Below are 66,533 nucleotides of genomic sequence, written 5' to 3' on the forward strand. Positions count from 1 at the left end.
AAAATCCAAAAATACCAAATTCTAGGTCTTCTACCAAAATCCCACAATTTATACTAATTTCCATGTTCCAACCCATGTATAATTCATGTATTTAACTCAAAATGGGAAGAAGCCACTTACCTAGAATTGCTTGATGAAAATCTCCCCTTGAAGCTCCCCAAAATCGTCCAAACCAAATGAAAATGGGAGAAAAATGGGCCAAGTCCCGATTATAAAACCCTTCTGCCCAGCGACATTTCCGCACATGCGCCTTTCCTTCCGTATCTGCGCCTTCGTAGGTGCGGACATACCCTCGCACATGCGCTCCCAGACCCTTCTCTCACTCTCGCACCTGCGACGCACCTCCGCATTTGCGACCTCGCCGGTGCGGACAACCTTTCGCACCTGCGATCATTTCCCAGCTTCACCCAAACCGCACCTGCAACCACTGGCTCGCATATGCAGCCCTTATTGCGCAGGTGCGATCACACCAGATATCAGCTGCCTCATCTTTTCTTTCAAGTACAAACTCGATCCGCTAACCATCCGGAATCCACCCGAGACCCTTGGGACCTTAACCAATTATACCAAAACATCACAAAACACATTACAAACCTAGCCGAGCCTTCAAATCACACCAAACAATATCGAATTCATGAAACTTTAACTTTTACAATCGATGCTGAAACCTATCAAATCACGTCTGTTTGACCTCAAATTCTACACACAAGTCACATTTGATATTACAGACCCACTCCAACTTTTGGAATTGGAATCCGACCCCGATATCAAAAAGTCCACTTCCGGTCAAACTTTTCAAAAATCTTCAAATTCCTAACTTTTGCCAAACGACTCCAAAATGACCTACGGACCTCCAAATCCACTTTTGGATGCGCTCCCAATACCGGAATCACCATACGGAGCTATTCTCAGACTCAGAATTCCAAACGGATATCGATAACATTGAAATGCACTTCAACCCAAATTTATGGAATTCTTCCAAAATGCTAACTTCCACAATAGGTGCCGAAACATTCCCGGGGCATCCAAATCCTGATACGAACATACGCCCAAGTCCGAAATCATCATACGAACTTGTTGGAACCTTCAAATCCTGATTCCGAGGCCGTTTACTCTAAAATCCAATCTTAGTCAATTCTTCCAACTTAAAGCTTTCGAAATGAGAATTTTCTTTCCAATTCAACTCCGAACTTCCCAAAATTCAATCCCGACCACATGTACAAGTCATAATACCTGAAGTAAAGCTATTCATGGCCTCAAAACGCCGAACGACGCGCTAGAGCCCAAAATGACTGGTCGGGTCATTATAGATGCAAAGGCTTTAAAATCTTTATATTTGAAATTTTGAATATTTCATTAAGAATTTAAGATAATAGAATACAATGAAGATGGAAAAAAATTACACTTATAATTTGCAAGTGCTTTTTTTATTTCAAACTTACAAATTGATGTTTACATTTAACAACAAGTAAATTAACGAAAAAAAAGTAAATTCAAAGGTTTTGCATTGCCTTGTGGAGTGTTAAAGGCTTTAAATTCTGGAGTGTTAAATTCAGATGGGTTACCATGTGTTAATATTCTCCAAGTTCCTCGTCTTCTGGTCTATCAACATCTTCACGCCCTTGATTTCTTCGTTTTGATCTAATCCAATCTCTGAAACATACTAAAACGTCCAAAGCATTGCTTCCCAATGAGTGACGGGTGTCTCCAAGTTGTTGTCTTGCTTGACTAAATGCACTCTCTGATGCAACAGTTGAAATTGGCACATTCAGCACGTCCCGAGCCATAGCGGAAAGAACAGAAAATTGCTTTTCATTCTCATGCCACCATCCCAACTGTGAAAATTCCTTTGTGCGAGGCTCTTTTTGCTTTTGCAAGTAGAATTGAAGTTCATCAATGTTCCTGCTACTGGTTTGAGTGGTAGGAAATGTAGACCAAATATTAAAACCATCAAGGTCTTCATCATCATCCATAGTAGTAGAAGTGGTACAATGCATAGTGGGATTAACATTGCCTACATTAAGAGCAGCATCATCAACTATATTTGCATAATAATTATATAATTGTTGTAAATAATCATTTAGCTTGTTCATACAACAATATATATTTGGGGTTTCAGTTGGTCCAATCTCCATATAAGTATATAAAGCATTAATTAATTGGTGACAATCAGACATCTTAATAGAAGGATTTAAAACAGCACCAATTAAGTAAATCGGAGGAATTGGAAAGAAATATTTTTTGAATTTTGCTTGCATTTTTTCAACAGCATCCTTATATTTTTCTTTCTTCTTAAATTCAGAGAGTAGAAAAGAAATTTCAGCTATATGTACTAAAGCCATAGTAACAGTAGGGTAATATGCTCCAGAAAACTCAACAGTAGTTGTATAAAATTTATGTAAAAATTTAACATCATTAATGGCTTCCCAAGTAGTAGTTGTTAACATACGGTTTGGATCAGTACAATGCGCATTAGCAACTTCAGTTATTGGCAATCTATATTTGTAGCAAAATTTTAAAAATAAGTATGTATAATTCCATCTAGTAACAATTTCGTCTGGCATGAATCTAGGGTTAAGGTTATGCTCAATACACTTATTCTTAAATTCTCTAATTCTAGATTGTCTATTATTTTCTTGAATAACACCAATTGCTCTTCTAACATGAGTAATCTCAGTTGAAAATAAATCAAGGCCACTTTTAACAATTAAATTATAAACATGGCATGCACACCTAACATGAAAATTTTCGTCAAGTGGTGGTTGCAAATGCAGTCTTAAGTGGTGTCTTTTTCTCTGATTAGTAGTCGAGGCCATATGTGGTCTACTACTAGCACCACGACCACCACCCATGCTACCAACTCCAACACTACTAGGTGTAAGTGGTGTCTCATCTTCAATTTCTAATTCATTATCTTCTATACCGAAATCTTTCTGTAATTGTTCATAATCTATATTATTATCAGATAATATTTCAGAAATATGTATAGAGTCATTTAAATTACTACCAGATGTTGAAGTAATACCTCTTTTTCTATTTCTCGATTACCCCGATTAGCAACCTTATTACAAACTCTTTTTGCAGCATTAAACATATTGTAAAAATTTAACTACTAGCAAAAATTAAATATGCAAATAAAATAGTAAATAAGAGAATGAGTTGGAGGGAGTGCATCGAATTCGGCAATAAATTGAACACTTGATGATTTTGCAACTCCAATATTACCATGAAGAAACGTCAATTGTTCAAAGTTTGAAGTTCAATTGTTCAAACTTCAAATAATAAATAATACGATAAATTAAATTTCAAAAAGAATGAGAGCCAAATAGTTGATTGCACTTTAGGTAAAGAATGAGAGAATGATAATTGAGAATATGAGTTTGAGAAATGAGAGATGAGTGAATAAATTAAGAAGACGGGGGTGTATTTATAATTTTTCTAAATACTAAATTAGTAATTACTAAAAGTGTTATTTTTAAAAAAATTGCCCAAAAAAGGGTTATTTTTGCAATCCACCCGTTGGGCAACGGCCAAATTGAAGCTGACCATTGCCAACGATCATTTCACTTTAAAAAATAGGATGAAAATAGGATGAAAAGCAAAAATCGGATCCGGTTAACCGGTTCAACAGTAATTTTTGTTGACCGGGTTTGACTGGTCCGGTTAGTCGGATTTTATTTTATAAACGGAGCAACTCCCCTAACCCATCCCACTCGGCCCCCTTACTACCAGTCCGAGCCGGTCCGGATTTCAACCGGTCAGGGCCGATCCGGAAACGGGTCAACCCGGCCCGTTTGACAGGCTTACTTAGAAGTACTTTTTAGAAACTCAGCCAAACACTAATTACTGCTTAGAAATACTTTTCAAATTAATTAGCCAAAACACAAATTGCTTTTCACCAAAAGTACTTTTGAAAAAAGTAATTTTGAAAAAAAAACACTTCTCAAAATAAACTGATTTTTCCAGTTTGACCAAACCTATTAAGCTCTTGGTAGTTTGATGTTTGCCCCTAGACAACTCTTAGGCTAATCTCCACGTTACCTTTTCTAATAATTGGTCTACAGTATTTTGTCTGAATGGTAAAGTTGAGCCATTCGATCCTTTTAATATTTCGTAACAAGGGCGGCTCTAGGGTAAGGCAAGTGAAGCCCTTGCCTTAGGCCCCCAAATATTTAGGGCGTCAAAGATAAGAAGCACTACTATATTATTATATAATATATACTCCATAATTTATATTTATATAATTATTAATAAAAGATTTCAAATTTTAATAATTTTTAACATTTGGTAAACGTAAGATTGAGTAAGTTAACTGGATAATTTTTTCTCACTAAATTAAATAATATATTTACCTTCTCATCAATTTTATTTTTCTTCCTTTACGTATAGTCTTTTTTCATGATTCTCACGATTTTACTTTCTAATTTGAACTCAAATTCTCTAAATTAACTATTCCTTTTTGTCACATTTGATTGATCCACACACCAGAAAGCAAGTTCTTTTGTGTCTCATTTTTTTTAAATAAAAAATCTCTGAGACAAATGTCGTAAGGTTCAAAACACGATGGATAATGAGCTCATCCTTTACCATTTTCACTTAAGGGAAAAATTCAATACCATATGACGTGCGCCTAACTCATATATCATGAGTTGCGCTCTCACCACTAGATCAAAGTCATGTATGTTTGTTTTATATCTCAATATTATATGGATTTTATAAAAAAGGTTTCAGGGTCTTTTTAATATATTTTGGTTTTAGGCCACCAATTCTGTTGAGCTGCCCCTCATTGACGATCAACAATTATATACAGACTACTGCCCCACCATGAACGTACTGTTTAGCCAAATTCATTCACATTTGGTAACTGAATGACACACTCACTACCATTAATGTTCTTGTCATTGTTGCCTTATCTTAAGTGAGACTCTATAAATTTGATTGAAAATGTCAGGGGAGGACAAGTGGCTCTAGTAGGTGTCACGACCCAAATTCTACCATGGGCCGTCATGGCGACCAACGTTACCACTAGGCAAGTCAACGATAAATTAAACCACGTTATTACTCTTTTAATAAGCTTTCAAGTAATTAAGTTCTATTTAATAGGAAATTAAAGAGTGAAAAATTCAATAAATGAAATGAAGACAACCGAGTGGCAACCATAGTAATATAAGTGCTCCAAAACCATAAAGTCTACTAGTGTGTGCCAAGACATGATGTCACAAGTGTATGAGCAACTAGTAGAATATACAAAACTCTAACTATTGTCTAAAATAAAGTAGACGTGATATAAATACAAAAGAGAGATTCTAGGGGCTGCAGAACGGCTCAGGAAGCAGCTCACCACTAGGCCTCGGGATATTTGGGATGTGCGCCGATAGGACCTCCAGATGTACCTGCCTCAGATCCTGCAAGGTTAGTGCAGAAGTGTAGCATGAGTACATAAACAACATGTACCTAGTAAGTATCAAGTCTAACCTCGAAGAAGTAGTGACGAGGGGTCGTCATCGATACTTACTATGGGCTAATAGTAAAGAAATACATAATTCTAAATGAGCATGGGTTATGTAAATAATAATAATAACTCTATAACAAGTAGAAAGTAAATAATCCTTTCACACGGTAAGTTCCAAATAAATTTCTATTGTATATAATTTTGCCTCTCGAGCCAAGGAAGGATATCAATTATATGATTACACTTCGAGTGTTATCACGCACGATTATGCCGAGGTCGTACGGCCCGATCCAGAATAATGTGTTCACTGCCGAGGGTCGAGCGGCACGAACCATAGATGCATCTATCTACTGCCGAGGCGTTCGGCCGCTCCACAAGAAGAGATGATACTTTTTAAACAACCGATTTAAGAGCTAATACAAGGCTAATGCACAATGAAATACAATTTTCACTAACGGTCAAGTAACCCGTCAAAACTCAAGTGAGTGAAATTTGATCTTTTACAATTCCTCTAACAAATTCTAATATAATTTAGGCACTATAATGAACAAGTATGGTGCAAACATTACAAATATTTCATGATTCGGGTCCTAAACTACTCGGACATAAGTATAATTAGTAGCTACGTACGGACTCTCGTCACCTCGTGCATACGTAGCCCCTATAATTAGAAGCAAATAGCAATTTAAAGCACCTATGGGGAAAATTTCCTCTTACAAGGTTAGGCAAGAGACTTACCTCGTCTCAAAGCTCACTTTCTGGCCTAAAATTTTGTTCTAAAGCCTCAACGATGTGCCGAAGAATCCAAAACTAATCAAATATTATATAATTTAATCAATACATGCTCAAAAGTTCATAATTTAACTATTAGAGTGATTACCCAACCCCAATTGAAGGATTCCTAAAATTCATCCCCGGGCCCACGTGCTCGGATTCCGGAAATATTTGAAGAAAGTTGTTACCCATAACCTCACAAACTCAAATATATAATTTTCACTCATTTCCGTAACCATTTTCGTAGTTAAATCTCATTTTTATCAAAACCTAGGTTTTTCATCTAAACCCATGATTTTCACAATGTTTACATGTTAAAATCTACCTATAATCTATGTATTTAACTCACATTATATAGAAATTACTTACCTCAAAGTGCTAGGTAAAAACCCCTCTCCAAGAGCTCCAAAATCACCCAAGAGATGAAAGAAAATGAGTCAAAATAGCCTAAGTCCCGCATTAAATAGACCATTCTGCCTCCAGGACTTTCGCATCTGCAGTCCCTGGGCCGCATCTGCGGAAGGTTCATTGCAGATGCGGTCCTCTCTTGTCTAGCCTAAGTCCACATTTTCAGGAATGAGGGCTCGCTTCTGCGATGCCGCTCCTGCGGCAGATGAGCCGCACCTGCGCAAGCCCCTGCTTCTGCGGTCCCTTGACCGCTTATGCGGTCGCGCATCTGCGGTCGCCTTGTCCGCATCTGCGGTTTCTAGGCTGCCCATGCTGGGCCACTTCTGCGGCTGCTAGCTCGCTTTTGCAAGCTCACACCTGTGGCTGGCCCTCCGCAGGTGCGATTGCACCAGAAGCTGGATGCTTCAGCTGATCACTCAAGGCCAAATGACTTCCGCGCATCGACTGAATGGCATCCGGGCCCTCGAGGCCCCGTCCGAACATACCAACAAGTTTGCAAACATAAAACGGACTCGCTCGCACCCTCAGAATGCGGAAAACAATATTAAAACTAAGAATCGCAACCCAAAACCAATAGAATCAACTTATGAATTTCAACTTCTTCCAACTTACTCCGAACGCGCCGAATCATACTTAAACTTCTCGGAATGGCACCAAATTTTGCGTGCAAGTCTTAAATCACCATACGGAACTGTTCTCAGGCTCGGAATCCCCATTGGGCCTTGATAACACCAAATTCTATTTCAAACCTAATTTAAAGAACTTTAAAACCTTCAATGTGCCAACTTCCAATATTAAGCGCCGAAATGCTCCCGGGTCATCCAAAACTCGATCCGAACATACGCCCAAGTTCAAAATCATCATACGAACCTATTGGAACTGTCAAATCTTGGTTCCGAGGTCGTTTACTCAAAACGTTGACTCAAGTCAAACTTAGCCTTTTTTAGCCATCCTTAAGGAACCAAGTGTTCCGATTTCAACTCGAACCCTTCCAAATCCCGAACTAACCATCCGTGCTAGTCATAAAACAGTAAAAGCATATACGGGGAGTCTTATTTAGGGGAACGGGGATCTAGAAAGCAAAACGATCGGTCGAGTCGTTACATTATCCACCTCTTAAACAAACGTTCGTCCTCGAATGGGTCAAGAATCATACCTGGAGTGCCGAATAAGTGTGGATATCTACTCCGCATGTCCTCCTCGGTCTCCCAAGTCACCTCCTAGACTGGTTGACCCCTCCACTGAACTTTTACTGCAAAAATATTCTTGGACCTCAACTGGAAAACCTACCTTTCAACAATGGCAACTGGCTCCTCCTCATAACCCAGACTCTTGTCTAACTGAACCATGTTATAGTCTAACACATGCGACATGTTGGCATGGTACCTCCGAAGCATAGACACGTGGAAAACTGGATGAACTCCAGATAGACTGGGAGGTAAAGCAAGCTCATAAGCAACCTCCCCAACTCATCTCAACACCTCAAATTGACCTATAAACCTTGGGCTCAACTTGCCCTTCTTTCCGAACTTCATGATCCCCTTTATCGGCGAGACTTTCAAGAGAACCTTCTCGCCACCATAAATGATAAATCACGCGCCTTCTGATCCACGTAAATATTTTGTCTGGACTGTGCTGTGAGAAGTCGCTCCTGAATCAACCTTACATTTTCCAAGGCATCCTTCACCAAATCAGTACCATATAACTTAGCCTCGCCGGGCTCAAACCATCTAATGGGAGGACGACATCGCCGACCATATAAAGACTCAAATGGAGCCATATCGATGTTGGACTGATAGCTGTTGTTGTAAGAAAATTCGGCCAAAGGCAAGAATCGATCCCACTGCCCTCCGAAGTCAATCACATATACTCTGAGAATATTCTCCAAAATCTAAATTGTCTGCTCCGGCTGCCCGTCGATCTGCGGATGAAAGGTTGTGCTGAGCTCTAACTGGGTCCCCAACTCACTCTCTACTGCTCTCCGAAAATGCGAAGTAAACTAAGGGCCTCTATCTGATATGATGGAAACAGGTACACCATGCAATCGAACAATCTCCTGAATAAAAATCTAGGCCAACCTCTCCGAAGAATACATGGTCACAATCGGAATAAAGTGTGCCGACTTGGTCAACCTGTCGACAATGACCCAAACGGCATAAAACTTTCGCAAGGTCCGCAACAACCCAACTACGAAGTCCATAGTAATGTGTTCCCATTTCTACTCGGGTATAGTCATCTACTGAAATAGACCACCTAGTCTCTGATGCTCATACTTAACTTGCTGGCAGTTAAGGCACCTTGCTAAATACTCGAATATGTCCTTCTTTATCCGTCGCCACTAATAATGCTGCCACAGGTCGCGATATATCTTTGTAGCACCTGGATGAATAGAATACCGAGAACTGTGTGCCTCCTCTTAGATCTTCTCCTTGAAGCCATCAACATTAGAACACATAGGCGACCCTAGAGTCACAGAACACCATCTTCACCGAGAGTAACCTCTTTGGCACCACCCTGTAGTATCATCTCTCTGAGAACCAACAAGTGCGGATCATCAAACTGGCGAGCCTTGATCTGCTCGAATAGTGAAGACTGAGCGACGACGCATGCAAGACCTCGGCTGGGCTATGAAATATCCAACCTCACAAGTCTATTAGCCAAGGGCTGAATGTCCAAAGCTAGTGGCCTCTCCTACGCTGAAATGAATGTCAAACTACCCATACTCTCCGCCTTTCTGCTCAAGGCATCTGCAACTACATTTACCTTTCCCGGATGATAAATGATGGTAATATCATAATCTTTTAGTAACTCGAGCCACCTGCGCTGCCTCAAATTAAGATCCCTCTACTTGAACAAATGCTGCAAGCTACGATGATCGGTGTAAACTTCACATGACAACCCATAAAGATAATGCCTCCAGATCTTAAGTGCATGAACAATCGCAGTCAACTCCAAATCGTGTATAGGGTAATTCTTCTCATGGGGCTTCAGCTGACGTGAAGCATATGCAATAACTCGCCCCTCCTGCATCAATACACAACCCAAACCAACGTGTGAAGCGTCTCAATACACTGTATACATCCCAGAACCGGAAGGCAACACTAACACCTAGTGCTGAAGTCAATACGGTCTTGAGCTTCTAAAAGCTCGCCTCGCAATCATCGGACCAATGGAGCGGAGCACCATTCTAGGTCAATCTAGTCAAAAGTGCTGCAATAGATAAAAAGCCCTTCACAAACTGATGGTAATAATCTGCTAACCCCAGGAAGCTCCTGATCTCAGTCGATGTGGTAGGACGAGGCCAACTCTGAACTGCCTCGATCTTCTTGGGGTCAACCTTAATACCCTCGCCTAATACAACATGCCCTAAGAATGCCATAGAATCCAACGAGAACTCACACTTGGAGAACTTAGCATATAGCTTCTGTTCTCACAAGGTCTGAAGAACCACTCTCAAATGATGTTCGTGCTCCTCCATGCTACGTGAGTAGATCAAAATGTCATCAATGAAGTCAATGACAAACGAATCAATATAAGGCCTGAACACTTGGTTCATCAAATCCATAAACGACGTTGGGGCATTAGTCAAGCCAAAGGACATCACTAGAAACTCATAATGTCCATATCGAGTCCGAAAAGCCGTCTTCGGAACATCGGAATCCCGAATCAACAGCTGATGGTACCCCGATCTCAAGTCGATCTTAGAAAACACCCTAGCACCCTACAACTGGTCAAACAAATCATCAATACGCAGCAACGGGTACTTGTTCTTAATGGTAACTTTGTTCAACTAGCAGTAATCAATGCATATCCGCATAGTGCCATATTTCTTCTTCACAAATAACACTGGTGCACCCCAAGGCAACACACTCAGTCTAACGAACCCCTTTGCCATCAACTCTTCAAGTTGTTCCTTCAACTCCTTCGGATCCATGCGGTACAGTGGAATAGATATAGGCTGGGTACCTGAGCCAAATCAATACGAAAATCAATATCACGATCTGATGTGCCTGGGAGATCGAAAGGGAACACATCGGAGAACTCCCTGACTATGGGCACTGAATCAATCGCTGGAGTCTCGGTAGTAGTATCCCGAATAGAATCTAGATAAGCCAAACAACCCTTCTCGACCATGTGTCAAGCCTTCAGAAAGGAAATAACCCGACTAGATGCACTGACAGATGAACCCCTCCACTCCAGTCTAGGTAACTCTGGCATCGCCAAGGTAACAGTTTTGGCATGGAAATCAAGGATGACATGATATGGAGAACACCAATCCATGCCCAGGATGACCTCAAAGTCGGTCATATCAAGCAACAGAAGATCCGTTCTAGTCTCATAACCATAGAATATAACAATGTAGGATCGATAGATTCGATCTACAATAACAGAATCGCCCACTAGTGTGAACACATAAACAAGAGTACCCAAGGACTCATGAGGAACACCCAAGTAATAAGCAAACAGAGATGAAACATATGAATATGTAGACCCTGGATCAAATAGTACCGAAGCATCCCTACCGCAGACAGAAATGGTACTTGTAATCACGGCATCTGAGGCCACTGTATCTGGTTTAGCTGCGAAGGCATAGAATCTGGCTAGAGAGCCTCCTAGATGGCCTCCACCTCTAGGACGGCCCCTACCCACCTGTCATCCGCCTCTGGGTTGTCAGACGGCTGGTAGGGCAAATGGTGCTGGAATCATAGGTTGTTGACCCTGTTGCACTGCCTGGCCCCGAAGCTTGGGGCAGAACCTCCGCACATGACTAAGGTCCCCGCACTCAAAACAACCTCTCGGTGCGGTGGACTGATGACCTGAAGTCTGACCCTGATGGCCTGAATACCTACTGGAGGATCCCTAAATAGCTGGAGGGCGGTAAGAACTCTCTGGCATAGCGCTGAAATAAGGTCGCACTGGAGCACCCCAAAGAGGGGGCGGTGCTTGATATGTGGGCCTGGTAAACTGACCCCTCATGAATTGACCCTTTCCCCCAGCCGGGGCACCACTGAACTCCCCAGAATATTGAAACCAGTTATCCCTCATTGCCTGCTCTCGGCTCCGCTGACGGACACCATCGATCCTCCGAGCTATCTCTACCACTAGCCCGTAAGAAGTCCCTATCTCCACCTCCCGAACCACATTGGCCTGGATACCAAAGTGCAACCCGGCAACACATATTTGTACTCACTCTGCATCGGTATGAAGTATCATAAGTGCATTGCGAGACAACTCAGAGATTCTCGCCTCATAGTCGATCACCAACATATGGCCCTACTGGAGCTGCTCGAATTGAAACTACAACTCTTCCCTCTGAGAGGGTGAAATATATCTGTCCAAGAAGGGCGTGTGAATTGATCCCAAGTCATGTGAGGAGAACTGGTTGGTTTTCCAAAAAGATAGGACTGCCACCATCTACGGGCCCTGCCCTCCAGCTGAAAGGTAGTAAAATCTATCCCATGGGACTCCAATATCCTCATGTTGTGCAGTCTGTCCCTGCACCGATCAATAAAGTCCTGGGCATCCTCATGCCACTCACCCCCAAAGACAGGAGGATGTAGCCCAGTCCATCTATCTAATAGCTTCTGCGGATCATCGGCCACAGCTGGTCTGGGCTCAGGTATAGCTGCTGCAACTGGCTGAGCTCCACCCATGGGTAGTGCGCCTGGGGTCTGATACACGACAGTTATATGCCTTGCAGCCTGAGCGGTAGGGGTCTGTGCCCCCCCTCCCGCCTGAGATGTGGCAGGGTCTGTTGGAAATAAACCAGCCTGAGTCATAGAGTCCATGAACCGTAGCATACGGCCCATGACCTCCTGGAATCCTGGTGCGGACATGAAATCCACTGGGGTTGGCTCTGCTGCAGGCACCTCGCCCTGCTCCTCAATAATAGGATCCTCTATTGGACCCACTGGTGGAATAACTGGAGCAACTCTAGGATGTCCTTGTCCTCTACCAGGGGTTGGAGCCCTCCCTCGGCCTCTACTTCGGCCTTTAGCAACAGGGGGAGCAGCTCCTCCATGGTCTGGAACATTCGTTGCGCGCGTCCTCACCATCTGTGAGAGAATAAGAGAAAGATACTTAGTACCACATCAATCGCACGATAGGAGATGAAAAAAGAGTAGCTTCCTAACACCTTATAACTTCTCGAAGATAAGTACGGGCGTCTACGTACCGATCCGCAAGACTCTATTAGGCCTGCTCATAACTTGTGAGACCTACGTGAATCTAGTGCTCTGATACCATGTTATCACGACCCAAATTCTACCATGGGTCGTGATGACGACCAATGTTACCGCTAGGTAAGCCAACGGTGAATTAAACCACGTTATTACTCTTTTAATAAGCTTTCAAGTAATTAAATTCTATTTAATAGGAAATTAAAGAGTGAAAAATTCAATAAATGAAACGAAGACAACCGAGTGACAACCATAGTAATATCAGTACTCCAAAACCATAAAGTCTACTAGTGTGTGCCAAGACATGATGTCACAAGTGTATGAGCAACTAGTAGAATATACAAAACTCTAACTATTGTCTAAAATAAAGTAGACGTGATATAAATACAAAAGAGAGAATCTAGGGGCTGCAGAACGGCTCAGGAAGCAGCTCACCACTAGGCCTCGGGATATCTGGGATGCGCGCCGATACGACCTCCAGATGCACCTGCCTCAGATCCTGCAAGGTTAGTGCAGAAGTGTAGCGTGAGTACATAAACAACATGTACCTAGTAAGTATCAAGTCTAACCTCGAAGAAGTAGTGACGAGGGGTCGTCATCGACACTTACTATGGGCTAATAGTAAAGAAATACATAATTCTAAATGAGCATGGGTTATGTAAATAATAATAATAACTCTATAACAAGTAGAAAGTAAATAATCCTTTCACACGGTAAGTTCCAAATAAATTTCTATTTTATATAATTTTGCCTCTCGAGCCAGGGAAGGATATCAATTATATGATTACACTTCGAGTGTTATCACGCACGATTATGCCGAGGTCGTACGGCCCAATCCAGAATAATGTGTACACTGCCGAGGGTCGAGCGGCACGAACCATAGATGCATCTATCTACTTCCAAGGCGTTCGGCCGCTCCACAAGAAGAGATGATACTTTTTAAACTACCGATTTAAGAGCTAATACAAGGCTAATGCACAATGAAATACAATTTTCACTAATGGTCAAGTAACCCGTCAAAACTCAAGTAAATGAAATTCGATCTTTTACAATTTATCTAACAAGTTCTAATATAATTTAGGCACTTTAATGAACAAGTAGGGTGCAAACATTATAAATATTTCATGATTCGGATCGTAAACTACTCGGACATAAGTATAATTAGTAGCTACGCACGGACTCTCGTCACCTCGTGCATACGTAGCCCCTATAATTAGAAGCAAATTGCAATTTAAAGCACCTATGGGGAAAATTTCCTCTTACAAGATTAGGCAAGAGACTTACCTCGTCTCAAAGCTCACTTTCCGGCCTAAAATTTTGTTCTAAAGCCTCAACGATGTGCCGAAGAATCCAAAACTAATCAAATGTTATATAATTTAATCAATATATGCTCAAAAGTTCATAATTTAACTATTAGAGTGATTACCCAACCCCAATTAAAGGATTCCTAAAATTCATCCTCGGGCCCACGTGCTCAGATTCCGGAAATATTTGAAGAAAGTTGTTACCCATACCCTCACAAACTCAAATATATAATTTTCACTCATTTCCGTAACCATTTTTGTGGTTAAATCTTATTTTTATCAAAACCTAGGTTTTTCATCTAAACCCATGATTTTCACAATATTTACATATTAAAATCTACCCATAATTTATGTATTTAACTCACATTATATAGAAATTACTTACCTCAAAGTGCTAGGTGAAAACCCCTCTCCAAGAGCTCCAAAATCACCCAAGAGATGAAAGAAAATGAGTCAAAATAGCCTAAGTCCCGCATTAAATGGACCATTCTGCCTCCAGGAATTTCGCATCTGCGGTCCCTGGTCCGCATCAGCGGAAGGTTCATCGCAAATACGATCCTCTCTTGGCTAGCCTAAGTCCACATTTTCGGGAATGAGGGCTCGCTTCTGCGATGCTGCTCCTGCAGCAGATGAGTCGCACCTGCGCAAGCCCCTGCTTCTATGGTCCCTTGACCGCTTATGCGGTCGCGCATCTGCGGTTGCCTTGTCTGCATCTGCGGTTTCTAGGCTGCCCATGCTGGGCCACTTCTGCGGCTGCTAGCTCGCCTTTGCGAGCTCACACCTGCGGCTGGCCTTCCGCATGTGCGATTGCACCAGAAGCTGGATGCCTCAGCTGATCACTCAAGGCCAAGCGACTTCCGTGCATCAACCGAACATACCAACAAGTTTGCAAACATAAAACGGACTCGCTCGTACCCTCGGAACGCGGAAAACAACATTAAAACTAAGAATCGCAACCCAAAACCAATAGAATCAACTTATGAACTTCAAGTTCTTCCAACTTACTCGAAACGCGCTGAATCATACTTAATGTCACGACCCAAAATCCACTAGTCGTGATGGCACCTAACCCAACCCGCTAGGTAAGCCAATTAACCTCTAACCAATTTCAATAACAATTAATAAAATGATTAAGTAAAGAAATATCCGAATCTTATACATTCCCCAAGAACTGGTAGTACAAATTATGAGTTTCTAAGAATAGAGTTTACAAAGCGGAAATGAAATAAATACATAGTCTGTTTGAAAAGTATATAAACAGAGTTTTATAGATCTAAGGCTACCACGAACAAGAGGCAGCTACAACCGAGACGCAAATACATCTTCAATCCAGCTCCCCATCGAACACAATAACATCAGCAACCAACATCTGTACGCAAGGTGCAGAAGTATAGTATGAGTACAACCGACCCCATGTATTCAATAAGTAACAATCCTAACCTTAGGTTGAAAGTAGTGACTAGCTAACATAAGGTCGGGTCCAATACCAATATCCCACAACAGTTCATAACAGCATAATACAAGTAATAAAAGATGTATCTAAGAAGTAAAATGCTCAGCTCGTCCCAGAAAATAGTCATGTTTTTCAAGTATCTTAGTGAAAACCCAATCTTTTATCGAAAATGCCAAAATACGAGTAAGTTTGAAAACTGTAATTTTTCCAAATATCCTTTGCACAATAAATAAGATGTTTCATTTTCTTTCCAGATAGCAAGTGTGAAATACCTCTCTATGCACATATATCAATGTGTGTAAAAAGTCATGAATGACTTGATACCGTACAGCATGAGGAAAAATGCATCTCTATGCATGTATGTCATGTGTGCATGCCAATGCCATGTATCTCAGAGATGAATCATGTACTCACTCTCTCAGAGTACTCAATCTCATTGTCTCACACTTTCCGCTCATCATGCTCAACCACTCGGTACTGTATATGGCCAATACGGCCCAGGAAGTATCCATCCCACAATATATACATCACTGACCATCAGTCACTCAGTACCGAGGAAGGCCAATCCGGCCCGTGGAGAAGATCCATCTCCGGGTATAAAATGCTTCGGACAAGATCCATGTCCAGGGAAGATCCATCCCTCAATAATATCAACTGCGCTCACTGGGGGTGTGCAGACTCCGGAGGGGCTCCTACAGCCCAAGATCTATCATAACCTAGATCCAGGCATAAATCAATATAGCATGTTGCGGCGTGCAGCCCGATCCCATAACTGTCACTCATAATCAGGCTCTCGGCCTCACTCAGTCATCAATCTCTCTAGTCTCAGTCACGGGATCACAATGTCATGAAACTAGCCTGACAACAATGATATGATGTATCAATAAATAAATAAATAAATAAATAAATAACAACTGAGACTGAGATATGATATGAATGCATGAATATGACTGAGTACAAAATATCAATGAAATCAGTGAGATGACAGCAAGAAACGACCACTATGGGTCCCAACAATATTGGCATAAAGCCTAAACATGATATCTAGCATGATTGACACCTCAATTACTTTATCACATGGTGAAAACATGGATATCAACAAAATAGGGCCACTATACAGTGCCATGGAAACAACGGAGTCACAATTCACAGGGTGCACGCCCACACGCCCGTTAATTAACATGTGCATCACCTCAATACCAATCACATAACACGTATTTCGAGGTTTTATACCCTCAACACTAAGATTAAAAGAGTTACTTACCTCGAACAAGCCAATACCAATGCCGAGCAAGCCAAACGATGCTCCAAAATGCCATCCCGCGCGTTCCGACCTCCGAACGGCTCGAAACTAACCAAAAACAAGTCAAATACATCAAACAATGCTAAAGGAACCAATACCGATCGAAAAAGATCAAATCTTGAATTAAAAGCCCAAAATCGGCCAAAAGCCAACCCAGGCCCACACCTCGGAACCCGACAAAATTTACAAAATCCAACAACCCATTCAATTATGAGTCCAACCATGCAAGTTTCACTCAAATCCGACCCCAATTCGATGTTCAAAACTCAAAAATTCATATTATGAAACTTTAGGCCAAAACCCCCCAATTTCCTCTTTAAAATTCATCAATCAAAAGCTAAAGTCGAAGATAGATTCATGGAATATAACCAAAACCGAGTAGAGAACACTTACCCCAATTCATATGGTAAAAATTGCTTCAAGAATCGCCTCAATCCGAGCTCCATACCTCCCAAAATATAAAAATGGCTGAAACCCTCGAAATAGAGCACTTTATAATAATTGAGCGAATCAATGCATCGCGATCGCGGAAATACCTTCGCGATCGCGAAGAAGAAAATGCACTGCCCCTAAAATTACACTACGCGATCGCGGAATAAGCTATGCGATCACGAAGCACAAATTGTTCAGTCTCGAAAAAAACCAACGCGAACGCGATGAAGAAGCCCTAAAGACCTGCCCAGCTCAGTTTTACAATGCGAACGCGTGCACACCTACGCGAACGCGAATAGTCTTCAACACAAATCTACGTGATCGCTTCTGGCCAATCGTGACCGCGAATAATAAACAGCCCAACTCCATTTTCCCTTTACGTGATCGTATCAACTGATCCGTGATCGCGAAGAACAATCCACGCACCAGAAAACCAGAACACACCAGCAAGGCCAAAATGGAGGAAAATAGTCTGAACACAATCCGAAACATGCCCGAGCCCCTCGGGACCCCATCCGAATATACCAACAAGTCCAACAACATAACACAGACGTACTCGAGGCCTCAAAACACCCAACATAACATTGGAATGATGAATCACACCTCAATTCGGATTCAATGAACTTTGAAACTTCAACTTCCACAACTGATGCTGAAACCTATCAAATCACGTCCGATTGACCTCAAATTTTGCACACAAGTCACATTCGACATTACGGACCTGCTCCAACTTTTGGAATCGGAATCCGACCCCGATATCAAAAAGTCCACTTCCGGTCAAACTTTTCAAATTTTCAACTTTCGCCATTTCGAGCCAAATTCAACCACGGACCTACAAATCACAATCCGAAAGCGCTCCTAAGTTCAAAATCACCCAACAGAGCTAACAGAACCATCAAAATTCCAATCTGAGGTCAAATTCTAAAAAGTCAAACTTCATCAACTCTCCCGATTTAAAGCTGCAACAATGAAATTCTTTCTTCCAATTCGATTCCGAATAACCTGAAAGTCAAAACCGATGATTCACACAAGTCAAAATACATCATACGGAGCTACTCATGAGCTCAAACAACCAAGTGAAGTGTAAATGCTCAAAACGACCGGTCGGGTCGTTACATCCTCCCCCACTTAAACATACGTTTGTCCTCAAACGTGCCAAGAGTTGTTCCAAAAGCCATCAAATCGCCGTGTAACCTTACCATGTACATACTCGGGGGTGATATCACGTCACCCTATCCCATATAGGCCCTACAACACAGCATAACCATAGTTTCTTAATTCAACCTAGCCCATAAACCTTAGAATCCAATTTCCAAAATTTTGGAATTTCTATAAGATCAGAATCTTGCCTCTGCACACTGTATAAGTCTGAACAAGCTGTAACAAGCCTTCACCATAACCCAAGATATAATCACATGATGTACCACATAACTCAAATACTCATAGCGATAATTTCAAATCACAGTAACTGCTCAAAATAACCCAACACCGGTAATAAACCTCATATCAAACAAAACCTCATTCTAAAACCTTCGTACACTGCCGATGATGAAAGAAACAAGCAGAACTCATAACCATTCATCAGATCAACCATACATGGAATTCCCTCTCATTCGACAAGAACTATAGCAAATTCTAAGTCAAATTTCGATATTATCCCTCCAAACATATTGTAATCAATTCCGATAGTATCCATTCTAGGTCCAATGATCTCATCTCATCCAACACGACCACTCTAGTGACATGCCACATCAATACAATCTGACGCCATAACCCGTGCAATCCGTGCACCAATAAGCAACCTTCCAAATATACTCAAATCATAGAAAACTGATTCAGACGGGAGAACTGTCCCGCAAGCTCAACAAGTACCACCACAATGCAATGATAAGAACCTATCACACACCGTAGAACCAAAACACACGAATCTAACACAAGGAATCATATCTCAACATAACTCCGCTACAATACGTGACCCCATCCAAACACTGGTCCATATGAAATACCTCAGCCACCATGCTCAAAATCAATAACCACGCGAAATTTGACATCAAGTACCCAAGGTGCATTACCGTAACCCCGGAGAGCAATTAGCACCATACCACAATCCGGAAAGAACATAGCCAACGCGCAAACAATCATGCAATACTCAAATACTCATCTCGCTTAAATTCCGCTATAAAGCCCAAATAGAATCACACCATGTGTGCATATAACCCACGGATCGCAACCCCTCGTAGCATAGAAGAGTAACTCACAGATCATTTCAGAACACGAATAAGCTCAACAACAACCGAATGGCATATCCCTCAATAATAGTAGTATGGAGCCAACCAATCCGACTCAGCGTATAATACCTATCCTAGTTGGGCCTACCAATGGGCCCCCAAATTAATTTTGGGCACCCACACATAGATAAATAACCCTCTGAAAGCCCACAATGGCTGAATCATAACACATACTATCATCTAGCTAGCTTCGGCCACGACTTCACAGTCCGTAACCATGAAACAATCTGTTCCTGAGAACTCCCAGTCTCGAAATCCATAAAACACACGAATTACCATGTCTGATCCTAACTCCACCGCCAGAATGTCTAAATCATCTCTCATACACGATCATCTCATGAGGAATACTTCTAAATTTCTTCCGTGCCATATAGCAAAATTTGAATATCAGTAGTCGATCAACCAAAAGAGTGCCGCAATACCAGTGAAGTATCCATGAATCAAAACATACTGCCCCTTCTGAAATGTATACTCTCATCAAGCCATGCCAAATAGTAATATCATTTACCTAGTCATCTAAAACCGTCCATGCTTCCCAACAGAATGGTGATCCCTCTCACATAAATCTTAATCTCACACAACACACCGCAAATACCATGCCATCATATGAAAAAATATGAGAACTTCATAGTCCGCTCCGAGTCACAAGAAACTACATACTCAATTAGCCAAGGACCTTCCATTTGATCTTATCCCTGAGAAAATCCTAATACGCAACATATTCCTCATGTCGGTAGGAAATATACTCCTCAAATCGTGGTAAAAACCATTGAGAACTCTTCAAAACCCATTTGCACACAACCAAGCTATCAGAATCGAATCTCTCTAACTCAACCCAGCCACGCAGGTCGCCAAAGAAACAAGAGCATTGCCACAAAACACCTGTAGAAACTCACTACATCATAAGAACCAAAAGAGCCAATCACATCCGTTACTGCGCTGGTCCAACCCGTTACCAAGCTGTCCTCATTCTCTGAGTTCCTTCCAAGTTGCCTTCGAATTGATACCTTTCCTTACTAGAACACTACTAACCTTGACCAAAACTTGCCCCACGAACTTTAGCATAGGATCACACCGCCCTAAGGCTTATAAGCCGCTGAATTCCCTCTTTATGTATCCCAGAAGTACCACAACCAAAATACTTACTCTGAAGATACTTCCTGCGAATCTAAAGACATTACCTTCACCTTTCTGATTCTGACATGTAGAGTCCATACTGATATAGAAATGCCACAAGTCTTGATACCCTCCCATATAAATCTCAGTTTCTAGCCAATTACACATCCTAAAGATTCCCAATTGTTACATATAAATCTTGAATTCATTAGGACCATTCTCGAGAGTCATCCACTCTACTCAAATCTCAATTAAACCGATCAAATATACCGAACGACTTGTGCCCCATTTGCATACCAACACCCTAAGAAGTAATCCACACTTCTAAGCAACCGAGTGAATTCCCTACTCCATGCACCCTACATTCTTTACGGATAATAACTCAATCATTCAGTGTTTCCCATATGCCCTGAAACATAATACAACCCGTATCCAGAAATTCCTTAACTCAAGTCATCCTCGAACTCAACCTCTGCAGTCATAACTGATTCACCAGTATGCCTCAAACTGAAACCAATTCAACATATAACCGTGCCATCAACTTATCCATAGCAGACTCCCCCACTTGGCTCAAAGCCATAGATCAAAACACACAACTTACAATGCCCATACTCTATTACTGCCATAATACCGTAGTGAGATTCAACCAAATCCTTCCTGAGCTCTTGTAACGCAAACCATCTAAAACTTCACATCATATGCAAATCTCGCATTCACCCTTGTAATAGTCAGGCCAACTTCCACCAGCGATCCAAACTCAAATTGCAACATATATCATTCATTGGTAAAAGTGAACTCTCTACAAAACATCATAAGGACCACACAATCTCAGGAACCTCGCAGGAGATACCCGCATGCTCTGCCTCAAATCGATATCTCTCTATACTCTTCCACAGTCATAACTATTACACAATCACTTAATCTTCTTGAGTCTAAACTCATAACATGACATGAAATCTACTACACTCCACAACTAAACAACATGAGAGGTCCTTCAACGCACCTATAACTCGAGACTATGCGTCAAATCAAGATGGAAATCAAGCACCAAATTTACATCTCAATCAAACTCTTTTCGTCACATTCGAACAATTTGAATACTTTCCACAGTCATATCATACTCATTATATAGCCATCCAACCGCTCATCGAGCCACAAATTCCACTCACATGGACGCTACCATACATTTAAGTCCAAAAGCACGTGCTCACATAATCAACATCTCTATGCTCAAGCTACAGTCAAAACCCAGCCTCAGGTCCTTCAGACTGGCCCATCATTAGCATACCGAAATCACATCTCGCACCTCTTCCATGGAATCACAAGTCATCGATGCACAGCTGATATCGAGCGCTCGCATGCGCATACGAATGCGTAGAAGGAATTCAAAGAGTTACGCTTCAAGCTGAATCAATGCCACACGATAAGGAATGAAAGATGGGAAGTATATCCTAAATGTCCTGTAGCCTCTCGAAGATAGGTAAGGACGTCATCATACCGATCTGTAAGACGCTACTAGACACTTGCTCATGACTTGTAGAACCTATGAACCTAGAGCTCTGATACCACCTTGTCACGACCCCAAATCCACTAGTCGTGATGGCACCTAACCCAACCCGCTAGGTAAGCCAATTAACATCTAACCAATTCCAATAATAATTAATAAAATGATTAAGTAAAGAAATATCTAAATCTTATACATTTTCCAAGAACTGGTAGTGCAAATCATGAGCTTCTAAGAATAGAGTTTACAAAGCGAAAATGAAATAAATACATAGTCTGTTTGAAAAGTACATAAACAGAGTTTTATAGATCTAAGGCTACCACGAAAAAGAGGCAGCTACAACCGGGATGCAGGTACATCTTCAATCCAGCTCCCCATCGAACACAACAACATCAGCAACCAACATCTGCACGCAAGGTGCAGAAGTGTAGTATGAGTACAACCTACCCCATGTACTCAATAAGTAACAATCCTAACCTTAGGTTGAAAGTAGTAACGAGCTAACACAAGGTCGGGTACAATACCAATATCCCACAACAGTTCATAACAGCATAATACAAGTAATAAAAGATGTATCTCAAAAGTAAAATGCTCAACTCGTCCCAGAAAATAGTCATGCTTTTCAAGTATCTTAGTGAAAACCCAATCTTTTACCGAAAATGCCAAAATACGAGTAAGTTTGAAAATTGTAATATCCTTGCCACAATAAATAAGATGTTTCATTTTCTTTCCAGATAGCAAGTGTGAAATACCTCTCTATGCCCACATATCAATGTGTGTAAAAAGTCATGAATGACGTGATACCGTACAGCATGAGGAGAAATGCATCTCTATGCCTATATGTCATGTGTGCATGCCAATGCCATGTATCTCAGAGATGAATCATGTACTCACTCTCTCAGAGTACTCAATCTCACTGTCTCATACTTTTCGCTCATCATGCTCAACCACTCGATACTGTATATGGCCCATACGGCCCAAGAAAGATCCATACCAGAATATATACATCACTGACCATCAGTCACTCAGTACCGAGGAAGGCCAATCCGGCCCGTGGAGAAGATCCATCTCCGAGTATAAAATACTTCGGACAAGATCCATGTCCAGGGAAGATCCATCCCTCAATAATATCAACCGCACTCACTGGGGGTGTGCAGACTCCGGAGGGGCTCCTACAGCCCAAGATCTATCATAACCTAGATCCAGGCATAAATCAATATAGCATGTTGCGGCGTGCAACCCGATCCCATAACTGTCACTCATAATCAGGCTCTCGGCCTCACTCAGTCATCAATCTCTCCAGTCTCACTCACGGGCTCACAATGTCATGAAACTAGCCCGACAACAATGATATGATGTATCAATAAATAAATAACAACTGAGACTGAGATATGATATGAATGCATGAATATGACTGAGTACAAAATATCAATGAAATCAGTGAGATGACAGCAAGAAACGACCACTATGGGTCCCAACAATATTGGCATAAAGCCTAAACATGATATCTAGCATGATTGACACCTCAATTACTTTATCACATGGTGAAAACATGGATATCAACAAAATAGGGCCACTATGCAGTGCCATGGAAACAACAGAGTCACAATTCACAGGGTGCACGCCCGTCAATTAACATGTGCATCACCTCAATACCAATCACATAACACGTATTTCGGGGTTTCATACCCTCAGCACTAAGATTAGAAGAGTTACTTACCTTGAACAAGCCAATACCAATGCCGAGCAAGCCAAGCGATGCTCCAAAATGCCATCCCGCACGTTCCGACCTCCGAACGGCTCGAAACTAACCAAAAACAAGTCAAATACATCAAACAATGCAAAAGGAACCAATACCGATCGAAAGAGATCAAATCTTGAATTAAAAGCCCAAAATTGGCCAAAAGCCTAGCCCAAACCCACACCTTGGAACCCAACAAAATTTACAAAATCCAATAACCCATTCAATTACGAGTCCAACCATGCAAGTTTCACTCAAATCCGACCCCAATTCGATATTCAAAACTCAAAAATTTATATTATGAAACTTTAGGACAAAACCCCCAATTTACTCTTTAAAGTTCATCAATCAAAAGATAAAATCGAAGATAGATTCATAGAATATAACCAAAACCGAGTAGAGAACACTTACCCCAATTCACATGGTGAAAATTGCTTCAAGAATCACCTCAATCCGAGCTCCATAGCTCCCAAAATGTAAAAATGGCCAAAACCCTCGAAATAGAGTAGTTTATAATAACGGAGCGAATCAATGCATTGCGATCGCGAAAATACCTTCGCGATCGCGGAAATACCATCGCGATTGCGAAAAAGAAAATTGTGATGACCCAAAGTATCATCTTTAAATTTAATAAGTAATTATGTGTTCTAAGACTTTGAAAAGCACTATTTATCATTCCTCGACTTGCATGCGCAATCCGTATGATTTTCCGGAAATTTTTATTGTGAAAAATGGAATAAAATGTGAAATAGAGCTTTAAAACTCAACTGAGTTGACTTAGGTCAATATTTTGAGCAAACGGACTCGGATCAGTATTTTGACAATTCCGGTAGGTCTGTATCGTGATTTGGGAATTGGGCGTATGCCCGGAATCGAATTCTGAGATCCCTAGCCCGAGATATGGAATTTTGATGAAAAATTAAAAGTTTGAAAGCGTAATGATTTTTAAGAATGTACTGATATTGGATTTATTGACACCGGGTCTGTATTTTGGTTCTGGAGCTCGGTATAGGTCCACTATAATATTTATGACTTGTCTACCAAAATTGGTGAGAAACGGAGTTGATTTGACGTGATTCGGACGTCCGGTTGTGAAAATATAAGTTTTAAAGTTGTCTTGAAAATTTCATTTGATTTGGTGTCTGATTCGTAGTTCTAGGTGTTATTTTGGCGATTTGATCGCGCGAGTAAGTTCATATGATGTTTTAGAATTTGTGTGCATGTTTGGTTTGGAGCCCCGAGGGCTCGGGTGAGTTTCAGATAGGCTACGGGTGTTTTGAAACTTTGAAAAAATCTGGTATTTCCAGTTCTGGTTTCCTTAATCGCGATCACGTGTCTTCATCCGTGAAACGCGAGGACCAAGCTGCGATCGCATAGAAGGAATGAGGCAGAAGCTGAAGCACTGAAATTGTGCTACGCGATCGCATAAGCATGTACGCGATTGCGTAAGGTTGAGAAAATGTTCCATGCGATCGCATGGCCATTTACGCAATCGCGTAGAGTTAAACTAACCTGGGCAGAAGTTGTTCTACGCGATCGCGAACGAATTTCCGCGATCGCGATGAGTAAAAATCCGAGAAATAGAACTTAAGTTCAAGAAATGGGATTTCGACCCATTTTCCACCATTTTCGATTTTGAGCTAGGGTAAGGGGACTCTTGGGCGATTTTCACGGGAAAATATTGGGGTAAGTGTTCCTTATCCTATATTGATTATATTTCATGATTCCATACTCATTTATATCATGAATCCGTGAAATTTTGGGAGAAAAATTAGATTTTTATAAAATCTTCCGAAAATGTAAAATGAAGATTTGAAAGTCAATCCGATGTCGGAATTCGATAATTTTTATATGGTTGAACTCGTATCGGAACAGGTGTTCGGATTTTGTGAGTTTTTTCGGGATTCAAAATGTGGGTCCCACTTCGAATATTAAAATGAATTTCGGACTTTATCCGGAAAATTACTAAATTCATATGGAATTAATTCCTATGATTGGTATTGAGTATATCGAATTGTTTATGAATATATTTGAAGCTTTTGGAGATAATTTTAAAAGTAAAAGTTGTGGTCGAGTAATTAATTGAAATTGCAAAGCGAGGTAAGTGTCGTGGTTAACCTTGACTTGAGGGAATAGAACCCTTAAATTATTTGTTATGTGAAATGCATGTGAACGACGTATAGGCGAGGTGATAAGTGTCTATACGTCGTCAAATAAATTGTTTACATAATTATTTGAAAACCCTAAATTTATTTTAATACACGAATTAATTGTTATGATAATTGTTTCTCTCCTATTCTTTGTCAAATATTAATTCTTGAATTCCTGCAATAATTGTTACATGCTGATTTGATTTCTGTGCATTAATTGCTACTTGATATTTAGCATATTAAATAGTAAACTGCATATTTCCTCCCTGATTTCCATAATAAATTATTATTTGTCATTATTTATTTCATAGTTAAATCATAATTTTTGTTTTTTTGTTGTCTTAAAAACTTCATATTAATTGTTGCATTTATTGGCGCAATTTCTTCTATAAGAATTAGTAAATAGATATATTGGAGGAGCGGGTTACACGCCGCAACAGAATTGATTGAAATGAATATATTGGGGATCGGGTTGCACGCCGTAACAGACTTATTAAAAGTCCATATTGGGGGATCGGGTTGCACGTCGCAACAGACTTATTAAAAGTCCATATTGGGGGATCGGGTTGCACGCCGCAACAAACTTATTAAAAGTCCATATCGGGGGATCGGGTTGCACGCCGAAACAGACTTGTTTAAAAGTCCATATTGGGGGGGTCGGGTTGCTCGCCGCAACAGACTTATTTAAAAGTCTATATATACTTGTTTAAAAATAAATATATAGGAGGATTGAAAATGAACATGTTGTGGGAGCGGGTTGCACGCTGCAACGGAAATTGATTGAAATAATAATTGGTTATGACTGTTGAGTTGGCTTCAACTATTAGAAATGAGTTACTTGATTTAATTCTATTATTGTGGCTATTACTATTATTGCATACAGGTTAATGTAAGTGATCTGCCTTAGCCTCGTCACTACTTCGTCGAGGTTAGGCTCGGCACTTACCAGTACATAGGGTCGGTTGTGCTGCTACTATACTCTACACTTCTTGTGCAGATTTCGGAGTTGGTCCCAGCGGCGTACCATAGGCTTGCTCGAATTTCAACTACTCAGAGGAGACTTGAGGTATAACTGCACAACATCCACAGTTCTGAAGTCCCTGACTATCTTATTTTAGCTGTGTATTTGCTTTCAGACAGTTTTATTTTATTCAGACCTTTATTTGTATTATTCTAGAAGCTCGTGCACTTGTGACTCCAGTTCTAGGATAGTATTTAGACATCGCTATTATTATGGATTATTCACTATAATTCAGACTTTACTTCTGCATATGTTTCTTTGTTATTAATTAAATTTAAAATTGTTTTAAAATATCTAATAGTATTCTAACGTTGGCTTGCCTAACAAGTGAAATCTTAGGCATCATCACGATCCCGAAGGTGGGAATTTCGGGTCGTGACAGTTGGTATCAGAGCACTAGGTTACATAGGTCTCACGAGTCATGAGCAAGCTTAGTAGAGTCTGAAGGATCGGTACGGAAACGTCTGTACTTATCTCTCAGAAGCTATGAAGTTTAGGAACAATATCATTTCTTTCTTATTCTGTCGTGCGACTTATTTCTATCATCGATGATTGAACCATTCTACTCTTATTCCCTCGCAGATAGTGTGAACACGTAATACATCTACCGATGGACAGGGACCAGAACCCCTGGTGGAAACTATGGCCAGGGGTAGAGGTCGAGGCCGAGGTCATGCTAAAGGCCGAGACAGAGACAGAGGTAAAGCTCAGTTTAGAGCTCGAGCAGCTGCACCTGTTGTAGAACCTTATGTGGATCTTCAGGAGGAGGTTCCAGTTCAGAATGTACCAGTTGGACCAGTTCAGGTCCCGGAAAGATTCATAGCTACTCCAGTGCTTCAGGACGCTCTAATCTGTTTGGTAAGTCTTATGGAGGGCGTGGCCTAGAATGGTACATTTCCAGTGGCACCAGTCGTCTCACAGGCTGGGAGAGGAGCACAAACTCCCACTACTCCCGCTCCAGAACAGATGGCTCCCCAGAATCAGGCTTCAGCAGCCCCGCCAGTTGGGGTAGTTCAGCCAGTTATTGCGGCACTGACCGGTGATAGGTCTGCCATGTCTTTTGAGGCCTTATTGAGACTAGATAAGTTTACTAAGCTCTTTCCAGTTCACTTCAGTGTTACACCTCCTGAGGACCCACAGGATTATCTTGACCGCTATCATGAGGTGCTGCGGAACATTGGTATAGTTGAGACCAATGGGGTTGATTTTGTTATATTTCAGATGACGGGTTCCGCCAAGAGGTGGTGGAGATATTATATATTGGCCAGACCAGTTGGATCGCCTGCACTTATCTGGGAGCAGTTCTCTCTGCTATTTCTGGAGAAGTTCCTTCCAATCACACTGAGAGAGGATTACCGCAAGCAATTTGAGCGTCTACAGTAGGGCAGTATGACTGTTACTCAATATGAGTCCCGTTTTGTGGATTTGACCCGTCATGCTCTCCTTTTACTACCTACTGAGGGAGAGAGAGTGAGGAGGTTTATTGAAGGACTCACTCATCCTATCAGGCTTCAGATGGCCAAGAAGACCGGAAGTGAGATTTCATTTCAGGCGGCTGCTAATGTCGCAAGAAGGATCGAGATGGTTCTTGCACAGGAGAGAGGGCAGAGGTCTGATAAGAGGCCTCGTCAGTTCGGTGGTTTTAGTGGTGCCTTGCCTGGAGGCAGGGGTAATTTTGGTAGGGGTCATCCTCCCAGACCATTTCATTCAGCACTTCATGCATCTCCCGGTGCTTCAGGGAGTCACGGTCCTATTATACCTTACTATGGGCAGCCAGCACTTAGTGGACATTCAGCTCATATCAATGCACCACCACTCCAGAGGCACTACAGCGGTTATCCGGCCCATTCAGGTTAGCTTCATCTTCAGCAGGCACGGCATCAGGATGGGTGTTATGAATGTGGGAACATTGGTCACATCAGGAGGTATTGCCCTAGGTTGGCGAGTAACAAATCTCGGCAAGATTCTCGTGCCATCATATCGGCACTGGTCGTTTCACTGCCTGTTCAGCCAGCTAGAGGTATGGGTCAGGAAGCTAGAGGTGGAGGTCAGGCCATTAGAGGTGGAGGTCAGGCCAATAGAGGTGGAGGTCAGACCGTTAGAGGTGAAGGCCAACCAGCTAGAGGTCGTCCCAGGGACGCAGTTCAGAGTGGCGGGGCTCAGCCCCGATTTTATGCTTTTCCAGTTAGGCATGAGGCTGAGTCATCTGATGCTGTGATCACAGATATTATTCCAGTTTGCCATAGAGATGCTTCAGTTCTATTTGATCCAGGATCTACTTATTCCTATGTGTCCTCCTATTTTGCTTCATATTTGGTTGTGCCTTGTGATCCTCTGAGTGTTTCTGTGTGTGTATCTACACCGGTGGGAGACTCTGTTGTAGTAGATCATGTATATCGTTCGTGTGTGGTTACTATTGATAGTCTTGAGACTAGTGTGGATCTTCTACTTCTTGATATGGTAGATTTTGATGTCATCTTGGGTATAGATTGGTTGTCACCTTATCATGATTGTCATGCCAAGACAGTGACCCTATCCATGCCGGGGTTACCTCGGTTAAAGTGGAAAGGAACTTCTGGCCATTCTGCCAGGAGGGTTATTTCTTATATGAAAGCTCAGCGCATGGTCGAAAAAGGGTGTCTAGCCTATTTGGCTTATATTCGTGATCCCAGCGTGGATGTTCCTTATATGAACTCAGTACCAGTGGTTCGTGAATTTGCAGAAATATTTCCTGCAGATTTGCCGGAATGCCACCCGACAGAGATATTGACTTCTGTCTTGATTTGGCTCCGGGCATTCAGCCCATTTCTATCACACCATACCGTATGGCCTCGCTGGAGTTGAAAGAATTGAAGGAGCAGTTACAAGACTTGCTTGATCAGGGATTTATTAGACCTAGTGTCTCGCCCTGGGGTGCACCAGTACTATTTGTAAAGAAGAAAGATGGCTCTATGCGGATGTATATAGATTATCGACGGTTGAACAAGGCCACTATCAAAAACAAATATTCGCTGCCAAGAATTAATGACTTATTTGATCAGCTTTAGGGTGCCAAGGTATTTTCAAAGATCGATTTGAGGTCTGGTTACCATCAGTTGAAGATTAGGGCACTTGATGTCCCTAAAACAGCTTTTCGGACTCGGTATGGGTATTACGAATTCCTAGTGATGTCATTTGGGTTGAAAAATGCCCTAGCAGCATTTATGGATTTGATGAATCGGGTGTTCAAGCCCTATTTGGATTCATTTGTAGTTGTATTCATTGATGATATCTTGATTTACTCCAGCAGTCGAGAGGAGCATGAGCAACATCTTCGGAGTGTGCTTCATACTTTGAAGAATAATCAGTTATATGCCAAATTTTCAAAATGTGAGTAATGGTTAAGCTCAGTTGCCTTTTTGGGGCATGTTGTATCGGCAGAAGGCATAAAGGTGGATCCTAAGAAGATTGAGCCTGTTAAGAATTGGCCTAGACCTACCTTAGTTACAGAGATCCGGAGTTTCCTGGGTTTAGCAGGTTACTATCGTCGGTTCGTGGAAGGGTTTTCATCTATAGCAAGCCCATTGACCAGACTGACCCAGAAAGGTGTCCTATTCAGATGGTCAGACGAGTGTGAGTTGAGCTTTCAGAAGCTCAAGACCGCTTTGACTACGGCGCCAGTGTTGGTATTACCCACAGGTTCAGGATCGTATTCGGTATATTGTGACGCATATCACATTGGGCTTGGTGTAGTATTAATCCAAGATGGCAGGGTGATTGCATATGCGTTGCGGCAGTTGAAAGTTCACAAGAAGAATTATCCTGTTCATGACTTAGAATTGGCAGCAATTATTCATGCGCTGAAGATTTGGAGGCATTATCTCTACGGTGTCTCGTGTGAGGTATTTACTGATCATCGTAGCCTTCAGTATCTTTTCAAACAAAAAGATCTTAATTTGAGGCAGAGACGATGGTTGGAATTGTTGAAAGACTATGATATCACCATTTTGTATCACCCCGAAAAGGCCAATATGGTGGCCGATGCTTTGAGTAGAAAGGTTGTGAGTATGGGCAGTCTTGCGTATATTCTGGTTGGTGAGAGGACGTTAGCTGCAGATGTTCAGACCTTGGCTAATCAGTTCGTGAGGTTAGATGTTTCAGAACCCAGTCGGGTTCTAGCTTGCACAGTCGCTCGATCTTCTTTATATGAGCGCATCAGAGAGCAGCAGTATGATGATCCTCATTTACTTGTCCTTAAGGACACGGTGCGGCACGGTGATGCCAAAAAGGGTGGGTGAAGTAGCCTACAAGCTTACATTACCACCTAGTTTATCAGCGGTTCATTCGGTGTACCATGTGTCTATGCTCCGGAAATATCATGGTGATCCGACCCCATGTATTAAATTTCAACTCAATCCAATTGGACAAAGATTTGACTTACGAGGAGGAGCAGGTGGCTATTCTTAGCCCGACAGGTCCAGCAATTGAGGTCTAAGAGTTATCCTTCAGTTCGGGTGCGATGGAGAGGTCAGCCGGTAAAGGCATTTACCTGGGAGTCCGAGTCGTACATACGGAATAAATATCCACACCTTTTCTCCAGCTCAGGTACTGTTTCTAATTCTGTTCGAAGACGAACATTTGTTTTAGAGGTAGAGAATGTGATGACCCAAAGTGTCATCTTTAAATTTAATAAGTAATTCTATTTTCTAAAACCTCGAAAAGTACTATTTATCATTCATAGACTTGCATGCGCAATACATATAATTTCCAAAATATTTTTGTATGAAAAATGAATTAATATATGAAATAAAACTTTAAAACTCAACCGAATTGACTTTGGTCAACATTTAAGCGAACGAACTCATATTAGTGTTTTGACAATTCCGATAGGTTCGTATCGTGATTTGAGACTTGAACATATGCCCGGAATCGAATTTCGAGACCCCTATTTTTAAGAATTTACTGATGTTGGATTTATAGACACCAGCTCCGTATTTTGGTTCCGAAACCCAGTATAAGTCCACTATAATATTTATGACTTGTCTGCCGAAATTTGGCAAGAAACGGAGTTGATTTGTCGCAATTCAAACGTCCAATTGTGAAAATATAAGTTTTAAAATTTTCTTAAAAATTTCATTTGATTTGGTTATCGATTCGTAGTTCTAGGTGTTATTTTGACGATTTGATCACGCGAGCAAATTCATATGATGTTTGAAAATTTGTATGCATGTTTGGTTTAGAACCCCGAAAGCTCGGGTGAATTTCGAATAGGCTACAGGTGTATTGAAACTTTGGAAAAATCTGGTATTTCCAATTCTGGTTTCCTTAATCGCGATCACGTGTCTTTGTCCACAATCGCGAAGGCTTGTTGAACACGAATGAAAATTTGTACTATGCGATCAGATAGTATTGTATGCGATCGCACAATTGGAAAAGCTAAGGCACAGCGAAAGCGAGGACCGATCGCACAATTGGAAAAGCTAAGGCACAGCGAAAGCGAGGACCAAGCAGATCGCGTAGAAGGAATGAGAGAGAAATTGAAGCACTTAAAATACTTCCACTACTAAGGGATATAGCTCTTCATTTTCTTATCTACATTTCTCCAAGTTCCTACTTGGATCAATAACACTAATCCATTTTAATATTAAGGGTTTAGATTTAATTAACTAGAAATAAGTCTAAACCACAGTTCTTTAGTCAAAATCAACAGCCTTTACTCCATCGAATCCTGATAATAAGGATATTATTTTGTAAAAATGTTTAGAGGACAAACTCAGCAATCAAAACACACATCCATTATTATTCTAAGCGAATAAAGAAACAAAGAACAATTGGCGATAGATAGTTTGCCTCAGAGGTAGTGACAATTTTGCAGATCATCATCCTTGTTTCTGATAATACATGCAAATATAAATACATCACTGGCAAACAAAAAGAAAAAACCAAAACATCATCCTTTTTCTGATCATTTGTAATCAAATCAGGCTTTCGTTTTCCTTTTTGGCAAAAAGTCGAGGAGAAAAATTAGATGAAACCAAGAAAAAAGAGCAGAACAAATTTGCAACATCAAAATGAAAAACATTTACTTTGCCTCAGATGCGATGATTCATTGACATGATCACGAATCACAAGTCATAAAATAATAACATCACTGGCAAATATCAATTATTGGAGTGTTAAAAACAGCAATTCCAAGATTATATTACTTTTATAGAAAAGATTAAGCTGCCAAAAATCACATCTGAAAACAAAATGGTGTAGTGCATCAGAGAGATTCCCATCGACAAATCATCATAACCTTGTAGGTTCTGATGTCCCTGTCTGTTTTATCATCATTTGCACAGATCAAAAGAAAAGACTTGTGAATTAAAAGCATAAACAATGAGAAAGGTATTTTAACTTAGCCGAATTGCATCAGAGAGATTCCCATTAGACTAAGTCATCACATTTTCCCCATATAATGGAGGTTCTGATGTCCCTGTCTGTTTTATCATCACTTGCAAATCAACAACAGTAACATTGAAACACTAAGCTAATTAGTTACAAACAATAACAAAATGACTAGAAAACATAAATCACATTTTCATACAAAGAGGAAACCTAAAAAGGAAATGGATAAAACTGAATGGAGTGGAAAGAAAGGAATATAACCTCAAGCCTCAGAGTTAAGTTAGTTTCATAGTGAAATACTCAAAGTATATTTAATGCCATCATAGGCAGAGGCAACATAAATGTAAATAAATGAAATTATAGGGAAAATTACAAAAGGGAAAAAAGAAAACGCATCAGAGATTCTGATTTCCGATGTAAAACAAACTTCATCCTTCTCCACAAGGGAGTATGGTGTATTAAATATCATCACTTGCGCCAATCTAATAAGTAGGAGAATTGATATCCTATAAACTAAGATCTCAAAAAAAAAGTAATTGATGAGTAGAATGACTTAATGCCTCAAGGTAAATCTAGAGATTTAAGATTACCATCAGAGGCAAAAGGGTATCATATTCATACACCACAAAAATCACACAAATAACACAAACAAAAACGACCAAATGAGCAAATAAAACATACATGGAATGAGATTTTATTAAGTGTCAGAACTCTGCAGAATTCATAGCGAAGTCGGCTGGGCGTAAAAGAAGATGTGTTACTGCTAGGGTTTCTAGTCCTGGATATTGGAGATAAATGGGGGTGTTTATATATACATGTGTACTGTGATCTGTGGAGGGTTCGAAACTAGGGTTTAAGAAAGGGGGCAATGCAATTGCTATGATACCCCTCTAAGTGTGCTATTTCTATTTAGTTCCTCCTATGTCTTCCTTCTATTGTTTTTACCCCTGCAATATAAAGTGCTTTCTCTTTTGCACCCCTAACTTATTCAGTAGTTTGGGATTTCAAGTACTTCTGTACTAGTTGCAAAAAGCACTCTTTTCTCTTACGAACTAGCTTACACAATAAACAAATGTTAATTTTCTCAATATGGTAAAACTTATAAACAATTGAACAAAATAGGTAGAATGAAGACGGTATCAAATCTTGCAGTCCGACAAGACTTATAAATTATTGAACAAGATATACATAATTGACATTTATGAAAAATTTAAGTCGATGAAAAGAATGAAGATAGTACTAGTTATGCTAGACTAGCAAGACGTGTGAACAATCTAAAAACGAGTAGAATGAAGATTGTACTATAATTATAACTTGCTCAGCATAATTTGTGAACATGATAAGTTTTGTCAATCCGACAAGACTTGTGAATGATTTAACAAGATATATAAATTGAAATTGTACGAAAGTTATGACTTATATGTCATAACTTGTGAACAATGCACAATTTACCTATTTGGCAAGATTTATGAATAATTTAATAAAGTATAATGTGTAAAATAGATTTGTAATAAAGTTGCAACCCACTAGGCATAACCTGTTCAAAAATATTTTTCCATCTGCTACATGTGTATCTTAGGTCATTTTTTGCACAAATTAATGGGGACAAAATTTAAACGACCTATTTGAAAACACAAAGATTAATTTCAACAGTCGACGTTAATCAGAGCTACTGCTTACTAGGTTATGGGCTGCCGTGGATAAGGCCCAGCTAAATTCTTCGTGTATTTGATCCACTTATTGAGGCTACTGCTGAACGGGCTAATAAAACACTAGAAAGCCCAAAAGTGACCGCAGTGGCACATATGAAGACGATTGTTACACAAACTGGCCAAATTTTTTTTTTTTTTACCCAGTATACATAAATTATATACACAGTTAATATATATATAAATATATAATATATCCACCGACTATTTTTATTTTAAAAGATTAGGTGAGGATTATTTGGGTTAATTCCCTATGAAAATTCGTAACGCATTAACTACTAATGTGGTAAGACCAAAAGTGGTAAAGGTAGAAACGAAAAAAAGAGGAACAATGGTTGCTTTGAACCATTAGTCTAAATCATGAACAATGCTAGTCAATGAACGGTCAGGGCCGGCCTAATGGCCAAGCAAGTAAAGCAACTGCTTAGGGCTCATTATTTGTAGGGGCTTCAAAATTTTCTGATATTTAATGTATTTGTCCATTTGTTTTAATAATATTAAGTATTTGAAAAGAAAAAAAAATGCAAGTTTGACGTTGGAGAACAATTGGAAAAGGAATCTATTTTGGGAATTCATGTCCCACGCGTGAACATCCCACTAGGTTGTCTAATTTATCTACCATTATTATTATAAAATGGGCCCACATTCTTTATCTTTTTTTATCTTTCTCTGCAAAGCCTTGTATGGACTCTACATTCCAAATTTCAAATCTCATTCAGTTACTACCTCAAAATAAAATAGCATAACACAACTACACAAGTACCATCTGTTTAATTTGCTCTCAAGTATTTTGGTCTTACATCAAGAATTTTGAAGTAGCAAAAGCTTATCAAATTATCTATTTGTTGTCTTGTTGAATAAGGTTTGATCGTTCTATATTTTATTATTTGTATCTACTTTTTATTTTTGGGGGGATATATTTTCTTTATAAGTATATATTGATATTTTAGTTATTTATTAGAGTTTTAATATGTCAACTAGAAAATATGAATCCGGATGTTCAAAACGTCAAAAAAGAAAAAGGATTGAAACTCTAGTACAATCCCAAAAAGAAGCACTTGATAAATTTATAGCGAATATTAAAAAATTTAAATCAGAAAATGTGAAAGATTTTATGATATATGAACAAATCACTAATATAATTGAGATAGGCAATAATAAAATTCAAGAAGAAGAGGAAGGAGGAGAAGTTGTGGAGAAACCTAACATATATCCTCAAGAAAAACAAGAAGTTCTAAATAAGTTGGATAATTATACTCTCAGGAACATATATGATCCTAGTCAATGGACTAGTATAGATACAAAATTGAGAGATCTATTAGTAGAAAAGGGGCTAATTAAAATTACTAAAATATATTTTTCAAAGGATAAATTCTTTAGATATTTTTCTACTACAAATTATATTCAAAAATTGGCTAGTGGAGAAAGACATGAAAGAAGATAGTTAGTTTACTCTAAAGATTTGGATACGGTATTTTGTTTTTGTTGTAAGTTGTTTAATACTACTTCTAGCTTTTGTAGCAGTAAATTAGCTATTAATGGAAGTAATGATTGGAGAAATATAAGTGCTCAAAGCTCATGAAACATCAAAAGAACATATTATTAATATGGGTGCATGGATTGATTTAGAAATGAAATTGCACAAAAGTAAAATAATTAATAAAGATGTTCAAGAACAAATCAATAGAGATAGAGAGCACTGAAAAAATATATTATCAAGAATTATTGTTGTGATAAAAACTCTTGAAAAAAATAATTTGGCATTTAGGGGAAAAAATGAAAAGAACTATCAAGAAAGTAACGGAATTTTTTTGAGTCTAATTGAAATGATTGCAGAATTTGATCCAATCATGCAGGAACATGTTCGCCGAATTAAGCATGATGAAATCCATAATCATTACCTTGGACATAATATACAAAATAAATTGATAAATTTATTAGCTAGTAAAATTAAGAATAAAATTATTGACAAAATTATAGAAACAAAGTACTTCTCAATCATACTTGATTGCACTCCAGATGCAAGTCATCAAGAACAAATGTCTTTTATATTACGGAGTGCCGACATCACTGTAACTCCAGTAAGAATTACTGAATATTTTTTAGAGTTTTTAAAAGTTGATGACACAAGTGGAAAAAGTCTTTTTGAAGTTATTGTAGATGAGATAAAAAATATTGGACTTGATATTGATAATTTAAGGAGGACAAGGATATGATAATGGATCCAATATGAAGGGAAAACACCAAGGAATGCAAAAAAGACTGCTCGACATAAATCCTAAATCATTTTATACATCATGTGGTTGTCATAATCTAAATTTGGTACTTTGTGATATGGCTAATTCTTGTGCCAAAGCTATATCATTTTTTGGAGTAGTACAACGCATATATTCACTATTTTCTTTTTTTAACTAAGCAATGAAAATTTTTAAAAGATAATGTACCTAGCCTAACTCTTAAATCATTATCACAAACGCGTCGAAAAAGTCGTATTAAAAGTATTAAAGCAATACGATTTCAAACTCCACAAATAAGAAATATTTTATTAAAATTAGTAGAAGTTAGTGAGGATCCAAAAACTAAAAGCGAAGCTAGTTGTTTAGCAACTTATGAGTTTGAAATTTTTGAGTTTTTACTGGGTATGACTATTTGGTATGATATACTATTTGCAGTTAATTCAGTTAGCAAACATTTACAATCAAAAGGTATGGATATTGATGTTGCCATAGATCAACTTAGGGGTTTGATTTCTTTTTTCAAAAAATATAGAGAAGAAGGATTTGCAACTGTCATGATTTCTGCTAAGGAAATTGCATATGAGTTGAATGTAATAAACGTGTAATATATAGAAAGAAACAATTTGATGAGAATGTTGATAATGAAATTATAAAATCTCTTGAAGAATCTTTTAGAGTTGATTACTTCTTATACATAGTAGACCAAGCTATTTTTTCACTTCAAAGTAGATTTGAACAATTTGAAGCATATGAAAATATTTTTGGTTTCCTATTTAGTGGCAAAAAGTTGAGATCTCAAGATGATGAGAACTTAAAGAAAAATTGTCTTAACCTTGAATGTTCTTTGAAACATAATAGTAACTCTGATATTGATGGTTTAGACTTATTTTATGAATTAAAAGTTTTAAGGGAAATAATACATGTAGAAGATAATACTCAAATCGATATACTTAATCATATAAAAAGACTTGATTCTTTTCCAAATGCTTATATTGCTTATAGAATAATGTTAACAATTCCTGTAACAGTTGCCTCTGCGGAAAGAAGTTTTTCAAAATTAAAATTAATAAAATCTTACTTAAGATCAACAATGTCTCAAAATAGATTAAATGGATTAGCTATATTATCAATTGAAAAAAAATTATTACAAGAAACCGATTACAAACAAATTATTAATAATTTCGCATCTCAAAAAGCTAGAAAAATAAATTTCAAATAAAAGTATGAGTTTTTTTCTACAACAAAAATCTTAAGGCCGCTTATTGAAGTTTGACTTTAGGCCACAAATATCATTGAGCCGCCCCTGAATGAACGAACCAACACGCTGTCAGCTAGCCATGAATTTGTCATGCTTGTATATATACTAGCAGGGGAATGCCGGTGCTAAGCACCGGCCCAAGCCCAACAATAAACTTCTACAGTTAATTAAAGGAAAAGGAAGTGTTGCAGCAAATCAGGAGTCCACATTTATTTTTTTAATCCTTGAAGTCTATGCTGCCTATATCCTTCATTAAATGGACGTAACTGCTGCAATTTATGGATGAATTATATTATTATAGAATTAAGAGGAAAGAAGCAAGCATGCACCAACAATGGGAGCTGGCAGAAGCAAACTAAACACGTAAGAGGTCTATTTGTTTTATTTGCATTCTGATTTTAGGGTAGAAACCATGTTGGGTAACTGCTAAACTACTACTGGTGTCGTGGTGTGTTGCTGTCATGATGTCCTACTGCCTGAGGCAGTTCTTCCATCAGGAATCTAATGGTTTTGCCTTTCTGGCCTACAAAAAAAAAACTCTATACTTTCAAAAGAAATCTGAATATCTATTTGGATGAAACACGTGATGTATTGGTTTCAACTTCAATAACATCAATATTAGCATCAGATCATATTTACACGACAAAGTAGTCAAAAAAGAGAGTGAAAACAATGAAGGAGTAAAAGGCAATTTTATACTCGTGAAGCAGCATCCTTGAATATGGAATTTTGTTCACATAATATATGAAGTTATTTATAAAATTTGAGTGGTAGGCGTCAAAGATGCACTGGTGATGATTTAGTACATACCAGAGTCATCTTACTTCCAATAATTAAGCATTTAAAGTAATTTTGCACAAGAGCACAACAATATTTGCTATTGCGTACTTTTATATATACCATATGTGAAGAAGGCATAAGTGCAGTGTCTAGTGAAACCATTAACATATAAATATTACAGACATAATACCGGAAAAAATACATAAACTGTTTGTATCTTCAGTACAACACAACCCATAAGCCTCAATCCTGGTTTTGCCTCTGAGCTGGAGCTGTAGTACTAACCTTAGTAGCCAATTTTTATGGAACACAACCCATAAGCCTCATATTGTATTTTGAACATTAGTGAGTTACTCTACCCTTGCATATACTAAAATATAATATGAATTTCCTAAATGTTCAAAATAAATGTAGCTGGAACACATTAAAAGAAACTTTGACTGGAAAAATCGCTGCAGGAAAATTCTACCTCAAAGTGCTTAGGTTAAGCTAGAAGAAATTTGAAAAGTTAACATATGTAATGTCATATTGCTTATTGAAAAGTCTCTCGACAACTAAACCAAGATGAAATAGATGTAAATATCTACTAAGATCAACTAATCTCATATATTTAAAGGCAAAACTAGTTTGAACTAACGTAAAATAAAGTGGCACATTGCTTTACCTGTAAATGTAGAACACTGAGGCAACCAAAAACTTTCATAACCAGCATAATCATCCTCCCTAGTTCTTAATGATCGATCACCACCACCACATAATGCTTTTGTAGCCTGCATCAACTCATTCTTAAAAATAGCGCATGTTGGCAGTGATACATTCCCTTTTCATTCACAAGTTCACTCGATTAACTTACATTAGAAATAATATTGTGAAGAGTAGGGGGAATGAGACTTTAGCATTCAATTGAGAACCCAAAAAGGTTTTCTTTTTCAGTAGCAAAAGATCCCCAAAAAAGGTTGATACTTCCTGACTTTGGAAAACATAAGTTAGTGCAAAAAAAAGACAATCAGAATTGTAAGGAAGGAAGCATAATCTAAGCTGCATAATATTATAATCACATCAATTTAGAAGTCAGAGAATATAAGTAATCTCAATCCTCAACTACAGATACTTTGGGGGACTCAATCTTCTAGCTTCAGCCTTGTGCTTAGAAGATTCAGATATCACAACCGCTGCTTCCATTTCTACCTCATTAGTACTTAGAAGCTTGAGTTTCTTTTATGTTTCCGCCAATACCCGGTGGAAAGATGTGTTCCTTTTCTACGTAGGACAAAATTGATAGACTTGCACGCATATTGTTAGAACTTCTCCAGGATGATTTTTCCCAAATGAATTCTGAAAATGCAAGAAGCCAAATTTTAGATCTAAATTACCCGGTAAAATGAAGCTAAAATGAAAGTATAATATATGCATATTTTACATTCTAAAAATGATTCAATCATGGCCCACATAGCTTCAATAGAAACAACAAACTGAGAACATTTATAAAGTACAATAATACAAATAAATAACCAATGTAAAGCATTTTTTCAGCTAGATTACCAGAAATAATTGTAGTTGTCGAGCCACTACCATCAGTAAATCAATTTGGAATGTGCACCTGCAAAAAGATAGTTTAATATCTGTACATATGTGATCTATTTTCTTAAAATGAAACTTATAAGCATGGCAAAACCATAATATCGATGAACTTATTTGTCCATTGTTTAAAATGGGTGCAGTCAAATTCCCTTCTTTCCTTACATAAAACTTCTGCATGTCATTGGATATTTATATTTCTGCCTCAACATGAAAAATCCCACTCTCAACGAAAAGAAAATCACATGTTGGTTATCTATGTTATATAAATAAACTTATACAGATTTGGATATCTACTAAACTTACAGAAGTTTTTGACAGAATTTCTGCAATGGGTATAATTCGTTGTTGAACAGGAAACACTGTGAGAGAGGCGGAAGACCGTAAGTAGCTGCGTGATGCATAACTTGCAAACATGTATATGTTTGTTTTTGCCCTGTCGTCACAACATATAGGGTATTTCAATATCAATATGATGTGCAGATTAACTTTAAAGAATAATACTAAAGATCCTATACCAATTGATCAGCTCCAACGCTAGTGGATAAGCGGGATCTATTTTGTTGTTGAGTTGAATCTAGTTTGCGGTGATAAACCAGTATATACCACGATCTTGGTGTAATGTTGTACTTTGAAAAGATATATATGAGGGGACAAATTTGAGTATACACTAATACCCTAATAAAGAGATATTCCTATTCTCCTAGCAAGAATTATAGGATATTCTTCATACACTAAACTACATTCACACGGCCAAGTACATATAAAGCAGCATCTCCCTGTCGTTTTAGTACATAAATTAGAAAGAAAAGAAGGAAAAAGAGAAGAAGATGGTGGCCATTAAACCCGTGAAAATTCTTCAAAAAAAAATGGTCGTACTCAAGATTAGAAAATGCTATTGAAGATACAGAACAAATAATCTAATGCAAAGGGAAGCCCAGCAAAGACAATGAACCCGTCAGAACGACTGCTATGCAACAATTTCTATCCACTGGTGCTTTCACTATGGTTCTATCAACTTCTCGATGAATCGGAAAATACCCGTTAAATGAAGGGGTCGATTAGGGCAGAACAATCAAGAACTTCAGCCATATTCATTACTGAAATACTTGTTTAAAATGTTGTGAAGGCTTTGTATAAATGTTTGGCTATGCACACACCAGAAAAGAATAATAAAAAAATCAAAAAAAATTGCAGAAAATCCAGAAAAGTCCTGAAGACTGTTCAAACAGATCATTGAAAGACCAAAACTAACAAATCTCAGAATATGGTGAAACCCAAATAAAAAAAAAGGAAAAAACCACCAGTTGCTAGAACTTTGAAGCAACCAGAGGTGACGAAAAGTGGAAAAAGAGAATAATCTTGTCGAGTTCTTCTAGGAATAATAACTTTTGAGGTTAAGTTTTATTTAAAATGTCAGATTTGTATTTATCAAATGTTCAAAATCATACATCTAGGTATCAATTTCCAAACATGCATAGATTAAATCAAACCAGAACATAAAACCCCTAAATTTCACATTGAAAATTGAAATATAGACATGGCTAACAAACAGAGGATATGGAAAATTCCCCTATGAAATCCACCCAAAAAAAAGGAAAAAAGAAAGTGGAAGAAGAAGAATACCGGAGAGCTGAGCGAAGTAACAAAAAAGTCTCCTCTCAGATTCAGCAGCTTCCGATGAAAATAGTGAAAGAGCAATTGCAGGCAAAATCAGTAGAGGCATAGGATTGAGAACTGGGCTCGTTTATGAAAAAGCTAATGAAGAACACTGTTAGAATATGAGCGGGGATTCGATATTAACAAAGGAGCGAATGTAAATACCGTTAAACCCCCAATTGGCAAAGCTTTTGTCATAAAAGGTAGGGGCAAAATTGAGAAAACAAAAGCAGAATTTATTTTTAAAATATCAAATTTACCCATGTTCATATCCTTGTTTGTACACCCAACTCTCATTTCTAAATAATAGTAATATTTAGACAATTAGTTTTTGCCTCATAAAAATATATGGTACAATTTCCCTTGTAACGAGAGTTGTAATGAGAATTACCAAAAGATTTTTCACCAAAGAAAATTCAACCTTGTAAGATATAAATTAGTATTGCAAGCTTTTGTATCTATCATTTCATCGAGACCCCGATCTTGCTGTTTTGAGAAACCATCACTGGCAATATTTAAGTCAGTTATTGCCAATATTTTGCCATTTGTGATATATAACTTGTTTTCTTTAATTGTTAGGCTGCTTACGATAATTGATTGGCCAGATCCTTAGAAACTAGACTTAATTTATCTTGTTAACTCCGTTTTAGTTTTTGTGATTGTAAATAACATAGGGGTCGAGAATTGTTGTCCTTACTGTTTATTGTTGTCTATTTTTTGGGGATTTTTACGCAAATAGCCGGTCATATTCATTGTTTATTTAATCTAGTCATATACATAATTTATAAATTAATTATATATAATTATACACATATAATATACCTCTACAGATTATTTTTAATTTAAGCGTTTGGGTGAGCGGCTATTTGGATTAATTCTTCATTTTTTTTTGTTTTTTGGGTAAATTGGAAGGAGACCTTTGAAAGCAGCTTGCAATATCAACAATGACTGGAATTTTGCAAATTTCGTACTATTATTAATTTGGACTTAAAATTTTAATTTGATGGTTCAATCCTTAGGTTCTTATTATTAATTCATTTTAGAAATTACTGTCAGAATTTGGTATGTATTTTTTTAAACATAAGTGATTTTTAAAGTATATATTTGTGCTCCTTGTCACACCCCTTTTTTTACCCCAAAAAAGATATACGCGTTTTATCGATTGTTGTGGATTAAAGAATATTTTCATTTAAAGTGACAAACTTGAATAGGGATTGTTTTATTTACAGAGTCGCCACTTGGAATTGAGTTTTTGGGTGTTCCAAGTACCTTTTATTTGAATCTCTAGTCAAAGGAATGTTTGACTATATTATTATTAGTCTGCAAAAATAAAGTCCGGATAAGTAATTATGTTGACCGGGAAGAAGGTGTAAGGCATTCTCCGAATCTCTTGGTTCTAGCACAGTCGCTTTATTGACTACATTTGACTTATATTATTTTTGGATAACCTGTGTTTTATTGGTTCTCATGTTTTACCTATGTCCGCTTTTATTGCTTGATTATTAGGATTACTAAAGAATGACTTGGAGAATATTACGTTGTCATGACGATGCTACGCAAATGAATGCGTGATCGAAAACGAAATTAATTAACTTATCAGAATGGCGCCTCGCAAGCGAATCCGGAATCATGACAATCAAATAATTATAGTACTTTTGAGAAATTACTACATTTGTGATTAAGGAAATTAGTTTAGAAAATTATTAAATGCCACTATCGCGCTATGCAAGCGAATCCGCGATTAGAAAAGAGATTAATTAAATTAGAAAATAATTAAGCTATTGAGATTATAGAATTAATTTACTAAATATTAAACATCACGCTACGCAAGCGAGTCCATGAATAAAAAAAGTTAAAGTGCGCCTACTAGTTGCCTAGCGATATTGTTGATTATTTTTCCTAAACTAATTTTGAGATTATTGTAAAATCATGAGGTATGAATTTATTGTGGAGGAAGTATATCACTTAGATATTATTGCAGTTGATGGGATTATCAACTTTACAAATAATTAACGGACTAAAATTAAGGGAATCGTAGAGTTGGACCAGCTCGTTTACCTAATCTCACATATGCTTTCTTTACCAAAAAATCAAATCAAACCCACAACAAATAATAGTTCAAAAGCAAAACCCAATTCTTGTTATCATCACTTTATCAACTAAAACTCCCATGGCCCATTTCAATTATTTTTATACTTCAGTTGTCATAAAATTAATATAATTATAGTACCACTCTAAACATGAATAATCAATTCCAAAGTAATACTAGAAAATAACGTGTATTCTTACCCTGGTTAAACATAACTAAGCATCTACATACACTGATAATATTCAAAAGCAAAATAACATAAGTCAAAAGCCATATATCATTCCTAACATGTATCATTTAGATACCATAATTTATCTTTACATTTCACCTACCAAACAAGAGAGAAGATCCAAATCATAAACATTTAAACCATTCCTAAACAAATATGCAAAATATTCAATAACTTAAAATCTAAAAATGCCAATATTTCTAACCAAAGACCAAATCGACACATACAAGATTATGATTACGACCACAATTTATTCAAGCATAACTCAAGCTAATATAAACTAAACTATGAATTTTCTTTTTCAAAAAAATAAAAACAAAACTTCAGATTTAAGAGTAAAAGGATGGACCTTAGTGAAGTGAGAGTGACTCCTAATGCTCAGACAGACCACGAACGAGACCTCAGCCGAAACTCCGACAACCTCAACTCGACCCAGAAACTTTAGCTATTTATTGGTAGTGCTTTGGAGGTGAGGAGCTGGGTTTCAATGGTATTTTGTGTCATCTTTTTAGTTGGGTTTTATTGGAGAAAACTGCTGGAATTTAGGCTCGATCTCTTCGTGTTTTTGGAGGAGAAAGAAGTTGATTTTCAGGAGGTTTTTCAGCTGGGGTTTGGGGTTGTTTAGGCTGATTTTCATGCTGGTTTGACGTGATTTTGGGGTGTTTTGAGGTAGAAAAGAGCTGATTTTTAGCTGAGCTTTCAACTGATTTTCGGGCTGAGGGAGACCGTTTTTTTCAGGAAAAGATAAGCAGTAGCTGCTTAGTTTTTTGGCTATTTTAATGGCCAAAAATTGCTGCCCGTTTTTTGAGCTTTTCTTGGCTAAAAATTGAATGGAAAGTGGCCAGCTTTTCATGAGCTTTAAAGACTGATTTTTGAGGGTGCAAGATGATTCCTTCCTCCTCTTTTCATGCCCCTTTTCCCTCGTTGTCCCTCTATTTCTTCCTCCCTTTTTTGACTTTTTGTTGTATCTGTAAGAGAGAGTGGGAGTGTGAGTTATAAAGAGTAAGAGTGGGGGAAGTGAAAAAATAGGTATTGGGGAGATGATTGCAGAAAATTCAAGCATGGTAAAAATTTAGGTGCTCACAGCATGTCCCTCTTTGCTTGCAAACATGAAGAGTTTTCAGGCAAAGAAAAGATGAGCGATATGACTAATTTTTGGCCATACCATTATTTAAAAGGGAAGAGACAAGAGAAAAGAGTGCAACCGAGTGTTGGTTTTGGACAACCTACATATCCCGGGTTATAAGGGAATCAGATCGCGTGTAGTTCAAGGAGAGTGATGGAATGATGAGTTGGAGAGTCAAGTGAGGTTCCGTCGAGGCTCCGGTCTGTGGTCCTGTTATTACATCAAAATCAAAAGAAACTAAACAAGCCTATCAGCTATGAGTTACAAGATTCCTATTTATAAGTCTTCTAAAACTTGATCTTGAATCTTGACTGGTTCTTCACGCAGACTCTGATCTGAACCTTGATGCTTGCTAGTTGCAGGTGCCAGTTCATTCTTCTACGGCCTCTTCTGATGAAGACGGGAAATGCAATACTCGTGACTTCGGTCATGTCTTGAGCAGTTCACATCTTTTCATCCGCTTCTGCATTCTAGATTCACTTCTTTTTCTTTTCATTTCTTTATTCTGGATTGAGAATTCTTCTTTTGGTCATCTCGAACCCTGTGCCTCGAGGTAAAACCTGGTCAGACACCAAAACAAACAAGCGAACGAAATTTTTCTGCCCCAATTTTCACTAGAAAAATTTCGTGAGTTATTGTAACAAAATTCTAAACTACTTATCTATTAAAAGCACTAAAGTGTCGGAAATGGTATACCCTGAGAAAACATGAAGATGATTATTTTTTTTGAATGGTGTACCCTTCTTGTCAAAATGATGTCTTAACTAAGGATTGATGTACCTTATGTTGGAGAAATGCAACTAAGAAATGGCGTACCATATATTAATAAAGATGTCAGGGAGTGGTGTACCCTACATTTAAGCTCAAATCAACTAGAGAGTGGTGTACCCTACATTTAAGCTCACATCAATTAGGGAATGAAGATCCTATGTTGGAAAGTATAGCTAGGGATTGGTATACCATATACTGGTAAGGAGACTAGGGAGTGGTGACCCTATGTCGGAAAACACAACTAGGGATTGGTATACCCTGATACTGGTAAGGAAATGTAACCACGGGTTGGTACCCTGTATTACGGAAAAGAAAATGTAACCAGGGGTTTGTGCCCTATATTACTAGGAAGGAATGCAACCACGGGTTGGTACCCTATATTACTATAAAAAAAAAGTAACTAGGGGTTGTTACCCTATATTACCGAACAGGAATATAACCAGGGGTTGGCGCCCTGTATTACTGAAAAGGGAATATAATAAGGGGTTGATGCCCTGTATTACTAAAAAGGGAATGTAACCAGGGATTGGTACCCTGTATTACTGAAAAGGAAATGTAACCAAGGGTTGGCGCCTTGTATTACTGAAAATATAATGTAACCAGGGGATGGTGCCCTATATTATGGAAAAGGAAATATAACCAGGAGTTGGCGACCTGTATTACTGAAAAGGAAATGTAACCAGGGGGTGGTGCCCTGTATTATAAAAAAGTAAATGCAACCAGGGGTCAACGCCCTGTATTACGGAAAAGGAAATGTAACCAGGGGTTGGAGCCCTGTATTATTGAAAAGGAAATGTAACCAGGGGTTGGCACCCTGTATTACATAAAAGAAAATGTAACCAGGGGTTGGTGCCCTTTATTACTGAAAAAGAAATGTAACCAGGGGTTGGCCCCCTATATTACTGAAAAGAAAATGTAACCAGGGGTTGGTGCCCTGTATTACTGAAAAGGGAATGTAACCAGGGGTTGGTGCCCTGTATAACTGAAAAGGAAATATAACTAAGGGTTGGTGCCTTGCATTACTGAAAATAAAATGTAACCAGGGGTTGGCGACCTGTATTACTGAAAAGGAAATGTAACCAGGGGTTGGCGCCCTATATTACGGAAAAGAAAATGTAATCAGGGGTTGGCGCCCTATATTACGGAAAAGGAAATATAACCAGGGGTTGGCGCCCTGTATTACGGAAAAGAAAATATAACCAGGGGTTGGCGCCCTGTATTATTGAAAAGGAAATGTAACCAGGGGTTGGCGCCCTGTATTACGGAAAAGGAAATGTAACCAGGGGTTGGCACCCTGTATTACTGAAAAGGAAATGTAACCAGGGATTGGTGCCTTGTATTACTGAAAAGGAAATGTAACCAGGGGTTGGCGCCCTATATTACGCAAAAGGAAATGTAACCAGGGGTTGGCGCCCTATATTACGGAAAAGAAAATATAACCAGGGGTTGGCGCCATGTATTACGGAAAAGGAAATATAACCAGGGGTTGGCGCCCTGTATTATTGAAAAGGAAATGTAACCAGGGGTTGGCACCCTGTATTACTGAAAAGGAAATGTAACTAGGGGTTGGCGCCTTGTATTACTGAAAAGGAAATATAACTAGGGGTTGGCGCCCTGTATTACTGAAAAGAAAATATAACCAGGGGTTAGCACCCTGTATTACTGAAAAGGAAAAGTAACCAGGGGTTGACGCCCTATATTATTGAAAAGGAAAAGTAATCAGGGATTGGCACCTTGTATTACTGAAAAGGAATGTAATCAGGGGTTGGCGCCCTATATTACGAAAAAGGAAATATAACCAGGGGTTTGCGCCCTGTATTACGAAAAATAAAATGTAACTAGGGGATGGTGCCCTGTATTACGAAAAAGAAAATATAACCAAGGGTTAGTGCCCTGTATTATTGAAAAGAAAATATAACCAGGGGTTGGTGCCCTGTATTATTGAAAAGAAAATGTAACCAAGGGTTGGCGCCTTGTATTACTGAAAATGAAATGTAACCACGGATTGGTGCCCTGTATTACTGAAAATGCTGAATCCCCGTAGGAGAAAAGGTTCTATCGGGTTAAGCTACGTAAAACAACCTGAGCGAAGAGTACTTCTACCCAAAAATATGAGCTGGATCCCCCTTGGCGAAAAGGTTATACCTCAGTTAAGATACGTAAAACAACCTGAGCGAAGAGTACTTATACCCGGAAATATGAGATGGATCCCCCCAGGAGAAAAGGCTCTACCTGGGTTAAGCTACGAAAAACAGCCTGGGCGAAGAGTACTTCTACCCAGAACTATGAGCTGAATCCCTCTAGGCGAAAAGGTTCTACATGGGTTAAGCTACGAAAATAATCTATAATAGTGATGCATGCTGAAAATAAAAGAAAATAAAGATTTTGCGAAACTCACCTTTGGTGACATTCGTTCTTTAGGAATCGCCATTCTGCACTGCTTTGTTCCTGCTGCAAACAAAGAAAAACTGTGAGTTTTAAAAAGTGGTGGCCGGTTTGTGGCCTTGATATCTTTAGCAACTTGGCTTTGTGCCCATCTTCTTTTGATGATGATTTCAACCTGCCACTAGATGTTTCGTGAATACCACTTGCATTTATGGCCCCAAAGAGCCTTTGACTTTTCAAACTTTTACATGACAGTTGGTCGCATGGGACTTAACCTTTTCAACTTTATTTTTGCCTTTGTGGCATTTCACTTTCGACTTCTTTCCTCCAAAACTTTCAGAGCATTGGGGAACCTTTGGCTTTTCAAACTTTGCCAAAACGGTTAGCCACTTGGGACTTAACCTATTCAACTTCATTTTGCCTTGTAGGTACTTTCAATTTGATTTCCTCCTTACAAGAGTTTTTGATTTCTAAGCACCGGCCGCCATGGCCAGTCGGGATCGACTTGATGCCCCTGCCGAGTCTGGGTGCCTTTTTTGCATATTAGCTTATATCAAACGAGAGCCTTATAAATCAGTCTTGCCATCCCTTCTTTGCCTTAGTTTTTGGAACAGAGTTAGACCGAAAGGGATTCAAAGAACAACAACAATGAAATGGACAATGAATATAGACAAGAGGTATCCCTTTCGGGGAAAGGAAAGGACTTATTTGAAGTACATGCAGACTTCAATGAACATGACATGCCTTTTGGACTGGATGCCTGATCTGTGTAAACCGTCCGACTCTTAGAAATTCATCACAACTTTTTCCTCAAAATCGAGAAACCTTACCCATGATTGTGTCGATGCCAATGGTTGTGAGGATCTTCTTTTCGATCAGTGGCGCCCTTTGTGGGTTTTCACCAGTTGACCTCTCTCTTCTCACCATCGCCTTATAGTGCTCTTTGCGTGTTTTCACTAACAAGACTCTCTTATTTTAATTTCTCTGCTTACCATCGCCATACGTGCCCATGGGGTTTTTCACCAATAAGACCCTCTCATTTTATTTCTCTCATATGATTGCATCATATCCAAGTAACTGTATCCTCCCATTTTGAATCTCTTTGTCGATTGATCGGAAGGACTTGAACATGATTTGGGGTAAAAAGAATTTGGATTGAATTACAACTTTGAAACTTTTCAGACGAAACCATCGCCGAATCATTATAACATCTGCCCCAGTTTCACTTTTGGGGGAATTTAGATTTTTGTTTTGGTGTGACTGAACCCCAGAGAGAGGCTACCTATGTATCCTTTCAAAATCAAGTCGAACGTAGTTTTTTTTCTTCTATTTTGTTTTGTTTTCTCTATTTTTCCTTATTTTTTTTCCTCAATAATAACTTCCAAGTCTCAAAGAGGGTAATCAAAGAAAAGGGAACCGACTTAAAGGGTTTGCAAAAGGTTGATAGTATTTGGATAGTGAGAAAGAAATCATTTTTCATCCCAACCAGAGAACATTAATGTTATATAGAGGATCAAACATAGTACCTTTTGACTGCACTTGCGTTGACATTGTTTGAGGGATATTTCCTTCGATCTTTCCCAAGTACAACACTCTCTTTTGGCAGTACTCCCATTACAATGTATGGACCTTTTGACATTTTTGATTCTTTATTTTATTTCCTTAAAATTATCTTCATTGCATTCTGTTTTTTCATTCATTATTTCAAAGTCTGACAGTATTTTAGGATTTGGGCCTGAAGTCCGCAGGCATGTCATGTCATCAAAATCTGCATTTAACAGCACTGAAAAGAGAATAAGAAAAGTGACAAGATTAAGAAAAGAGACATTCCCAGACAATGAAATATTAATTTCATTTGATTTTTTTTAAAATTTTAAATTTTAAAGATAGAAGGGTTTACATTGGAAAGTAAGACAACAAAGTTAAACATCCGGATCATACCCTGAAATAATCTGAATGTGGAAAGGATAGCAAGACCGGCTACTGAGACTCCCGTTTAATAGGGGACTTTCAGGTTTGGCGACCATTTTTTGGCTTTTCTTCTGTCCCGTCAATGGCTGCAATGGACTTCAGTGCCTGATCAAATTCTTCATTTTCACAAATCATTCCAACGACTGGCCCATTGGTGTGAGCAGGCATGGGATTGCTTGTCACATTATGAGCCTCCTCGTCCTGAAGAACTATTGCCTTGACCTTGATGTGGTCTTCCACTGCTCTTTTGAGAGTCCAACAATATTCAGTATCATGTCCTACTACTCCGGAATGGTATTTACATCTAGCATCAGCTCAGTGCGAGGTGGAGTCAGGGTTTGGCCGGTTCGGGGACACTGGCTACAACAGACCTAGCCTAACTAACTTTTTAGAACAGACTAGAGTATGATTCACCAATAGGGGTGAACTGATTCCTTCTGAGGGGATCTATTGGGAGAGGATTGTATTGGGGAATATTTGGTTGGGAATTATATGGAGCTTGGTAGGGACAAGCATTTTTGGGAGGTGGAGCTCAGTTTTGTGTATAATCTTGTAGCGGCGTGTAAGATCGCGCGTTCATCACCGCATAGGGATGTTGTGCCACGACATAAGAAGCATCTTGATGGGGGTAATAGTGTTGTGGGACCTCAGGAAGCATATATGATTGGCGGACCTCAGGATAATAGTGTACCACGACATATATGTTGTTCAAGACTTTTCATTTTCCAAGCCATCTCATCCGGCTCAACTGTCTTGGCGGGCTTTTCATTTTCCACTGGTGACTCATATTGAGGAGTCTGATTGTATGGAGCCGAGACCCTGAAAGTCATATTTGGAGAGTAGTATTGGCCATCATAAGCATGAGATGGTGGATCGTTGTTTGGCCTTGTCCCAGAAGGTGGTGGCGGGATTGTATATACCAGTGCGCCAGACACGACGAGAGGGGTGTTCCTCACCGGTGTGACTGGAGGTCGTATATTAGAGGTACCAAGGGCAGCATGGAGGTTGTAGTTTAGCACATACCATGGTGGTAGAATATGATCGCTTACTACATGGAGCGGGGGTTGAGTAGCCCGGGGTACGGTGAAAGTTCCCTCCGAGGGACCCTGGGATGAAGGCTGACCAGAAACCCAAGCTTGATATACATCAGACAGTTGTTGCCTCAATTTTCTTATTTCCTCCGATTCTTGCTCAACTGACGGACCCTGGGGATTGTCACTGAGCAAATCAATTTTATCACTGTTATCCATTACTATCGTTCTCTTTGATCTGGTGAAGTAATGATGTGTTGCTAGTTTCACCACAAATCAACCACCTTAAGCTTACTATATAAGAGACAACAAACGTGTTAGGGTTAGGCATTTTATAGATACGAATCACACGTAATATGCCACGCTCCTAACATTATCACCATTTTTTTTTCTTTTCCCTCACACCTCATTTTGATCCCCCATCTTAGAATCGTTGAAAAATATTTTGATCGAACCTTTTGTGGGTTGCCTACGTATCATGTCGCCACATTAATCAGATCATTACATAGTTCAGGGAGATCGAAAATAGACTGACCCATTATATATATATATATATATATATATATATATATATATATATAAAGACTTTTAAATATTTTTTTTTTTGAGTTCTTTTTCTTTTTATGGAATTTTGAATTTTTTTATTTTTTTTAAAAAGAAGGAATTCTAAAGAAGGAAGAAAATATTTTGGATTTTGATTTGAAATTTTTTTGTTCTTTTTTTTTGAATGAAAGACTTCGTAAAAGAAGAAAAATATTTTTGGATTTTTTCTTTGGATTTTCTAAGGAAAGAATTCTAAAGAGGGAATAAAGGAAAGGAAAAATATTTTTGAATTTTTTTTTGAAAATTGGGGCCGGAACCGATGAGGTTTGCCTAGCTATCTCACATCCGGTGAGAATCAGACCTACGTAGTTCGGTCAAAACCGACTATGTTCTTTTTTTTTTTTAATAAAAATTAATCTTTAAAAACTATTCGCACTAGACCACATCATTTTTTCCTTTTTTTTTCTCTGTTTATTCAACTGATTTATGCTAAAATCGATCAACGTGCAAGCCTCCCAAATAATGCAACAAATAGTACATAACATGATGTAATGGTCTCAACAAGGTACGTGTCCTAAAACAGAACTCGACTCCTGTGCCGACCCTTGCTAAGTCAAATGTCGTGATGCAAATAAAGCGAACCTACTAGGAATATCTGGCATGAGGTTTATTCTTCTAGGTTTAAATCATGATGGAGAAGGTATCTAGACAATCAAATAATTATAGTACTTTTGAGAAATTACTACATTTGTGATTAAGAAAATTAGTTTAGGAAATTATTAAATGCCACTATCGCTCTACGCAAGCGAATCCACGATTAGAACAAGAGATTAATTAAGTTAGGAAATAGTTAAGCTATTGAGATTATAGAATTAATTTACTAAATATTAAACATCACGCTACGCAAGCGAGTCTGTGAATAAAAAAAATTAAAGTGCGCCTACTAGTTGCCTAGCGATATTGTTAATTATTTTTCCTAAACTAATTTTGAGATTATTGTAAAGTCATGAGGTATGAAATTTATTGTAGAGGAAGTATATCACTTAGATATTATTACAGTTGACGGGATTATCAACTTATAAGTAATTAACAGACTAAAATTAAGGGAATCGTGGAGTTAGACCAACTCTTTTACCTAATCTCACACATGCTTTCTTTTTCAAAAATTCAAATCAAACCCACAACAAATAATAGTTCAAAAGCAAAACCCAATTCTTGTTATCATCACTTTATCAACTAAAACTTTCATGGTCCATTTCAATTACCTTTATACTTCAGTTGCCTTAAAATTAATATAATTATAGTACCACTGTAAACATAAATAATCAATTCCAAAGTAATACTAGAAAATAACGTGCATTCTTACCCTGGTTAAACATAAGTAAGCATCTACATACACTGATAATATTCAAAAGCAAAATAACATAATTCAAAAGCGATATATCGTTCCTAGCATGTATAATTTAGATACCACAATTTATCTTTATATTTCACTTACCAAACAAGAGAGAAGATCTAAATCATAAACATTTAAACCATTCTTAAACAAATATGCAAAATATTCAGTAACTTAAAATCTAAAGATGCCAATATTTCTAACCAAAGACCAAATCGACACATACAAGATTATGATTATCACCACAATTTATTCAAGCATAACTCAAGCTAATATAAACTAAGCTATAAATTTTCTTTTTTTGAAAAAAAATAAAACTTCAGATTTAAGAGTAAAAAGATGGAGCTTAGTGAAGTGAGAGTGACTCCTAATGCTCAGACAGACCACGGACGAGACCTCAGCCGAAACTCCGGCAACCTCAACTCGACCCAGAAACTTTAGTTATTTCTTGGTAGTGCTTTGGAGGTGAGGAGCTGGATTTCAATGGTATTTTGTGCCATTTGTTTAGCTAGGTGTTAATGGAGAAAACTGCTGGAATTTAGGCTCGATCTCTTCGTGTTTTTGGAGGAGAAAGAAACTGATTTTTAGGAGGTTTTCTAGCTGGGGTTTGGGGTTGTTTTGGTTGATTTTTACGCTGGTTTGATGTAATTTTGGGGGTGTTTTGAGGTGGAAAAGAGCTGATTCTTAGCTGAGCTCTCAACTGGTTTTTCGGCTGAGGGAGGCCGTTTTTTCCATAAAAAGATAAGCAGCAGCTGCTGAGTTTTTTGGCTCTTTTAATGGCCGAAAATTGCTGCCCGTTTTTTTAACTTTTCTTGGCTGAAAATTGGATGGAAAGTGGCTAGCTTTTCATGAGCTTTAAAGACTAATTTTTGAGGGTGCAAGATGATTCCTTCCTCCTCTTTTCACGTCCCTTTTTCCTCGTTGTCCCCCTCTTTTCTCCTCCCTTTTTTTGACTTTGTGTTGTATGTGTAGGAGAGAGTGAGAGTGTGAATTGTAAACAGTAAGAGTGGGGGAAGTGGAAAAATAGATATTGGGGAGATGAGTGCAGAAAATTCAAGCATGATAAAAAATTAGGTGTTCACCCTTCTGGATGAAAATGTTGTGTTCAATATCTTGGACCAGTTGATTACATCCTCCTTAGAAAAGAAAAAAAGAAAAAAAATAATTACATCCTCCATCCGCCACTAGTTATTAAGCAACACGCATATATCTTGGGAGATGGGAATTGGGATTGTGCATGAAAATCGGTACTGTAAAATTCGAAAGCAACTCATCAGCAGGAGAGAGATTTGAAATTTGTCACTGTATGCGTATGTTCTGTTGTCATCTACGTATGCGAATGCGATATTTCCCTGCTCCTGTTTTCAGGTTTCTAATTACCCGTGAGAACAAGATAATATGGACAAAGTTTTCATACAATCCCACAGATTTCTTTTAAGAATTCGATTTCGAAGAAAAAAGTTGAAAGTCTTAATTTTTACTGTAATTAACTATCATTGACTTCCATAATAACATACATAATCAATTTGACCAGAAACAAAATAAACTCCTACTATGACCACATTCTGAAACTATGCACTTTTCTGATTTTACGTGTAATACCATGCACAAAACCTTTTAGATTTTCCATTTGATTCGCTCACTTATTTCAATTTTCGGGAAATTTCCTGCTTCAGTTTTTTTTTTCTGTTCCATTTCGGTCAAATTATATTTTTGTATTTTTAATCGGTAATTTAAAGGAAAAAGAAAAAAAAATTATGCATGCTGTATACAGGTGAACTCGGAGTCGGCACACAGTCCAATTTCTCGGTGAGTCAAACGAAGTAAGAAGTATGAATGTATGAGATAGAGATCGAATATGAGAACTCTTTGAATCGAGGCTGGAACGGGATGCCCGCCACCGGGCCTGACAAGACAACACCCCTCCCCTACTATATAAAGGGGAAGTTTCTTATTCAATAGACACATTGTAATACGCATATCAAGGCAATACTTGTGTTAAATCAATCCACATATCCTTAAAACAGCGTACAAATTTAATTGTTATCCGTTTTAAAGGTAAACAGTTTGGCGCCTACCGTAGGGCTAAAGATAACAGTGGTGGTTTGATACAAATCTCCATAACACACTCAATTTTACACTTGTTCTTTAAGGTCTCAATTTCAGATCAACTTAAAAATGTCAAATTCTCAGTCTGATCACTTGAATGTTGAGGCTAAGTTTTGCCATCATGGCGAAAACAACAATCTAGTTCCTAGCAATGAGGTACCCCCTACTGATCCCAACAGAGTCCCAGTTGCAGACCCAATCGATGCTAATTTGCAGGTGGCCATCGACGCCAACCCGCCTACTGACCCCGAGAACAACGTTCGCGGAGGAGCCCGACCAATGGCTCGAGAAGCACCCGAAGGCGAAGGTGACGAGGTCAATCTACGATTGATCTTCGAAATATTGCAGGATCAACAAGCGGTGATAGCGCAACTGCAAAATCAAAGCCACGCCCCTAGCAAAGTCGAACTCGAACCGTCTCGGGAAAACATCTGAAGAAATGAGCAGATCTTCGAAAGGCCGGGCGAAGCTGAGTCCGGTGTCAGCCCCAAAGTAATGAAAATGCTAGAAGCATTATCGAAACGGGTGGAATCAGGTGAAAAGAAACTTAAGGCAAACGACAAGAAGGTAGAGACATATAATTCCTGGGTCGATCAAATCCCAGGAGCGCCTCTAATATTGAAAGGCCCGGACTCTAAGAAATTTGTCCCAAAACCTTTTCCTCCGAGCGTGGCACCGAAGCCAATCCCGAAGAGGTTTCGTATGCCCGATATTCTAAAATATAACAGATACACATATCCAAATGAGCATGTGACCTTCTACACATGCGCCATCAAAGGTAATGACTTGGAAGACGATGAAATCGAGTCAGTTTTATTAAAGAAGTTCGGGGAAACTCTATCAAAAGGAGCGATGATATGGTACCACAACTTACCCCCAAATTCCATTGATTCGTTCGCTATGCTCGCGGATGCTTTTGTAAAGGCTCATGCCGGGGCCATCAAGGTCGAGACCAGAAAATCGTACCTTTTCAAGGTTAAGCAAAGAGACAACGAGATGTCCAGGGAGTTCGTACCAAGGTTTCAAATGGAACAGATGTACTTGTCTCCGGTTGCGGATGATTGGTCTGTTCAGGCATTTACTCAAGGACTTAACTCTCGAAGCTCATTGGCTTTCACAGCAGCTGTAAAAACATTTGGTAGAGTACCCGCTGGTAACTTGGGTCGACGTCCACAATAGGTACCAGTCAAATATTAGAGTCGAGGACGACCAACTCGGAGCCCCTTCTCGGTCCGTTTATCCCATCAGAACCGATGACAGGCCTAAGAGAGTCGTCGATCATGAATCAAAGCCGGTCCGAAATCGGTATATCAACCATACAATGCAGATCGAAGGGGGAACATGCCCAAGTGTAACCCCACGAGGAACAAGAAGAGAAGCGCCAGTGGGGCCAATAGCCGAGGTCTGATGAGCAAGAATGGTTTTGACAGGCCGCTCGTGGGAAGGGAAGCACCAAGATTATCATAGTATAACTTCAACATTGATACAGCCAGCATCGTATCGGCCATTAGGCGCATCAAAGAAACCAAGTGGCCTCGACCATTGTAGTCCGATCCTATCCAGAGAGATCCTAACCTGATGTGTAAGTATCATGGCACTCATGGCCACATGACTGAGGACTACCGATAATTGAGGGAAGAAGTTGCCCGGTTGTTCAATAACAGGCACCTCCGAGAGATTCTGAGTGATCGAGCAAAAAAACCACTTCAGGAACAGTGACTTCAACAAACAGACCTACCAAGAAGAACCTCAGCACATCATCAACATGATCATTGGAGGGGTCGATGCCTCTCATGGGCCAATGATAAAGCACACTAAAGTATCCATCACGAGGAAAAAGCGCACCCGAGATTACATCCCGGAGGGAACCATTTCGTCCAGCGACGAGGATGCCGAGGGCATCGTACAACCTCATAATGATGCACTGGTGATATCCGTACTTATAAATAAATCTCGAGTTAAACATGTGTTGATTGATCCAGGTAGCTCGGCCAATATCATCAAATCGAGGGTCGTAGAGCAGTTGGGATTACAAGTTCAAATAGTGTCAGCGGTCCGGCTATTGAACGGATTTAACATGGCATGCGAAATTACTAAAGGAGAAATAATCCCGCCAGTGAATACCACCGGGACGATTCAAGATACAAAATTCTACATGATCGAAGGGGACATGAGTTATAATGCCTTATTCGGAAGGCCATGGGTTCACAACATGAGGGCAGTACCCTCAACATTACACCAAGCACTGAAGTTCCCTACGCCGGGAGGAATCAAGATGGTTTACGGAGAGCAGCCGACTGCAAAAGAAATGTTTACAGTCTACGAGGTGATCCAGTGCCCGTGGTCTCGACATCAAAGAACACGGAGACGACCAGGAAAGAAGAAATTAAATAGCAATCACCGATACCAGCCCCGATCGAAACAGAAGAGCGAGAAGTAGGCGATGATGATGATTACGGAGTTCCTAGGTCGCTCATTGCCCCAGATGATTCTGATGCTACCATATCGACGGTCGAGGAGCTGGAGCAAGTCATATTGATAGAACACTTACCCGATCGGAAGGTATACTTGGGCACGATGTTAACTCCCGAGCTCAGGAAAAAACTTATTGAATTTCTTATAACTAACATAGATTGTTTCACTTGGTCCCATATTGACGTGACATGGATCCCACCAGAGTTAACCACTCATAAGCTGAGTCTGGACCCGAAGTTCCACCCGCTTAAACAGAAAAGGAGACCGCAGGCCGAGGTCAAGCACACATTCATCAAGGACGAGGTATCTAAACTCCTTAAAATAGGATATATTCGGGAAGTTAAGTACCCGGACTGGTTAGCCAACATAGTGGTAGTACCTAAGAAAGGAAATAAGCTAAGAATGTGCGTGGATTATAAAGATCTAAACAAGGTATGCCCTAAGGATTCTTTTCCATTGCGTAACATCGATCGGATGATCGACGCGCCGGGCGGGCACAAGATACTCATTTTTCTCAATGCCTATTCCGAGTACAACCAAATTCGAATGGACCCGGGCGATCAAGAAAAAACTTCATTTATCACTAAATTCAGCACCTATTGTTATAACGCAATGCCATTCGGATTAAAGAACATCGGTTCCACCTATCAACGCATAGTAAATCGGATGTTCGAAGAAAATATAGGAAAATCAATGGAAGTTTATACTGACGAGATGTTAATCAAGTACCTGCGAGCAGATGACTATTTGAAACATTTGCAGGAAACCTTCGATAGATTGAAGAGATACAATATGAAGCCGAACCCGGAAAAGTACGCATTTGGGGTCGGATCCGAAAAATTCCTCGGGGTCATGGTATCCAGTCGAGGGATCGAGATCAATTTCGACAAAATCAAATCCATAGAAGATATCACCGTAGTGGACACTATCAAGGTTGTTCAGAGGCTGACCGAGTATATAACCACCTTGGGCCGATTCATATCGAGGTCCTCAAATAGAAGCCATCGGTTTTTTTCACTTTTGAAGAAGAAGAATAACTTTTCCTCAACCCCGGAATGCCAAAAAGCTTTGGAAGAGCTCAAATGGTACCTCTCGAGTGTCCTCTTGCTCCATACTTCGAAGGCAGATGAACAGTTGTACCTTTACTTATCGATTTTTGAGGTGGCGGTAAGTGGAGTCTTAGTTCGGAAAGAGGAAGGTATGCAAAATCCTATTTACTATGTTAGTAGAACTATAGGCGATGCCGAAGCAAGGTATCCTCACTTTGGAAAAATTGGCGCTCGCTTTGCTAAGCGCCTCCAGAAAGTTAAAACCGTACTTTCAATGTCACCCCATATGTGTCGTAACCTCTTACCCACTGAGGAACATTATGCACAAGCCCGAGCTCTCGGACAGGTTGGCCAAATGGGCCGTCGAAATCAGCAGGGTACAATATCAAGTATCGACCCCGAACCGCCATAAAATCTCAAATTTTAGCCGACTTCGTAGCTGACTTTATGATGGCCTTACTGTCCAAAGTCGAAAGAGAATTATTGTTAGTCTCGGGGACTACCTAGGGAATTTAGACCCTTTTTACGGACGGTGCCTCAAACGCAAAGGGGTCCGGGCTCGGCATCGTGCAGAAAACTCCTACGGGGAATGTAGTTAGGCAGTGTATTAGAACTGTGAAATTGATTAACAATGAGGCCAAGTATGAGGCCATGATTGCAGGTCTCGAATTAGTTAAAGGCCTTAGGGTCGAGGTGGTTGAAGCTAAGTGTGATTCCCTCCTCGTGGTAAATCAAGTCAATGGGACGGTCGAAGTAAAATAGGAACAAATGCGAAGTTATTTAGACAAGTTGCAGGTAACGCTTCATCAATTCAAGGAATAGACCCTACAACACGTGCCCCGAGATCAAAACAGCGAGGCTGATGGTTTGGCTAACTTTGGGTCATCGGTTGATAACGATGAATTCAATTCGGGAACAGTCATATAACTCATGAAGTCGGTGATATAAGAAGGCCACGCTGAAGTATACTCAACGAGTTTAACCTTGGATTAAAGGAACAAGTACATAAACTACTTGAAAATAGGGAAATTGCCCTCGGATACCAAAGAATCGAGAGCCATGTGTTGCGCCCCTCTTTTCTCGCGAAATCAGGCTTCGACACGTGACAACTCTTTTAAAGGAAGGGTGTTAAAAGAGAGAGTCACCACCTAATGGGTTTGAGGTACGTTAGGGCACCTATTTGCAAATAACTCTAGTTTAACCAGTTTGCGTCACCAAAGATCGGGTAAGGGCTCAAATTACCTCGAAGAGAAGGTGTTAAGTACTCTTCGAGGTCCCCAACTGTGGGTCCCGGCCGAACTTGAATTATATGAATTAGTCAAATAGTCAGAGAGGAAAACAAGAAGTTTTTAAAAAAATCATTATCAGAAAGTCCTTGAGTAAACACAGATAATTAGTTTAAAGACAAGATGGGGGGTCCTAAGTTTTTTAGCGTAAAGGATCACCCCATGCAACATAAATAATACTTCGTAACTCCCTCGAGGTGGGGTGTTACTCGTATTATTCAGCGGGTACAAACTATCATCTCCTGCTATCCGATTACTCTCTTTAAGTTTTTATCTAAAGCGCACTAGTTGATTCTAAACCGTGCCTTATGCGAGCACTACCCGTCCCATGCCTATGGTCCATGAGGCATTTGGACCTCTATTTTGGGAGGTTCTAGACTTAACTTAGGTTTCTCAAAATGATAAAACTAGGCGACATACAAAATAAGTTGGACTTCATGTGAAGGCAATTAAGGGCTTAAGTTAGCCTCCACATTTAGACAACAAATGCACGCAAACAAATTAGGCATTTTTTACAGTTTTAGAATTGAGACAAGTTAAAGCCATTAAGCCCTATAGACATGGTTTCTATGTGACCTTGGGATTCAAACGTGGAGGCAGTTTCAGAGCAAGATGCCATTTTAGATACAATTTCTAAGCGACTACACAGTCGGCCTGCTGATTTCAGATTATAAGCAATTAAACCTATAGACATGATATCAAGGTGATTTATGCAATAGTTGGCAGTGATAACTATTGAAGATACTCAGAATTACTCAGTTTGATCCTATAGGCATACTTTCTAATAGTGGCAACGAAACAGTGTTGAAAGTTCAATACTAACACTTAAAAGCGAGTGATATTACCCTATAGGCAGGATTTCTAACGATTAAAGATTGAAATTGATTTTTTATACTTAACTCCTATAGGCATGTCTCCTAGGTGGGTAGTATAACAGCTAATTAACCAAGTAAAACCCTATAGGCATGATTTCTAAATGCAAATTTTGTAGAACATAAGCTAACATAGCCCTATAGTCATAGTATCTAATGAATATGCTGCAGTTATGTAAATTGAAAGATTGGTCATTGAAACTTTATTTCCTATAGGCATCGTATCTAATAAAACATATAGGAGCAGAATATGTTAAACAAATTAAACACTCAGGTTCTATGGACATGTTATCGAACAACACATAGGAGCAGAACATGTTGAGTAAATTAAACATCTATAGGCAGGATTTCTACCTGTTCATGCAAATATTAGAATAAATCTATTTTCCCAATTTTACTAACACCCCAATTGTTATTAAACATTATTACAGGCCCAATGAATGAATCAAATTACAAAGTTACAAAATTACTATAGTGGGCCTAAGACATGCCCAAAGTATACCCAGCCTGGCCAGGCCTTCAAATTTTGTATCCATACAGGTTTCACCACAGCCCAAAAGTCATAGCTAATCAAACCCAGAAAACAATCTTCATTTACACAAAATAGCCAAAACCCAGTAACCACAGCTGATTAACAACCATTTACACAAACCAATTGGTTCATTCAGTAGGTGAAAAGGGAGGCAGAATTGAGCAATTGGGACAAAGTGGCCACAGAACCTTAGACCCTAGTGTGTCAGAGTTCCCAAGGGTTTCAAGAACCCAGGGCAGTGCTCACACTAGGGAGGTTAATAGAGAAGATTTAGGGGGCCTTGGCTTCCAGCCGGCCTAGAATTAGACTCATAACAAGAAATAATCAAAGCAATAGTAATAAAGTAATAGGTTTGGAAAAGCATTTGGAGACACTTTAAGATAATCACATAATGAACATGAACTCGAGAAGCAAGCTAATACATTGGGGCAGAGTTACATATGACAAGAAACACGGATCGTGGGATTGCAAAGTTAGCAGGCAAGGGCATTAGACTAGTAAAACCAATTAATACAACTAGTTTAGAACTTAAAGGATCAGATTATACCAAACTCAGGATTAAACAGTATAACACAAACATGATCAGGTACCATAGAGGGAATCAGTCAAGGAAGAAAGGATAACAGGTTATTAGAGATACAGAATTGGATATGGCAAGAACACATATAGTGACAATCATATTCGTAGGGGCATATTATACATTTAGAATGAAGGTATTAAACAAACTAAGGCATATTAGTGACAAAAACTGATCACTATAGATTCAGAATTAGGCAGAACACATGGATTAAGCCATATAATCAAGGCAGAACATTCAGTTTATCAGCAATCACCAAGCTAAACATGCTTCTATCTGTCCAAATTGACTAAGCTAGGTGCAAAGACAATATTAGGCTAGTAATTATAGGCAAAATTAGACAGAAAAGAGTCAAGGGAATACATGAAGTCATGCAGTTTCAGAAAACATGCTAACATAATGGAATAAACATTGCGAAGGTTTAGAAACTAACCAGTGATTGTTCAATAAATAAGAAAGAACAGCAAATAAGACCCAGAGTCTCAAATATGTCAAGTTCCCAAGGATTTCAAGAACCTAGGTAGTGCTCACACCCAAGAGAGGTCGAAAAAAATAGAAATCCAGTGGCCTTGGCTTTCAGCCGGCCAAGAGCTTAAAACAGAACAAGATACTCAACGAGCACAAAGTAAAGCTTCAGTTTTAGTAGAAAAATAGTGATTTAAGTTCTGTCCAAAAAGGGAATGGGTTTTTATAGTAGTAGAAATCGAACAAACAAATAAGGAAATATAATCAATCAGACATATAAATAAGGAAAGAATAGCATGCAAAATCAATTAGAACCAATTTAGGAGAAAAATCAGGCCAAACCCTAGTTTTTAGGGAAAACAAATATCAATGAAATATACACAAAAACAATAACATAGGATGAATATAGACATAAATAATACTAAAAATCAGAGAATCGAACCAATTTTGGTCTAATTTAAGGAAATTCAAAAACCCTAGTTTTAGGGTAAGTAAGAATCAACAGAATATAAACGAATATTTGGACTCGCAGTATCATAGGACGAATATAGACAGAATAACACTCAAAATTAGGGGTTTGAACCAATTTTGGTTCGATTTTGAAGAAAATCTGTAAACCCTAGTTTTTGGGTAAGTAAGAATCAACAAAATATAAACAAAACCGGACTCACACGGTATAGAATAAATGTGTGTAGACAGAATATCGTCCAGATTCAAGAAATGGAAGTTAATCAGATAGAATTAGAGTGGTAATACTTGCCATGCTTCGGCAAGTATTAGGTAATACCGTGGAGAATCAACCAATAGTGGAAACATATGAATAGGGTAAGGAGATGAGAGAGAAATCCCACTAGAAGAGGGATTAGGGGAGGGTTTTGAGAGGCAGCGGCTAGGGTTTCTTAGAGAAGAAGAGAGAGTAGAGAGGATTTAGGGGCGGCGAGTGGTGAGAATGGTTAGGGTTTAGGCGGGTTTGGATTGTTAAAGAGAGGTGGTGAACGGGGGCCGTTGATCTTGAGAGATCAACGGCTGGGATTAAAAAAAAATGAGGCGGGTCATATAAAATGAGTACCGACTAGGTTTTGTAAAGGGGTATTTGGTTTGGGCTTGAGATGTTATTGGGATGGGACTGGGTAGTCTAGGTTCGAAAATAGGTAAGGTTTGGGCCAAATTTTAAATACCCAATGTTTAATAAATAAATAATTTATAAAAGTAATTTATAAATATCAAAAAATATTATTTATAGACTAAAGTGATTAAATATAACTACTTAACATTATAAAAATATAAAAAGTCATTTTCTGCATAAATAATGTAATTATATATGCATGTGGGCTATTATTGCAAAATATGCAATTTAGCCTTAAAAATGCAAATGTAGTTATAAGAAATGCATTAAAAAATATTTAAAACCTCATGGTGGTATAAATGATAAGTTTAGAGTATTAAATCGTCATAAAATAATTTAGAGGATAATTATTGAATATTTATACAGTAAAATACAGAAATATATATATATATATATATATATATATATATATATATATATATATATATATATATACATATATATGTTTTAAAAATACGAGGAAAAAATTGGGTATCAACAGCTGCCCCTCTTTACCCGGGAATGATGAAAGAGTTGTCGGGTAAAGAAATGATGACCGATTTTGACCGAATGGGGTGATTTGAAAAAAAAAATATAGGTCGAACTCCGGTTACTGAGTTTCCTACATATCCACGATTTTACAGGAATCAGGCTGTGTGTAGTTTTGGATCCAACGGTTGAATAAGCCGATGGAGTTGTTATAGGAACGGACAAGCTCTTCTGGATAGGACGATATCAGAATTGTGAATGTATGTACCTTGGAACGGTTATGGGTATTTGAACGATCATCAGGTGGAAATGGGTAACGGACGGTGGTTGGTTACGTTTGAAATAATTGCAGGATGTGAATATTAAGCGGAAACTTGGAGCGAAGATTGCTCCCGTTGGGAGAACAATTACCTTTTGGATTACCTGCAAAACATAAATACAATGCATGCAGGTGTATATTGCGATAATTTAAACATGATGCAAATTCCCTTTTGAACATGAAAGATGTCTTTGGACTATGGGGATGATGTCCTTAGACCATGATGTCCTGGGCCATAAATTGTGTGATAAGGGATTCGCAAGCCATGAAATGATGTTCTCAGGCCATGAAAATGGTGCCTCTCAACTATGACGCCTTTGAATAATGATGTGCGATATTGAGAGATCCTCAGGCCATGGCATGATGTCTTCTGGATATGAGGATGATGCCTTCGGACAAAATGGCGATATTCCAGTCCATGAGATGCAAAGACATGACGCTTGGTTATATGCGAAACGAAACAAGACAAAGCTTAGTCTTGTGTAAGATCGGGGGCAGAGCTTAGCCCGAGGTGGAGAATAGTGCTAGATTTCAAGTAGCATAGCATTTGGGGTTACGTAAGGAAAGGCAGACCTTAGCCTTATACGACTAGGGAGGCAATGCTTAGCCTCATGCGAAGTGGAAGACGATGATTGGTATCATGCAATTGAGGAGGCAGGGCTTAGCCTCATGCAGGATGGGAGACAATGCTTAGTCTCATCCAAGGAAAGGCAGTGCTTAGCCTTGTGCAAGATGGAGGCAGGGCTTAGCCTCATGCAAAATGGAGACAATGCTTAGTCTCATGCAATTGAGGAGGCGGGGCTTAGCCTCATGTAGGATATGAGACAATGCTTAGTCTCATCCAAGGAAAGCCAGTGCTTAGCCTTATGCAAGATGGAGGCAGGGCTTAACCTCATACAAAATGGAGACAATGCTTAGTCTCATGTAGGGGAAGGTAGTGCTTAGCCTTATGCAATTAAGGAGGCAGGTCTTTGCCTCATGCAAAATGGAGACAATGCT

The 66,533-nt window shown here is 39.0% G+C and overlaps 2 protein-coding genes and 4 non-coding genes across 6 annotated transcripts; 1 reads left to right on the forward strand and 5 right to left on the reverse strand.

Moving 5' to 3' along the window:
* The first annotated feature begins 28,091 nt into the window (after positions 1-28,091).
* On the forward strand, positions 28,092-38,659 carry LOC138908475 (uncharacterized). Its single transcript, XM_070199144.1, has 2 exons — positions 28,092-28,171; positions 38,053-38,659. The coding sequence occupies exons 1-2, from the start codon at positions 28,092-28,094 to the stop codon at positions 38,657-38,659; spliced, it is 687 nt and encodes a 228-aa protein (XP_070055245.1).
* LOC117275454 (small nucleolar RNA snoR122) lies at positions 32,952-33,031 on the reverse strand. Its single transcript, XR_004505622.1, has one exon. It is a non-coding gene; the product is annotated as a small nucleolar RNA snoR122 (small nucleolar RNA).
* Positions 33,364-33,447, reverse strand: LOC117275453 (small nucleolar RNA R44/J54/Z268 family). The gene has a single exon (XR_004505621.1). It is a non-coding gene; the product is annotated as a small nucleolar RNA R44/J54/Z268 family (small nucleolar RNA).
* On the reverse strand, positions 33,513-33,608 carry LOC117275451 (small nucleolar RNA R44/J54/Z268 family). The gene has a single exon (XR_004505619.1). It is a non-coding gene; the product is annotated as a small nucleolar RNA R44/J54/Z268 family (small nucleolar RNA).
* LOC117275450 (small nucleolar RNA Z267) lies at positions 33,759-33,827 on the reverse strand. Its single transcript, XR_004505617.1, has one exon. It is a non-coding gene; the product is annotated as a small nucleolar RNA Z267 (small nucleolar RNA).
* Positions 38,660-40,354: 1,695 nt separating the features above from the next.
* Positions 40,355-42,838, reverse strand: LOC104090643 (uncharacterized). The gene is made up of 4 exons (XM_009595797.4): positions 42,683-42,838; positions 41,363-41,492; positions 41,021-41,078; positions 40,355-40,813 (listed from the first exon to the last, which is right to left on the reverse strand). The coding sequence occupies exons 1-4, from the start codon at positions 42,780-42,782 to the stop codon at positions 40,739-40,741; spliced, it is 363 nt and encodes a 120-aa protein (XP_009594092.1). The 5' UTR covers positions 42,783-42,838; the 3' UTR covers positions 40,355-40,738.
* Between the last annotated feature and the right edge of the window lie 23,695 nt (positions 42,839-66,533).

Source organism: Nicotiana tomentosiformis, chromosome 3 (genome assembly GCF_000390325.3).
Source record: "Nicotiana tomentosiformis chromosome 3, ASM39032v3, whole genome shotgun sequence".
In the NCBI taxonomy this organism is placed as follows: Eukaryota; Viridiplantae; Streptophyta; class Magnoliopsida; order Solanales; family Solanaceae; genus Nicotiana; species Nicotiana tomentosiformis.

Coding starts and splice junctions, on each gene's coding strand:
- LOC138908475 (XM_070199144.1), top strand. CDS start 28,092: ATGGCTCCCCAGAATCAGGCTTCAGCAGCCCCGCCAGTTGGGGTAGTT. Junction 28,172..38,052: donor GCGGCACTGACCGGTGATAG/GTCTGCCATGTC, acceptor TGTAATATATAG/AAAGAAACAATTTGATGAGA.
- LOC104090643 (XM_009595797.4), bottom strand. CDS start 42,782: ATGCCTCTACTGATTTTGCCTGCAATTGCTCTTTCACTATTTTCATCG. Junction 41,079..41,362: donor AAATTCTGTCAAAAACTTCT/GTAAGTTTAGTA, acceptor ATCTTTTTGCAG/GTGCACATTCCAAATTGATT. Junction 40,814..41,020: donor GACAACTACAATTATTTCTG/GTAATCTAGCTG, acceptor TTGCATTTTCAG/AATTCATTTGGGAAAAATCA.